Source organism: Pholcus phalangioides, unplaced genomic scaffold (genome assembly GCF_987345545.1).
Source record: "Pholcus phalangioides strain wild (caught in Gottingen) unplaced genomic scaffold, Ppha-v1.0 ptg000012l_1, whole genome shotgun sequence".
Taxonomy (NCBI): Eukaryota; Metazoa; Arthropoda; class Arachnida; order Araneae; family Pholcidae; genus Pholcus; species Pholcus phalangioides.
In genome coordinates, this window is record NW_028301605.1 from 2,398,762 (window position 1) to 2,470,850 (window position 72,089).

General features: G+C 40.3%; 3 protein-coding genes across 4 annotated transcripts; 2 read left to right on the forward strand and 1 right to left on the reverse strand.

The window, feature by feature from the left end:
* The first annotated feature begins 16,521 nt into the window (after positions 1-16,521).
* LOC149079136 (uncharacterized) lies at positions 16,522-39,048 on the forward strand. Its single transcript, XM_089240015.1, has 3 exons — positions 16,522-16,853; positions 32,759-32,850; positions 36,765-39,048. The coding sequence occupies exons 1-3, from the start codon at positions 16,628-16,630 to the stop codon at positions 37,209-37,211; spliced, it is 765 nt and encodes a 254-aa protein (XP_089096141.1). The 5' UTR covers positions 16,522-16,627; the 3' UTR covers positions 37,212-39,048.
* LOC149079137 (uncharacterized) lies at positions 21,743-29,202 on the forward strand. The gene is made up of 3 exons (XM_089239988.1): positions 21,743-21,808; positions 24,122-25,641; positions 28,821-29,202. The coding sequence occupies exons 1-2, from the start codon at positions 21,743-21,745 to the stop codon at positions 24,803-24,805; spliced, it is 750 nt and encodes a 249-aa protein (XP_089096114.1). The 3' UTR covers positions 24,806-25,641; positions 28,821-29,202.
* Positions 39,049-48,872: 9,824 nt separating the features above from the next.
* Positions 48,873-57,538, reverse strand: Ubi-p5E (Ubiquitin-5E). 2 transcript variants are annotated; one of them, XM_089240017.1, is made up of 5 exons: positions 57,392-57,538; positions 52,504-52,994; positions 51,700-52,383; positions 51,353-51,580; positions 48,873-49,216 (listed from the first exon to the last, which is right to left on the reverse strand). In XM_089240017.1, the coding sequence occupies exons 2-5, from the start codon at positions 52,985-52,987 to the stop codon at positions 49,011-49,013; spliced, it is 1,602 nt and encodes a 533-aa protein (XP_089096143.1). In that variant the 5' UTR covers positions 52,988-52,994; positions 57,392-57,538; the 3' UTR covers positions 48,873-49,010. The 2 variants fall into 2 exon arrangements, with proteins under 2 accessions (XP_089096143.1, XP_089096142.1); XM_089240016.1 differs by having other exon boundaries at positions 57,343-57,421.
* Between the last annotated feature and the right edge of the window lie 14,551 nt (positions 57,539-72,089).

The window sequence follows — 72,089 nt, forward strand, 5'->3', positions numbered from 1 at the left end:
ATATACGTAATATGGGTCAATAACTCACCCAATCACTTGGTCATTCATACGGTCAGGGAAGGCCAAATTTCCGAGAAATGAAAGGAAGAAATTATCAGAAAAAAAAATCGGGGAAAAGGTACAACAAAAAAGAGGGAAAAGTTTTGTGAAGGGGGAAAAAAACACGAAAAGGAAATTCCAAATTTAGAAAAAAGGTTAATATTAAGATTTTAAATTGAAAATTCCTTTCTTTCTCTCGAAATTTTGGTCAGGGAAAAATCTAGGGAGAGCCCCATATTGAGAATGAACCAAAAAAAAAAATGACTGCCGAAATTTTTTTGATGACTATAGCACGGATTGTATGCAAATGTAATAGTAGTCCATATGTTAATGCATATTTTAGCATTTTTTTGTAGTTAGTGTGTGCTCATATAAATGCATAAAATCACAGAAATTTCAGGAAAAAAATGCATATTTTTAACATTTTTGGCATCGTACTAATGTGTTTGCAAGATTATTTTAATCTTTTCATTCTTCAAATTTAATCAACTTTAATTTTTTCAAGAAAATGTTTTGCCATTGAGTGTGTTGTTCATTTTAAGGCATTTTTAAACACATATTTTTGGCATTTTAAATACATATTTCGGGCATTTTAAATACATATTTCTAGGCATTTAATATACATATTTTACGCACTTTTAAATACATATTTTACGCACTTTTAAATACATATTTTACGCACTTTTAAATGCATAATTTAGGTACTTTTAAATACATATTTTGGGGAATTTTTAAATACATATCTTCAGTCGTTATTGAATGCATATTCTTGTACGTTAAATTCATGTTTTCATTCTTTTGCGCATATATTTTTGTTTTACTTCATATTTTTCTTTTCTTTTAGGTTAAGCCATACTTCAGTGCTATCAATATACACTTTTTTTTTTCTTCATTTTTCATGCATATTTCTCTTTTTACGCATATCTTTTCTTTTTGTGCATGTTTATCATTTTTAGGAAAATTTCAGCATTTTCAAATGCAATATATTTTTTCAATATACGTATCAAGTCCTTCAGGGGCATATTGATGGATTTTTTAAGGAATATTTTTTTTATTTCATGCATATTCCGGTGTTTTTGAATGCATACTTTCACAATTTTTAGGAATTTTTTCTTTTTTTTCAGCACTTTCAAATGCATTTTAATTTTTATGCCATTTTTTTCGGCATTATTAGATGTATTTGCTTTCATTTTCCATGGCATATTTCGACATAATTTGAGTAAGATTAATTTTTATTTTTTATGTATATTTCAGCATTTTTAGTGCATATTTGAGCGTTTTTAGTGAGTTTTTTTGGCATTTTTTTTAGCACATCGTGATGACTTTCTTCTTTGCGCCCTCCATGTTGCTGTTAAGCCCACAGCAGCAGCAATAAGGTTTCTATTAAATTGAGTTATCGTTGGTGGGTCGGGTCAAAGCTGAAATAATTGGAGAGTTATAAACTGCACGCTAAATGGCTGTTATTTGGTGCTCCATTTTTCTTTTTTCGACTTTTATCTTGATTTTGGGTGCCGTAAGTAATTTATTAGGAATTCCGTGGAGACTGGGCGTAAGCGGTTTCTTTTTTCTGAAGAGATTTGTTCGGCGACTAAAAAATGTGGCTCAGAAAATCTTTTCATGTTATGTTATTATATAAGATTAATGTTGGATTAGTTTTGTTGTTTGTGTCAACAACTTTTCTTGTCGCACTTGTCATGTTCATGTGCCAATTATCATCTTCTGGTTTTGCTTAAACACATTTGGATGATTGGCATAAGTGAGGTACATGTATTGTGCAGTATTGAGGTACATCTTTGCGGCTCAAACATTCGAATATCTATTGTCATCCTGTTGTTTAAGGCTCAAAAATTGGCACTGATCGTCATATTTTATTTTCTTCATGTTAGAAAAATTCTAATGACAATCGTAATCCTTTTTCTGCGGATCGAAAATTCTGACACTGATCGTTATTTTGCGGCACAAACATTCAGATGCCAATTGTCATTTCCATGACGCTGATCGTTATTTTCTATTCAGATGCCACTTGTTTATGGCCGGTATTACACTATAAAAGTTTGGTGAAAGTTTTTTTGTTGAACTTGAAAAATGCAGCCAATAAGGTCATCGGTTGCATTTTCTAGAATATAACCAATTATATAATAACCAATTATATAATAACTAATTATATAATAACCAATTATATAATAACCAATTATATAATACCCAATTTATTATAATAACCAATTTTATACCAATTATATATAGCCATTATTGGTTAGATTTTTCAAGTTTTATGAAAGGGACTTTATCAAACTTTTATATTGTAATACAGGCCTATGGCATATATTTGTTATAGGCATCATTTTCTCAGCCCCCTCGTTGAGCATTTTGCCTGTTGTCGACTTGTATTTGTATTTGTCATTCCCTCTTTGACGATGAAGAATTCTGCAACTGATCATCATTTTCTTTTTGTGGCTTAAACATTGACATGAGAATTGCGATTCCTTCTTTGAGGTTCAAGAATTCTCACACTGATCGTTGTTTTCCTTTTTGTGGCATAAATATTCAGATGTCAGTTGTTATTCCCTCTTTGAGGATCAAGAATTCTTACACGGATCATCATTTTCTGTTTGTGTGGCAAAAATTCTAATGACAATCAAAACTTCTCTTCGCCGGTCGAAAATTCTGACGCGTCGTCATTTCGTGGTTACTACGTCGTCGCTTTACGGCACTAAAATTCAGATGCCAAAATTCATCCTGTCTTTGTGGAACTAAAGTTCTGGCACTGATCGTCATTTACCTTCTGGCGACTGAAACATTCAAGTGCCAATCGGGTTGAAAATTCTGATGCTTATGGTAACTTACCGTTTGTGGCATAAACATTGCACACCCTATATGTAAGACTCAAAAATTCTCAGACATGGGAATTCTAACACCGATAGGTATTTTCTTTTTCCGACTGTAAAATTCGAATTCCGACTGCCATGCTCTCTTGGTGACCTGATTTCTGAAATCAATCGTCGTTTTCCCATCGGGAAACTCAAATATTCGAATTTTCAATATCATTAAATTTTTGCGATGCGAACATCGGATGCTCATCGTCATTCTCTTCTTCGCGGAACAAAAAATACTGGCACCGATCATCATTTTACCTTGGTGGTTACGAAAACATTCGAATATCAATTTTGATCATTTCTTTTAGGCCGGGATTGCACTATAAACGTTTTGTCAAAGATCTTTTAGAAAACTTGAAGAAAAAAAAAAGAATAGGCATATATTGGATACATTTGCTCGAATGTAACCGATACGCTTATTTGCTGCATTTTTCAAGTTTTATAAAAGAAATTTTATCAAACTTCTACAGTGTAATCCCGGCCTTATGCTAAAAAGTTCTGCTGGCTTATGAAGAAACTTTGAGGGCTTGAATGCATAGAATCAGATGCGTCGCAACATCAAGGAGATTTTAAGAGCTCGAATGCAGTCGAACTCAGATACGTCGCAACATCAAGGAAACCTTGAGAGCCCGAATGCACAGATTCAGATTCGTTGCAACATCAATGAAGCCTTGAGAGTTTGAATGCGCAGAACAAGATGCATCGCAACCAACATGAAGTAAGTCTTGAGAGCTCGAATGCGCAGACTCAGATGCGTCACAACTCCTAGGAGACATTGAATATTTAAATTCAGTCAAACTAGATTCTGTTGCGCTGTCACTTTTAAGCAAAGTTTGGATGCAGCTTTTGCCGCTGCACAAATATTCGAATCATTATTGCCATATCTCTCTTTTTTTCTCTCTCTCTTCAGCGTGAACATTGGAATACAAATCGGAATCCTGTCTGTGCCACACAACAATTCTGAGATGCTATCGTATAATTTTTAATTTTGTCTTTACGATACAAACGCACGCGCACATGCCGATCCTACCATTGTAGAACAAACATTTTGACATCAAGCATCATTTCCCTTTTGTGATTCGAACATTCAAATACCAATAATTGTCATCCTCTCTTTCACTGTCACCCCTCATGTTTACGGCGCAAACATAAAGGATAGTCTCTTATATTACGGGGCATAAAATTCTAAATTCTAACGATAATTTGCATTGGAATTTTAAGACACGAATATATTTGTATAGGATCTATCCAGGGGTCACTAAGGCACCTTTACTCTGTGGCTAAAAACAATAGCAACAGATACGTATTAACTGAAATTTATTCCAATATATCATAGTTTTGCTTTATTCAGTAGAGTTTAAGTAAGAGTTAAGAGAGAGTTATTCGTGAATAGATTGTCTTATAAAAATGAAATTGGCGATCGGAATTCCCACATCTCTATTGAATATTTCATAACATTCCACTTCAAAAACTACGTGACATATTCGCCGTTCAATGAATAAATTAATAAAACCAAATTGTGCTAACACATAGAGAGCTGTCATCATTCAGAATGGAGAGAGAGATTCGCGTCGCAATTTTCCGAGAACAGAATAATAATAAACTAATTCGAATATCGATCGCCATCGGCGTTTCCAATCCGATAACTAGAAAAATTGTAAACCTGTCAAGGATGTTGGCATTTCACATCGACAGACTGTGGACAAGACTTCTTACACACCAACATGGACATGAAAGCTTACCACTCCCACCATTTACAAAACACGTACGAGCGTTTCTTTCGACAGCAGGAAAATCGTTGGCGCCCTAGTTGGGTTCAGACCACGGTCTCGATCCGAAATGCGTATAAAAGAGAAATATATAAGCTATATCCTCCTTGTGTCATGGGTGATTGATATTTGGGTCAGGCCGATGGGATTGAGGATTATAAATCGCTTTATATATATTTACGTATTAAATAGGTACATGTTTATATGCACTTTAATTATTGGAATAGAGGCTTTAATGGACCTCGTTTATCATTGATATGAGCACAAACGAAGTGGTATCATTCACACGCGACCACCGAGAATGATTCTAGAGTGAGATGAGTAATGGACATCGTGGGGTTGGCTGTGACAAATGGTGAGAGCTGACCATTAATTTCATGGGCGTGAGAATGGACAACCCGTTTTCAATTTCTTCTCGTGTGAAGAGACTAGGAGCGTTTGGGAAAAGAAAATCTCGTTTATATAATACGGAGGTTTCGCAACGTCTGTACGCACCTTAATTAAACACAGTCGAGTCATATTAATGCAACCACTAGCAAATATATAATTTTAAAAAAAAAATCACAATAAAAATGTCTCCGCACACAGTTGCTGGTGTCCGAGCAGTTGCATTTTTCGTACGAAGTGACAAAATATCAAACTGGAGGGTTATCATGAATACCTGCAACCAACAGACTGAGACTCATTCAATAGCTTCTGGAAATGGCGTGAAATTGCTCTTAAAGCCTTCTCGATATCATAACACATCTGAGCCTAGTTCAACTTCATTTAAACCATCAAAACTCGATGTCGTGACACATCCTAGTTCGTGTATTTGAGCTCTAAAAGTCTCCTCGATGTCAACGGCACATCTCAGTCAAAATCGACTGCACTAAAGCATTCAAAGTGTCCTTGATGTTGAGACACATCTGGGCCGAGTTTGACTGCATCCTAGTTTGACACATCTGAGTCTGGTTCGACTACATTCGAGCTCTCCAAATCTCCTTGATACGAGGTATCTTAATACATCTGAGCTTAGTTCGACTACATTAAGGGCCGTATTCACCGACATGGTTTAAACCGTAGTCACAATTATTGGATAAGAGATCAACATAGATTGGTTAAAAACCTGAATTTAACCAATCCGTGTCGATCTTTTACCAAATAATTGTGACTATAGTTTAAAACAAGTCGGTGAATACCGCCCTAAGGCTCTCAAAGCCTTCTTAGTCTTGTGGCACATCTGATCCGAGTTCGACTGCATTCAAGCTTTCAAATTCCTCAATGTTCTTTCAGTTTTCTCGATGTTGCGACACAATGCCGCACGCAACTGGGGGGGAGGGGGGGAGCAGGCGGGTCTTGTGCCAGAGGGGAGGGGCGCAAATTTCATTCTGAAACCTGTCCTTGAACATTACAAGGGGGCGTCAAAATGCACGCTTGCCCCGGGTGACCAAGCATTTAGTTGCGACCTTGTTGCGACACATCTGAGCTGGAAAAGTCTCCTCGATGTCGTGGCATCTCTGAAACTAGTTTGACTGCATTGAGGCTCTCAAAGTCCCTTTGATGTTATGACACATCTGATCTTAGTTCGACTTGTATTTGAGTCTCCTTGATGATGTGAGACTCAGACAGTTAGGTACACACACACTTCCGGCACAACGAGCCTAGTTTGACTGCATTTGAGTTGTTAAATCCTCCTTGATATCAATAAAAATCTGAGCCCAATTCTACTGCATCGAAGTTCACGAGGTCTACTTGATGTTGTGACAGTTCTGAGCCCGATTCGACGGTATTTGAGATCTTGAGGTTAATTGATATTGTTAATTAGTTTTGAGATTGTCACACACCTGGGCCTAGTTCAACTGCATTCGGGCTTTCGAAACCTCCTCGATGTTGTGACACATCTGGCTAGTCCCAGTTCGACTGCATTCTAGCTGTCAGTCTCCTTGATGTTAATATACATCTGGCTAGTCCCAGTTCGACTGCATTCTAGCTGTCAGTCTCCTTGATGTTAATATACATCTGGACCTAGTTCGACTGCATTTGAGTTCTGAATGTCTCCTCATCGCCATGACACTCAGCCTAGTTCGACTGCATTTGAGTTCTGAATGTCTCCTCATCGCCATGACACTCGGCCAAGTTCGACTGCATTCGAGCTCTCAACGTATCCTCGATGTCATGACACATCTGGACCTAGTTCGACTGCATTCCAGCTCTCAAAGTTTATTCGATGCCAAGACACATGTCAGCTTAGCTCGCCTGCATTAAAGCTCTCAAAGTTCCCACGATTTCGCATCATATCTATCTCGTGTTCAACTGTATTAACGCTCTAAATGTCTCCTTGATTTGCGATGCATTTGAATTTACTTGAACTGCATTAAGACTTATAAAGTCTTCTTGACGTTGCGGCTCATCTGGGCTCAGTTCGACTGCATTCGATATCTCGAAGTCACCTCGGGTTTGCGCCATATCTTGGTCCAATTCAACTACATTAACCACTACACGTACAATGTTTTGGCAAGAAATTCGGAATATCTCTATTTCTTGAATAGGCGATAAATCGCGTAACCTTGTGCTAACCTAACCGCACGTTAGAAAAATAAAAAATATATAAAAGGAAAACGTATAATAGATAAGAGAGGTTTTTTTTTTGCCCCTCTTTTCACCCTCACCCTATGTGTTCTCTTTCGCTCTTACATGTATTGCAGAAAGATAAATTATGTGTGGGGGGGGGGAAATCATCAACTGGAATGTAGAGGGGGGAGAGAAAGAGCAATTTCCGTAAAGATAAGGCTGCTATAAAGCTTCGCGATTGTGCAGATAGAGGAAAGAAAACACCGAGAACTTGTTTGAATTTATTCCACTAGTGTTTGGACGTAATATTAACCCGTGATCGTAAAGAGGTTAAAGCAAACAAAGTCTCCGCGATGTTGCAACACATCTAAGTCTAGTTCAACTACATTAAATCTAACAAAGTCTCCTCGATGCTGCGATACATCTTGGCCTAGTCCGACTGCATTGAGGCTCTCATAGTCTCTTCAATGTTGCGACGCGACACATCTGGGCCAAATTTGACTTCTTTCGAGCTCCCAAAGTCTCCTTGTCGTTGCGACACATCTGAGTCTGGTTCAGCCATCTTAATTTCTCGCTAGATGACGCTTTCACGGTATCATCAACTATCTCGAATCGTGGCGCCGCCATCAAGATGTCGCCATAACAGCTGTCACCCGAGGAGATCCTTTGTTTCCACGACAAGAGTGGAGAATATGACAACCTTCCACATAGCATAAAGATTAGTTATAGCGGAGGTGTTTCCCCCCCCCCCCCACTCCGGGAGCCAAAAGCCCATATCTACCAGTCCGTAGACACCTCTTGTCCATGTCAGCCATGTTTATACCAACAACAACAACATGTTTGAGAAGCATTCGGTGCTCTAGAGATCATCAATCATCCCTCTTTTTTTATCTAGACAAAAATAATCAACAACGACGACGACTTTACGGCACCAAATTTTTGGCGTTTGATTTCAAGCTGCGAGTACGAGCAATACGTTACGAGTATAAAACTCTCTTTTTATCCTTTCTTTACTCTCGTCCCGGTTTTCTGTCGTAAATATACGTGCTCGGTATATAATAACGAGGCGTTTAATCGTCGACATTTTGACAGGTTTAGCAGATTTAAAAAAAAAAAAAAAAAAAAAAGCAAGATGGCAGCTCTCTCAAACACATAATAAGTATTTACTGGGCAACCAAGTTCCGCGTATGGGGGTATGTGATGAAGGTGTTATAACGGGTTCGAATCGAAATCCGAGATAAATAATTATTAAGCTCGTGTTTACGACCATTATTTCTCGTATTTTGAAGAGGGCGTGGATTGTGAAGTGCGTATCATTTGTCATGAGGAGATACGCTCGCTGCTGCAAGGAGTAAATTTCTTTGGCTGCTGGTCAGGGACGGGCTTAAGTATATTGTTGATCCGATGCTTGTAGTGACGACATAATACGTAATGAAAACTTAACGATTTAATATACGAAAGAAAATCACCAGGAGCGTGAGGAGGGTGCGCCATCTATACAGATAAGAACGCACTACAGCACTCCCCCTCCAGTCGAAGACGAAACATTTAAGAGAAGAAAATTTGAATAATAATCATACAAATAATAAAAAAAATTGCAATATATATATATACCATACATAATTACGAATCATATAGCTAATTTCGAAGGGTCAATACGAAATCGCACTCTTCGGCCAGACCTGGAAATATACTGATTTTTGAACGTGTCACATAAATTATTATTCAACATAAAACATGGCTTAAGGTGATCTATGGATACATTTTTATGATTGCCATTAATGTTCAACATAAAATACTTATCAGTTCTTGAAATAACTTCAAATGGTCCGGTGTATGGTTGTTGTAGAGGTTTGCGTACACAGTCTTGTCGGACGAATACTGATGGAGAAGTTAGCAAGTCTGTCGAGACGAAGGGCTTAGACGAATTGTGATGAGAGGTTGGTACTGGTCTCACACGGGAGAAATGGTCTCTCAGTCTCTGCAAGAAGTCATATCGAGGTAGGACGTCTCGCTCATCCGAGTGCCGGAAGAGTTCACCAGGAAGGCGTAGGGCTGTGCCGTATACCAACTCAGCGGTTGATACTTGGAGGTCTTCTTTGATGCTGGAACGTAACCCCAACAGGACTGTAGGTAGAACCTCTGTCCAGTGCTCGTTACCTTTGAGGACACACATCAGAGAGGCTTTGAGATCGCGGTGGAATCTCTCAACCTGGCCGTTACACTTTGGATTGTAGGCAGTGGTGCGGGATTTTTCGATGCCGCACAGCCGTGCAAGAGAGCGAAATAGATCACTCTCAAACTGACGACCTTGATCTGTGGTCAACTTTTCAGGAACGCCAAACCGACACACCCAGGTAGAAAAGAATGTCTCAGCTGTAGTTTCAGCGGTTTGGTTAGACATTGGTACCGCTTCGGGCCACCGTGTGTACCGATCAACGCATGTCAAGAGATACGTGTATCCTTTAGAGGGAGGCAAGGGTCCGACAATGTCCAGATGAACGTGTGCAAAACGAGAATCAGGAACCTGGAAAGAGCCTAAAGGAGACTTGGTATGTTTGATAACCTTCGACTTCTGGCAAGCGATGCAAGTACGACACCAATCTTTGCAGTCTCTCGCAATCGATTTCCAAATAAATCGTTTGCGTACCATACCTAGAGTGGCTTTTATTCCAGGATGGGACAGATTATGCACAGAGTCGAACGCTAGACGTCGCATTGAAACGGGTACATACGGGCGTATATCGTCAGTAGACACATCGCAGTAGATATTAACACCGGAGATATCGAAGCGTTTTAGCTGAAGCCCAGTTTCACTTTGAAGCAAGGTATGCAATTCATCATCATCTGCCTGCGCCCGTGTCAATTCTGCATAATCGATTGTACAAGGAGTGTGGATTTCACAAATTCTTGAGAAAGCATCAGCTATGACGTTACTATCCCCAGGCAAATATCGTAAATCTGTCGAAAACTGACTAATATATTCAAGATGTCTAAGTTGCCGGGGAGAACATTTATCGTTACGTTGTTTGAAGGCATACGTGAGAGGACGATGATCACTGAAAATTATGAAGTTGCGTCCCTCCAAAATGTGCTTGAAATGCTTAACAGCTGAATATATTGCTAAGAGCTCTCTGACATATGTACTGTACTTTTTTTCAGTCAAACTGAGCTTGCGTGAAAAAAATGACAATGGTTGGGTTTTGTTTCCTTTTTGCTGTTGAAGGACTGCACCCAATGAAGTGTCGGAAGCATCGGCAGTCAAAAACAATTTTGCATTCGGAACAGGATGGGCCAGAAGTGCGGCGTTGGCAATTGATTGCTTGCATGACAAAAAAGCAGATTTGGCCTCCTCAGACCAAACTATTTCAGTTTTATCTTTTTTTATCTTGCTTTTTGCTAATTCATGCAAAGGAGCTTGCACCCTGGCGGCATCTTTAAGGAATCTGTGATAGAAATTTACAATTGCCAAAAAACGCTTCAATTCAGTCACTGTTGATGGCAATGGATAATCGAGCAATGTTTGTACTCGATCTGGTAAAGGTGCAATCCCATCGGGAGAAACAAGAAAACCCAGAAAATTAATTTGACGTTGACCGAATACACATTTAGATGGATTGATCACGATACCATAGTCATTTAGTCTTTGAAAAACACGTTTTAAGTCAGCTTCATGAGATTTTTCGTCAATGGAAGCGATTAACAAATCATCGAGATATGCGTAACAACAATCTAAGTCACGAAATGCTTCGTCAATAAAACGCTGAAACGTTTGAGCTGCATTTTTCAGCCCGAAGCACATATAAACATATTCGTATAGCCCAATGGGCGTAATTATGGCGGTTTTGGGAATGTCTTTAGGATTGATTGGTATTTGGTGATATGCTTTTATTAAATCGATTTTTGAAAAAAATTTTTTACCACTCAAGTTGATGGAAAAATCCTGTATATTTGGAAGCGGGTATCTATCTGGGATGGTTATTGCATTGAGTCCGCGGAAGTCCCCACAAATTCTCCATTCGTTGCTTTTTTTGGGTACAAGATGGATGGGACTTGACCAAGGGCTTTTTGAGGGCCGAATTATACCTTGTTGCAACAGTTCATTGAATTGTTTTTTAACAGCTGCAAGTTTTTCAGAAGACAATCTTCTAGCTTTTGCGAAAACCGGTGGTCCCGTAGTTTCGATGAAGTGCATGACAGAGTGTTTCTTTGGAACTGCATTTAGAACTGAGCTGGTAAGCTGAGGAAATTTGGCTAATATGCGGTGGTATGGAGAATCACCAGAGATCGGCGTTAAACCAAAAGAGCCGTTTTGGGATTCTAAACCATTCACTGATAGCGATGTTTCGTTATCGATCAAACGAGAATTTTTAACATCTATAAGCAAACCAAATCTTTCCAAAAAGTCGGCTCCAATAATGGGATGTGAAACATCTGCCACAGTGAAAACGAAAGGAAAGTCCCTCCTTAGTCCAAGATTCAGAACTAGATTTTTGTTGCCAAACGTTTGGATTTCGGATCCATTTGCAGCATACAGTGAGAGTTTGTGAGGTTTTGTCAAGTTAGTCAGGCGTTTCGGAAAACAACTGATCGATGCGCCAGTGTCAATTAGAAATCGGAAACCCGTATTAACGTCGATGACAAATAGGCGACTATGGAGAAGGCTTTCGTCAGCTGTCGCCGAAACAGACGAGCCCACTAGTTTTCCTGAAACTGACATGGAGGAATACATTTATGAGCTTTTTCTCCAAACTGCTCATGGTACCAGCAAAGCCTTCCGTTTTTCAAAGCATCGCCGAATTTATTTCGGCTACGAGATTGAGATCGTTTGCGATAACCGCGAGATGGTCTAGGAGATCGCGAAAGCCTTTCAAACGATTGCCGTAGCGAAGCAATTTCGTTTTTCAAATCATCAATCTCTGAAGTGTGAGACACAGCTGAAGTATTAGATGACACATTAGAAACCTCACATATTTTGTCGGCTATTTTCGCTAACCCAATTAACGGTTCACTAGAAGCTTGTAATATTTGTTGGGAGTGCAAAGGTAATCTCTGCATCCAGAGATTTCTCAAAATGTCACTTTCCATTTTACCCTCAGCTAACGTTTGCATTTCGTGCAAAAGCTGGGACGGGCGTTTGTCGCCTAGTTGAAGCTCCTGGAGTAACATTCGCAATTTGGAAGATTCTGATTGTTGAAACTGCTCCAGCACGCGAGTTTTGAGAGTCTCGTACATGTGCTGTTGGGGAGGATTGCGAACGATATTAGAAACATAGTTCAAAACTTTGCAATCAAGAGCTCCTACAACGGCGTGAAATTTAGTTTCATCGGCGGTTATGCCTGCCGTTTTGAATTGTGACTCAATTTGAAGAAACCAAATCTCTGGATTTGCTTCCCAGAACGGAGGGGCTCGAAAGGCAACACGTGAAACTTCAGCTGATGCAATAGGTTGAGCCATGACAAATGCAAGTAACCTTGACCGGGAAATTGAGAGTAGAAAGTTTATTCCTCACCTTGAATTTCCAGGAACGTCTCTATATTGGGTAGAAACGAGTAGGCTTGGCTTGAAAAAAAAAATATATATAGTATATCCAAAAGACTAGGAGATTAGAAAAGTTTCATCTTTGAAGAGCGTACGAACGGAAAGCACAAGGCGCGAAAACGAAATTTAAACGATGGAGAAATTAACTTCAATGTCCAAAATCAGATGCGTCCTATAGGTCACCAGTGATCCAATGCTTGTAGTGACGACATAATACGTAATGAAAACTTAACGATTTAATATACGAAAGAAACATAACGAGAAGGATGACACGTGTATACAAATCGGTGGTATAATTCCAACTGACATTTTTTCTTTTTTTTACAATCACCAGGAGCGTGAGGAGGGTGCGCCATCTATACAGATAAGAACGCACTACATTGTGACCCGGTGCAAAAATGAAAATTGCTGCCCTTGTGAACAGGGGTTTTCCAATATCCCAGGGTGTCCATGGGTATACTCTGGTGCCCGAGAACGATTGTAAAACTACTTCGTAGTCATAAAAAATTGTCATTTGGCAAATAAATATAGACAAAAGTGCTGCTTCCCAAGGAAAAAAATTTCGAGTGCGCCCCCAGGCACTTTAGGGGCTCTCAGGGCTAGAAAACCGATTATCTACCCAGACCCTCAGCCTTAGTGGTCCTCTATCTTGGACTGAATTTTAAGCTATTGCTTGCTAAGAAGTTGAAGTCAAAATGTGATCGAAACATTTTTATCCCCTTTTGCGGCCCCAAAAATTTAGCGGCCCGGTGCGGCCGCACTCTTCGCACCTGCTGAAGTCCGGCCCTGCTGCTGGTGATCCACGGATCGGGGGGGTTCCGTGGAAATTACTCTGAAGTTATAAAACAGGGTGACCCAGAACTCTTCCGGTGAAGTGATAGGAGTGATAGTCCACGCGAAGACGAATAATTTCTCCAATGGAACCCAGGGTCGAAACACGCTTATTCGGGTATATGTCGCTTCAGACGTCGCCAAAATATGGCAACCTTGCTCAGTGCCGTCTTAAGGCATGGTAGGGCCTCAAAAAGATTACTTGGCCCGGGGGTCCATGATGCTCTTAAGACGGCCCTGACCTTGCTCACATCGTGAGGAGTGAAAATGAAATTTTTTCCCCTTCCAATCACAGGCAATGAACTGTAGTAGCCCAGCTTCGTGGCAGAGTCCGGAGCACTAAAGATCCCAGGATAGGGGGTACTGCTGCAGCATGTCGGGACCATTACATAAGCCAGGGGTTCTTAAACTTTGAGAGAGAGTGTTTGGTTTGAAAACGTGACGCGGGCCACTTAAGTGGTCAAGGACAGAAGGGCAGCAAAGTTTGTGTAGCTCGCAGGCAATGAAGTCATAAATGTCCCTCTGAATGGGGTGCGAAGGACTAGGTCATACATGCTAAACCCATGGCCAGTGGGCCAAATGGGTCCCTTGGTGTCATCTGGTGTGGCCCTCAACCTCAAACCTGATTTCGTAAAAATGAACTAAACGGAGGCTTCTAAGGACGTTCGCGGATCACTTGAGGTAACCCGCGGTGTAGTTTCACATGTGGCCCGCAACACAATCCCAGATCACTCGAGTGACCTCGAGGCACAGTTAAAGAGCACTAAAGCTATCCGCGACACATTTGGGTTATTACAGTTCCAGAGCATTTAAGCGGCCTGCAATTTAGTTCCGCTACACTCAAGTGGCCCGTAAATCAGTAAATGTGCCACGGGTGGCTTCGGTGATCTTTCTTTTATTGGAAATTTTTTGCAAATTTTTTTCCAACGGCCAGAAAAAACGCGGACTGTCAAAGGAAATATAAGACGTAGGACCACTCTAGGCAGAGGAGCATTTATTGTTTTGCCCTCTGTGGGCTATACGAATTTTTCCGCCCTTCTATTCTAATCTAATTTTAGCTAGACTACTCTCTCCTGTAATTCGACACCATGATGCTTGTTACGTCAGTAAGTAGTCCATTTTCCCTCAGAATATTCAGGGGGGAAAATTCCCTGCTCGTTCCAGTATCATCGTTGTGAGGAAAAGAAATGATCGGGATCATCAAATTGGCGATTTTTGTGCCCCACATCCAATCACTATGCAGTATTTGTGAGCCGATCAGACGAAGATTCTACGCCAAAATAAGAAGAAACGAAATAGGATGCTGTGTTCCAAAATGTATCAAACTTGCTAGGTAGTTTGAATGACGTTTATGGCAAACACTGCAGAGACTTTCTATCTCTAGGAGGTGCTGCTCTAGTCACTCTTTTAGTCATTCACATGCTCGTACCGCATTTGGTCACGCTTGCACACTGTTTTGGTCACTCCCATGCACACACACACACACTCCAAGTCACTCTTTTAGTCATTCATTTGATTGCCCACCGTTTTGGTCACTCCCATGCTCACTCAGTCATTCATTTGCTTGCACACTGTTTCTGCCGTTCTCACGCCTGCACACCGTTTTGGTCACTCCCCATTTTCAAAAACCCTTTTTGAGGCATTCTTTTAGTTCTTCACTTGCTTGCACACCGTTTTGGTCCCTTCTCCCATTCTAAAAACTTTCTTAACCACTCATTCGTCAAATTCGCAGCCCTTTTGAATTTGCCGCCCTGGGCTATAGCCCGCTAAACCCTCTCATATACGCCACTGATTCTAGGCCAGACTATGCTGACCATATTTCCTAGAGAGAAATACGGGAAATTGGAATTCCAAATACGGGGAAATACGGGACATCGCCAATTTTCACCAAAAATGACGCCAAAACCGAACAAAGTTGCCAGATATTGTTGAAATTACGAAAAAATCACAATGGCAGGAAATGAAGCATTACTGCGAATTGCAGTGGATTAAAATTAATTCCACGGAAAGTAACGCTCACCAAGACAAATGTTGGAGATTAATATTATGATATATAGTTGTAATTATCATATTATAAATTATGAGTTGAAAAACAATTTTAATCTTTGACTTCAATAAAGATCGAAAATTCAAGTAGGCTTCGTGTAAAATACGGGGAAAAACTGGGACACTTTTGCCCAAAAGTCGGGGCGGCCGAAATATAAAATACCGGGACTGTTCCGGGAAATACGGGATGTATGGTCACCCTAGGCCTGACCAAATTTATAATAACGATACGTAGACTGACCATATTTCCTGGAAAGAAATACGGGACATTCGGATTCCAAATACGGGAAAATACAGGACATCGCCAATTATCACCAAGAACGACGCCAAAAGTGAACAATGTTGCCAAATATTGCTGAAATAACTGAAAATCGCAATGGCGAAAATCGAAGCACTACTGCAAATTGCTGTGGATTCCACGAAGTAAAACGTTCACCAAGCCAAATATGGGAGAATAATGTTGTTATTTGTAGTTGTAATTATCATAATATAATTTATGTGTTCAAAAATTTTTTCAATCTTTGACTTCAATAAATAATAAAACTCCAAGTAGGCGTCATGTAAAAAACAGGAAAACGGGACACTTTTGTCAAAAAGTCGGGACGGCTAGAAAAAGGAAAAAAACCGGGACTGTCCTGGGAAATACGGGACGTATGGTCACATTAACGATTCGTGTATGTCCCGGGAAAGGCGGAACGTATGGTCACGCTATCCTAGGAGCGTTTTTGATTTTTTTTTGTAGTTTAACGTTATGACACTAGATGGTGACACTAAACTGGCTCCAGTGAACTTTTGATTCTGTGAGCCGAATAATTCGTGAACGAACGTCTCAAACGGTAAATGATCCGTTCGTGACTCGTTTGTGAGCCGTTCTGAGGATATTCTGCTCAAAAGGACAAAGAAAAATCACCAGCGCTTGTACAAGGCTTGATTAGTGAACATTTCCGTGGTGTTAATTCTTGTTAATTATCAATTATGTTGCAACCGTGGCCCGAAGAAGACTCCATGCAACTCATCGGACTTTATAAGGTGAAAGCCCTGCTGTGGGATCCGAATCACATTTATCACTACAAGAAAAATCTCAAAGAAGCCGCTTGGAGGGATATCGGACGCTCGTTGGCGAGAGATACCGAAGAGTGCAAGGGAAAAATGGTTAGTCTGTTGGCTTCCTATCGCAGGGAGAAAGCTAGGGAAAGAAAAGGTAAGTTGAGTTCCTTTCAATTACAATTCACTCATTCGCCACGAATTTCTCGCCAATTTTCCCGACCCGGTGAAAACAGCTATGTTGTTGCCAACATGGGTCCGCTCCCATGATAGTATTATGGAGCCTTGTGGACAAACAAATTTCCCTTTTGAGTAGGACGACCAAGTTGACCATATTTGCTCGAGAAAAATATTGGGAATTGGGGCTTCGAAATACGGGACATTGCTAATTATCGCCAAAAATGATGCTAAAAGTTTCCAACTAGTGCTAAAATCATAGAAAAGTCGCCAATTGGGAGAAATGAAGCGTCACTTTAAATTGCCGTGAATTTAAAAAAAACAAACATGATAAATATGTGAAATAATTTGTGTCGTGTTTTTTTGCAATCCGGAGCAATTTAAAGTGATGCTTCATTTCTCCCGATTGGCGACTTTTCTGTGATTTTAGCCTAGTTGGCAACTTTTAGCATCATTTTTGGCGATAATTAGCAATGAATGCGTGAAAAACCTGGACCGCCAGAAAATAAAACCGGGACTGTCCCGGCAAGTACGGGAACCTATGGTCACTCTTAGGATTACCATATTTTCTCGAGGAGAAATACGAGAAGTTTTGATCCCAAATACGGGACATTGCTAATTATCGCCAAATGCGTGCAAATTTGCCAACTATTGCAGAAGTGACTAAGGAACGCTAAAGGCTGGACGGAAACAAAGCGTGTCTGCGAATTCCAGTAGATTAAAATGAATTCCACCCGAAATAAAACGTTTGAGGTGACGAATATGTGAGTTGAATATTCTCATTTATAAGGGGCAGTTCAAGTATTACGTCATCATCGATGGGGGGGGGGGTTTCCGATTTGCTGGCTTTTGATGACAAGGGGAGAGGGGAGATTTGGATAATGCTTACGTCATCAACCCCCCTTCATGAAAATATGAAATATTCTGGGTAGAGTGCAGAGACCGGTCCCCCTTATATCGCCAAGTACAAAACTTCGCCAAGCGTACCATAGCGGATCCACGTCAGTAGACACAGGCGGCTAAACGGTTCTTCAACCACGGTTTGCTTACAGCTGACCATATAAAAATGCGGGACATGCGTTTAAGCAAATACGGGACAAAAAAATTATTTAATAGCAAATACACGGCTAAATGATTCTGTACTCATTCATTTGGGTAGGGGGGGGGCGTTAAAGTATTTAATAGCAAATACACGGAACAAAAAAAAATAGTCCCGTATTTCTGCGCTAAATGATTCTGTACTCATTCATTTGGGTAGGGGGGGGGCGTTAAAGTATTTAATAGCAAATACACGGAACAAAAAAAATAGTCCCGTATTTCTGCGCTAAATGATTCTGTACTCATTCATTTGGGTAGGGGGGGGGGCGTTAAAGTATTTAATAGCAAATACACGGAACAAAAAAAATAGTCCCGTATTTCTGCGCTAAATGATTCTGTACTCATTCATTTGGGTAGGGGGGGGCGTTAAAGTATTTAATAGCAAATACACGGAACAAAAAAAATAGTCCCGTATTTCTGCGCTAAATGATTCTGTACTCATTCATTTGGGTAGGGGGGGGGCGTTAAAGTATTTAATAGCAAATACACGGAACAAAAAAAATAGTCCCGTATTTCTGCGCTAAATGATTCTGTACTCATTCATTTGGGTAGGGGGGGGCGTTAAAGTATTTAATAGCAAATACACGGAACAAAAAAAATAGTCCCGTATTTCTGCGCTAAATGATTCTGTACTCATTCATTTGGGTAGGGGGGGGCGTTAAAGTATTTAATAGCAAATACACGGAACAAAAAAAATAGTCCCGTATTTCTGCGCTAAATGATTCTGTACTCATTCATTTGGGTAGGGGGGGGGCGTTAAAGTATTTAATAGCAAATACACGGAACAAAAAAAATAGTCCCGTATTTCTGCGCTAAATGATTCTGTACTCATTCATTTGGGTAGGGGGGGGCGTTAAAGTATTTAATAGCAAATACACGGAACAAAAAAAATAGTCCCGTATTTCTGCGCTAAATGATTCTGTACTCATTCATTTGGGTAGGGGGGGGGCGTTAAAGTATTTAATAGCAAATACACGGAACAAAAAAAATAGTCCCGTATTTCTGCGCTAAATGATTCTGTACTCATTCATTTGGGTAGGGGGGGGGCGTTAAAGTATTTAATAGCAAATACACGGAACAAAAAAAATAGTCCCGTATTTCTGCGCTAAATGATTCTGTACTCATTCATTTGGGTAGGGGGGGGGGCGTTAAAGTATTTAATAGCAAATACACGGAACAAAAAAAATAGTCCCGTATTTCTGCGCTAAATGATTCTGTACTCATTCATTTGGGTAGGGGGGGGGCGTTAAAGTATTTAATAGCAAATACACGGAACAAAAAAAATAGTCCCGTATTTCTGCGCTAAATGATTCTGTACTCATTCATTTGGGTAGGGGGGGGCGTTAAAGTATTTAATAGCAAATACACGGAACAAAAAAAATAGTCCCGTATTTCTGCGCTAAATGATTCTGTACTCATTCATTTGGGTAGGGGGGGGCGTTAAAGTATTTAATAGCAAATACACGGAACAAAAAAAATAGTCCCGTATTTCTGCGCTAAATGATTCTGTACTCATTCATTTGGGTAGGGGGGGGCGTTAAAGTATTTAATAGCAAATACACGGAACAAAAAAAATAGTCCCGTATTTCTGCGCTAAATGATTCTGTACTCATTCATTTGGGTAGGGGGGGGCGTTAAAGTATTTAATAGCAAATACACGGAACAAAAAAAATAGTCCCGTATTTCTGCGCTAAATGATTCTGTACTCATTCATTTGGGTAGGGGGGGGGCGTTAAAGTATTTAATAGCAAATACACGGAACAAAAAAAATAGTCCCGTATTTCTGCGCTAAATGATTCTGTACTCATTCATTTGGGTAGGGGGGGGCGTTAAAGTATTTAATAGCAAATACACGGAACAAAAAAAATAGTCCCGTATTTCTGCGCTAAATGATTCTGTACTCATTCATTTGGGTAGGGGGGGGCGTTAAAGTATTTAATAGCAAATACACGGAACAAAAAAAATAGTCCCGTATTTCTGCGCTAAATGATTCTGTACTCATTCATTTGGGTAGGGGGGGGCGTTAAAGTATTTAATAGCAAATACACGGAACAAAAAAAATAGTCCCGTATTTCTGCGCTAAATGATTCTGTACTCATTCATTTGGGTAGGGGGGGGCGTTAAAGTATTTAATAGCAAATACACGGAACAAAAAAAATAGTCCCGTATTTCTGCGCTAAATGATTCTGTACTCATTCATTTGGGTAGGGGGGGGGCGTTAAAGTATTTAATAGCAAATACACGGAACAAAAAAAAATAGTCCCGTATTTCTGCGCTAAATGATTCTGTACTCATTCATTTGGGTAGGGGGGGGGGCGTTAAAGTATTTAATAGCAAATACACGGAACAAAAAAAATAGTCCCGTATTTCTGCGCTAAATGATTCTGTACTCATTCATTTGGGTAGGGGGGGGCGTACGTCAGCAAAACTGAGACAACCCCCCCCCCTCCTCACCCATGAAATATACCTCTGAATATAATCTTATATTGTCTGTTAATGTTAATTCACTTGTATTGTAAGAAGAAATTTTTACTAATTGCTGACTGGAGCCGTATGAGTGTCATGCACATGAAGTTACATACAATGGGCTAATTAAAAGTCTGATTTCATTCTTCTTAGTGGAGAGTTGTTAATTTAGAGTTGAAAAAAATATCAAAAATCGATTGACAGTTGCAGTGGTGTCAGAGACAGAGATACTGTTGGTGGGCAGGGTACTTTATGGAATGGGTATGAGCACCCAGAGAAATGATTCAGAAATCAATCAAAATTTCCTACTTCAAGATCAAGACAAGAACCCACAAGTTCCAAAACTTCCAGCATCCTTGGCCAGTCAAAGGTGCCGACATGAAGGAAACATTGATGAGGGGGGGGGCGAAAATCGCCATTCATTCCGTTTATAAGGGACCCAAACCCGTAATCAGGAAGCGAAATGGTGCATTACATTGTATACTCATGAGTTATTGGAGTGGGGGGGGGGGGCGGCTCAAATGGTATCAGCCCCTAGTTTCTGTCGCCTATGGTCGGAGTGTTTGAATATTATTTCAATGTGATAATACAAAGTGATTTGAAATGTGCATCGCATTGTAAAAATATAATTTGAAAATAAGACTTTTCGCAGCTGTTACACATAAAACTTACATTGTCTTAAAAATTTCCTTAAAGATATATTCTCTGCATGGATGCATTTAATAGTGAATTACGGAAATCGTGCTGGGACGGCCACATTGATCGCAATTTATTATCTCGATGTGCACCCCCCAACGCCCCTCGCTGCAAGAAATGGAAATCCCTACAGAAAGCGGGAAGCGCGGCCTATACAAAGGAAACTAAGTTTTCAAAATTTATTTGATCCCAATTTATTATTTGGGTGAGCTCCCCAACGCCCCTCACTGCAAGGAATGGAAATCCCGACAGAAATGCGGCTTATATGGTGAAAATTAAATTTTATAAATTTATTGGATCCCAATTTAGTATCTTGATGTACGTTCCAATGTCCAAAAAAAATTTGTTCCATTTTCTACGCCTAAAGCAACTACCCTATTTATAAGATCACAACAAACATATGAATTATAAAGCAATTCAAATTTTTCGCGGCAAATTGACGATACAGTGACGGCAAATTTGTACCACGACGAGTTTGTAGCACGACGAATTGACGCTGCGACAAATTGAATGCGACGAATTGTCCTGCGACAAGTTGAACTTGACAAATTGACCTAGACCCGGGGATTTCATACATGGCCGTCTCACGTAATAGGTCCCTGAACAAATATGAGGTTCTGGGTTAGTTCCTGCTTGGCCGGAAGTAACTTACGATCTGATGTGATGATTTCTAATGTAAGTTTATATGTACAGTTGCATAGGCGTAAACTTGTATCCGGCCCATGGGCCCGAACAACAACTAAATTATAATATTGATTAAAAAAAAGGAAACAAAAATTAAGGATACTTTTTCAAAGGTTCAGGAGCCTCTCGACTAGAACCAAGAACCTCGACTCCTCAAGAACTTCAAAAGATTATGTTGATTTTGTAGTTAATTTTTTATTGTATATTATGATCTCTTATATTATGATTTCCGAAAGACTGAAGATAAATGTACTTTTTTTGGTTAACCCTTTTTTTTTTCATGATTCCGATTGCGCTATTCAAAAAATGTTGCACTGCAAAGAATTATTGACTTTCGAAGTTGACCACAGACACAACGTGGCGCCAGAAATTCTGACACTTGTCTTAGTGCGGTGGGGCTTAATCCCTTTGGGAGTGTTCCCGTAAAGAAAGGGGAGAGGCCCTGGCCCATCCTTGTTATGCCCATCCTTGTTATGCCCATCCAACAAAGACAGTGAGGTTTAAGGAAAAACGGAGATATACGTTCAGAGCAGGCCTTTTTTTAACATGTTAACTGAGGGGGGGAGGGATTTTGCCCCGCTAGCCTTTCCATTTCCCCCACCAGTTAAGATAAAAAAAATGACCACTTGTGGGGCAAAGCCCGTTTCTTGTTTTCCTGCAGTAGCTTCAGCTTCAAACGAAGAAGGGAGTGAAAGAAAAAACTAGCACTAAAAAGATTCCGCCATTTGTGAGATCGATGTTTTCCTTTTTTTCAAAAAGGAAATAGCTACGTTCAACTGGAAAGATAAGTTTTCCAGGGACTGACTTCTCTGGAATAGGTCTTTTGCTCTCATAAAAAGACAAAGAACAGATGGGGGCTGGCGTTGGCCAAGGATATGACCATTCACTGATTGTTTTGTTGACGCGCATTAAAGTGAAACGATTTAGTTATATAACCCTGGGAGTAGAAAGGACCTAAAGTTACCGGGTTGTCATCAGATGCCGGGGTTAAAAAATTCTATTTTAGAGCAATATAGATAGATAAAGATCAGTGTTGTAGCGCAAAACCATTCAGATTCAGACATTACGTGGTCCCCAGATCAGAAGAGAGGGGAAATGAAGAGAAGAAAATAAATACAGTGGGGAGAGAACCCCGTTTATACGACTTTCGAGAGACGGAATCACACATACACGGCAGTTCTTTAACCCAGTGGTTCTCAACCGGGGGCCCTAGGATATTCCAGAGGGGGCCACTGATGAAAATCTTGCAAAAGGGGAGCCACGGCTACTGATACGGGGGCCACGAAGAAATTTGTGACATTAAATTTTTTTAGTCACTCTGACTAAAAAAATTGAATTTCAAACAAAATGTGCATAGAATATCTCTTTCGTAATTTTTCCCTATTCGAGTAACATTAACATGAGGAAGAAGGAAATAAAAAAAGTGGTTCATGTAATCTCGGTGGTTTTACGACTTGGGGGTGACAGTAGGCCCTGACACATTGTAAGGGGCGGCAGCGTAGACTTTACTTAAGACAACAAAAATGTCCGATTTTTTTTGGGGGAAATGCAGTCAAACCCAAAGCGTATTAAAGACCCTTTATTAATACACTTTGGTCAAACCCCATTAGACCGGAACTCCAAGAGACCCGAGAAATCACTTCGTAATAACGAAATTTCGTTACAAAGGAATTCCAGATTTTTATATTGTTCCTACCTATCCGAGGTATTAGAAAAGTTTTCGTTAAAACGATATTTTTCCCGTTGTAATGGTATTTGTTACAATGAGAGTTGACTGTATTTCGTCTCAAGCTAATTTTTTACGTGTATTTGCTGCATGGGTAACAGGGCGAATGGCACTTTACTGGTGAGCCATTAATCTTAGAGACATACCCAACTAGAAAAAGTATCCCTCCTTAATAATAATGCGCGGATTGGGGGTTTCCAGGCCACGGTGGAAGTCGATGAGAGTAAATTTGGCAAAAGGAAATACCACCGTGGCAGACGCGTTGAGGGGAAATGGATTTTCGGCGGCATTGACAGAGCAACTGGGGAGTGTTTTCTGCAGGTGGTCGCTGATCGCAGCAGCGCCACACTACTGCAAATAATCCAGGATAAAATTCTTCCGGGCACAACAGTAATCTCGGACTGTTGGGCCGGCTACTCCGGACTGAGACAGTCGCGCCTCTACCAGCATTTGACTGTTAATCATAGTATGCACTTCAAGGACCCGATCACTGGTGCCCACACCAACACCATAGAGGGCACGTGGAGTGCTGTTAAGAGAGGTTTGAACAGCAACAGCGTAAGTGAGGAGTTTGACAGCTACCTCGCGGAATACATTTGGAGAAAGCGAGTGAAGGCTATTGGGCTAGACAAGAAGGATTTTTTTGCCGCATTTTTAGAGGACGTCGTCAGGGTTTACCCTCCGGCATCGCGAGATACCTAATCCAAGAAGACCTCTCCAAGAAGACAGCCTCTCCAAGACCCAAGAAGACAGCCTCTCCAAGACCCAAGAAGACAGCCTCTCCAAGACCCAAGAAGACAGCCTCTCCAAGACCCACAGCCTCTCCAAGACCCACAGCCTCTCCAAGACCCACAGCCTCTCCAAGACCCAAGAAGACAGCCTCTCCAAGACCCAAGAAGACAGCCTCTCCAAGACCCACAGCCTCTCCAAGACCCAAGAAGACAGCCTCTCCAAGACCCACAGCCTCTCCAAGACCCAAGAAGACAGCCTCTCCAAGACCCACAGCCTCTCCAAGACCCACAGCCTCTCCAAGACCCACAGCCTCTCCAAGACCCACAGCCTCTCCAAGACCCACAGCCTCTCCAAGACCCAAGAAGACAGCCTCTCCAAGACCCACAGCCTCTCCAAGACCCAAGAAGACAGCCTCTCCAAGACCCACAGCCTCTCCAAGACCCAAGAAGACAGCCTCTCCAAGACCCAAGAAGACAGCCTGTCTTAGTCCAAAGAACGAAGAGGAGCTGCAGCAATTCAGAAAAAGATGAGTGAAATTTGGTTTCTTTAATTTCCTGATAAGCTATTTCTTCCTTCCTCTCTCTTTCCCATGTGAATGTCAAACCTTCATAGTGCTTATCCTTTCATTTATTTCCATGTCAATTATTCCATTCCCATGACGTGCACATTCATTTCAACGGACGACATTGCCGATATTGTGGAAGGGGACTAGAGAATCTGCCATGCACGGCTATAGAAGGGGGGTCTGCGGAGCATTGCTCTGCCCTATGGAGTCTTGTGATGCTTTCACAACAGGTGGGGGTTCACAACCATACGTGTATGCAGAATTTCCTGAAGTAGGGGGGGGGGTTACAATTGTATTCCCCCTCAAGTGGGAGGGGGGTTTAAATTTCTTCAACCACAACGACACTATACTCTTGGCTTCACAGAAGTTCCCCCCCCCCACTCCTTCCTGCGTACACCAGTGCTCAGGATATCAAAAACTGCTCCGCCTCTGGAGGTAGAGTAACCGCCAACCATAATGTTAACCCATTTTCTGTTTCCCAATTCAGAAAATGTGGGTCCATTCAGATAACCCCTCTGTTTATGAATGTTTGATACTCATGATTGTGGGTGTATGAATGTGATTACATTCTTGACTTCTTATTTCTTTCAGAAAGATCTTCATTCGAAACTTGTTGAAAAACCGAGACTACTGTGATAGTGCCTCAAAGAAACCAGGGATTAGAAGCTGGCTTAAGTTAGCTTTCTGCTGTTGTCAACTTTGAGGTGCTTGAATGGAAGCTGATGTTCCTGCTACACAGTCCAGCCGTCTATCCACAGACAGCAACAGGCCTAAATGAGGAAACTAGTTTTTGATGCACAGGCAAGGCATTTACAATTTCCTATACACTTCACTAATCAACTTATATGCTGGGCTTTGACAGATATCTCTAACCAGACAACAAATTTGTCTTCAGCCCCTAATTTTTCACCAAATCCAACCTATAAAATTCCCATAATAGGTTTTAATTGAGCAGCAAGTCCTCGATATATTGCCAAATATTACAAATGCTGCAGTATGCAACTGTTTTTACAACAATATTCACAATGCTCCGAGAACTAGAAATGGAAGTGCTTCATTTATCAAAAACGACAACACAATTGGGCATAGTGAAATGTGTAAGCAAATCCCAAAATCCTTTTAAAAAAATGATGCAATAATGTTGTAAAACCGCCTGTATTGAAAAAAAAACCAAAAATCCAGGTTTTTTTGGTTTAAACCATTTTTTTTGTTTAAATTGTATGAATGTTTAAAACAATGAAACTTCTGAAAAATCATTCGAACTTCTAACCCTTCTAACAATCAATTAAAATGAAATGTTTTAGTACATAGTGTTAATTACATTAATGAGAATTATGTTTCCATATTAATTAATCAATTAATATTTCTAACCATTTCTTACATTTTCACAAAAACCAACTTTTGCAATTTAATTATTTTTTTGCTTAACTCTCAATGGATTACTTTATGCTTGAAAAAATTCTTTTAATGTTATTATTAATCATATATATATACACATGTTTTCCTCCAGTTACTTTCAGTATGCCCTATTAGGAAGCTATTTCGCAAAAACTATAATAAAAATTAGGTAATATAATGTATTTAATGAAGCATAAATAATGCAGATAAATTAGCGATGACTTACGATATACAGAGTGATTATAATTAAGGTTCTGATTTCAAAACACTGTAAGAAAAGAACGATTGTCAGAATGACTTGAAAATTGACATGAATATTCCTGAAGAAATGGAATTTTATTAAGTGTAGGGGGAAAAGTACAATAAAATGTTAAATTAATGACATCCTACACATGGAAAACTTGCTACCAGAATGGAAACAGTAGGCAGTCATGGCAAAATAATAACTTAACGTTACGTGATTACATAATTCGCAGAAACATCACAAAAAAGTGAAGTAATCAAGCAAATAAGTATATCTTACTCAAGAAATGTTAAATATGTTGTTCACCATGGTTTGGCTATGAGGTGAAAGCACAAAAATTCTTGTTCAACAACAGATCAGAGTATGCCTTGGTCATGCTGTGGATGTGCTAGCAATTCACCTTTATTAAACCAAGTGCGCCCCAACGTAAATATTCCTGAGGAACTTCTAACATATAGGGGGATGAAGCTTTCAATTCACCAAAGTTTACAATCCGACCACTGTTCATAACATTTTGAGGAACCCTCCCACAGCCAGAAGTTGCAACCCTTGCAACTTCTGGCTGAGGGGATTAAGGTCAAGTGAACTGACGGCCATCCTGTTATTGTCGAAATGGGTCTTCAGCAGCTGCTTTGCTGGTATTGCAATATGCATCTTGATAGAAGTTCTTCTATCCACACACTGATGCTGTGGAAATGCTGAAATGATGTGGGGGGTTGGAACCATGATGTGATTGCACAAAATAGATTATACTGTTGGCCAAGTATATCATGTACTTGCACATTTTCCACTTTTTTTCTTTAACGATAGAAATTTCCATTGCTTCAGGAGTATCCATGCAAATTTGCAAGCCATTCTGACCAGTACTTATTGCATAGTTTTGGAATCGAAACTTCTTAATTGTAATCACCCTATATATAGCTGATTATTTTTCATAAATTTGTTACTAGTATAGAGTAGAACCTTGATTAACTGGGCTTAACCATGAAAGTATAAAAAAAAATGTTGAACAGTAAGCATGGGTGATATACAGTATGAGATGTGCTACTTCATATGAGAAAGAAAATTCAAATATCTGTGAGGTAATGTAACAGATGTATGATACAATCCTTATTAATGAATTCGGTAAAGATCGAGCATCAGAATTTAGACAAAGGTTAATGTGTTAAATGTGGTAAGAATGAGAAATTTCGGCTTCTGTATAACTTTAAATAACTCAGATACTTAATGGGGAAAAAAAAATATATCTATATATATTCTGGCCACTGTTATGAGACTTTTTGAAAAAAACCACTTATACCATCTTATGCCATTTAAAGATATACCATCGAAATGTTCCCAAAGAATATAAAATGTGGTAAAAATGAAAAATTTTCGCTAATAATGAACCAATATGATATTTCTCAAGAAAAATATTATATTTAGGCCACTTTTATTTCATTTTTGGAAAAAAACCACTTGGTTAAAACCAAGGTTTAAACCAGACAACCCTGGCATTGGGCATTGTAATTCACACATTTTGCACGTCGCTTTTTCAAGTGGTCTCGGAAAAGCATTACCCTTTGCAAAAACTTTGTTATGTGCCGTGTGCATTGTCGAAGAGAGTCGATACACTGGACATGTTGCAAAGGTTTTGTTATTACCATTCACAGGCACACTCACATTCACAATTACAGATATGTGTATTTTTTTTCCCTCCAGATTTTTTTATATACTAATTCTTTTCTTTTTAAGAAATATAAAAGTGTTCATTCACTGGGACATGTAAAACCAAATATTTTTTGGCGTTATCACCTCATAATGATAACTTTCAACCAACTTTCAGTTTGGGAATATTCTCAGAATAATCTGTGTTGGTCATGGTAAGAGGTTTTAGAAGTTTGGTTACGAAGAATGTAGAAGCCTTAACATTATAACCTTAAGATACTATTCCACAATCGGATAACTCCCACTTTAAATTTATTTGCAGTTTATTTCAAAGATTTGAAAAGGCTTGAAAGAGAAATGTGAATTCTTAATCAGGTACGCACAGACAGTAACAAACATACATTTGCTTCGGGAGGCATAATGTCTATCACAAATCATATTTTTAACCCACTTGCAAGTTTGTGGTGTTCGGTCAGAACATAACTCCAAAATTACATTTTTGAGATATAAGCATTTTCATTGTCATTTAAAAGTCAGGAATGAATGCACACACAAGTGCAAATGATAATATCATTCGTCAGCATGTTGTTTAGAAATTTTTTGGACATATCATGTTTTGCCCAACAGAATTATATATATCTCACTAGGTTTCATGAATGTGCTAATTAATGTTCACGATTTTTTTTTTCAGGATGATCTTCATTTGAAACTTGGTGTAAGTTCAATAGAGACTTTTGTGATAGTGCTGTCAAAAACCTACAGAATTAAAAGCCAGCTGAAGTTGGTTTTCTGCGGTTTCCCAGCTTCAAGACGCGAATGCGAGCTGGTCTTTCATTTGAAAAAGTCTCTCCGCAGAGAGCGATTACAACATATTAATATTAACAAAATCAATTATGTATAGTAATTAAATATTACAAGACATACAGAAAACTGGATGTTGTCATAAATTAAATATTAATTATTATAATCGAGTTATAACAATTCAATTAAACAACCGCTGTATCTCCTGATTGTTGTATATTATACACTTGCTATGGTTTTACTTTAAAAATAAAGTTTCGTTTAATCAAAGATATACTGGTTCAATCATCTGTGTGTTTGTTCTTTCTGTAATATTATGATTCTCATTTTTAGAGGATATTTCGTTAACAGGTTTTGAACATTTCAGGGAGAAATAATTGAATGTTTTAATAGTTAAAACTAGTAATGAATTAATTAAATCATGAAATTAAATAATAAAATAATAATGAATTAATTAAATGATGAAATTAAATAATGAAACAGTAATGAAATAATTAAATTAAATAATGAAATGTTTTTCCACCGTAAAATTTATTTATCTTCGGGGGGGGGGGGGGAATGTTATCTCAGTTTTGCTGACGTAATACTTTAACGGCCCCTTACCCAAATAAATGAGTACAGAATCAATCATTTAGCGCAAAACAAAAATATGGGATATTTTTTTTTAATACTTTAACGGCCCCTTACCCAAACAAATGAGTACAGAATCAATCATTTCACATTCACAAAAATATGGGATAACTTTTTTTAATACTTTAACGGCCCCTTACCCAAATAAATGAGTACAGAATCATTTAGCGCAAAAATACGGGATAATTGTTTTTTGTCCCGTATTTGATAAATATTTATATGTCCCGCATTTTCTTTGAGTAAATATGGTCAGATTATTTATTAGGGAACCGTGGTTGCAGAACCGTTTGACCGCGTGTGCCTAATGAAGTCACTCCGCCGCATTTGGCGACGAATTAAGGGGGACCGGACACTGCACTTCTACCGTGAAATGATTGATTCTGTACTCATTAGCATCATTTAGCATCATTTTTGGCGATAATTAGCAATGAATGCGTGAAAAACCTGGACCGCCAGAAAATAAAACCGGGACTGTCCCGGCAAGTACGGGAACCTATGGTCACTCTTAGGATTACCATATTTTCTCGAGGAGAAATACGAGAAGTTTTGATCCCAAATACGGGACATTGCTAATTATCGCCAAATGCGTGCAAATTTGCCAACTATTGCAGAAGTGACTAAGGAACGCTAAAGGCTGGACGGAAACAAAGCGTGTCTGCGAATTCCAGTAGATTAAAATGAATTCCACCCGAAATAAAACGTTTGAGGTGACGAATATGTGAGTTGAATATTCTCATTTATAAGGGGCAGTTCAAGTATTACGTCATCATCGATGGGGGGGGGGGGTTTCCGATTTGCTGGCTTTTGATGACAAGGGGAGAGGGGAGATTTGGATAATGCTTACGTCATCAACCCCCCTTCATGAAAATATGAAATATTCTTAATGGCATCTTACTCATTGCGCTAAAAACGAGAAAAACCTTTCAATAGTTTGTGGGCAGTTGAAGTAACATCGCCCATTGATAAGTGCCCTACAGAGCCACTTTAGTGATCTCAATGTTTCACGGATCCGAGTGATCTGGAAATGTGCCCGGGTGACTTAAGTGCTCTGGAAAGTGCCACGCATCACTTAAATAATCTGAGAATGTGCCGCGGGTAAGTTGAGTGATGTAGAACCCCACTGAGTGCCAGTTAAGTGCTCTAAAACTACGTTACATGTCGCTCAAGTGTTCTGGAACTGTGTCTCGGGTCATTTAAGTGATCTGAAAATATGCCACGGGCCGCTTAAATGTTCAGGAATTGTACCCGAGGACACTTAACCGGTCTGTAAATGTGCCGCTTAGTTCATTTTTACAAAATTAGATTTGAGCAGGGCAGGCCGCGTCAGATAATCCCCAGGGCCATATTTGGTCCGCGGGCCAAGGGCCTTTATGCGATTTATCATTATATGGCTTAGAGGGTGGGTTGCTATGAATTTATTAAAGATAAATTTTGAGTTCATAGCTTTCAAATAACATTGAAATTAACAGAAATATAGAACCAGGAAGTGAAAAAGGCTGGGGAGAACCGCCTCCATCGTTATCAGTTGATTGTTATCTCCTTCAGATTCAGATATCACGATGGCGGGGGAGAAGGAAAGTTGGGAAAACACGCATACAACTTTGTTTCATCGGGTTACGATAAACCTTCGCCGTGAGTAAAAAAGAGGTTGAAGAAACTGTCAGCTAGATTGAATTCATTCCACTGACGTTTGGACGCAATATTACGTCCCTGATCGTAAAGTCACAATTTTTGGATAGGAGATCGACACGGATTACGCATCCAAAGCGTGACCTACAGATTTTGTGACCAAAATAATGAGATTGTGATCGACCAAAAAGAGTGACCTGGAAAGCAAGCGTCTAGCTCATTGAGCAGTCAATAGAGTAGAGAAACTGGAGAAACCGCGAGTAGAGAGCATGGCCTCCGCATCCTGGATCAGGGCCCCTAGTCCTTTGCGAGCCCCCCCCCCCCCAGACCAGACTTTCACGGGCCCCCTTATAATTTATAGCGTGAAAAAAAAAAAAAAATGATGAGAATCGTTTTCAGACCCTGTCAACCCTACCCTGGGGGGGGGGGCAGTGCTAGAGAGTCTAAAGTGTGCGATCATGGGAGAGATCAAAAAATTTACGTTAAGGAGCGTGGAAGCATAGATGTTACCCAAAGAAAGAGTGTGTAAACATAGGAGTGACTAGGAGGAAGGAGTGTTCATCGAATGTATAGGCATAGGACAGATTCCACGAGTATGTAAGCGTAGCAGTCACCCCAAAGTGTGGTCTAGAGAGCGAGGGACCAGGTCAGTGAACAACCAAAAGATTATTGGTAAAAACAAACTCACCAATAAAGTGTGCAAACATGGAGGAGTGAAGGAGTGACTCAGACACAGAGACATATTTGCAGGAGCTGAGTCGTCTCAAAAGCATCCTGGGGGCCCCCCGGGCCAAGTGTTTTTCTAAAGCCCTGCCTGGCAAATTCTCGAAAATTTAAACCAGATCCATTTTTGTGAGATCCCCTCTTCACTGGAGGGCCCCCTCCCGGGCCGTGCCCAGGTAGGCCCATGCGTTGAGACGGCACTGACTAGAATAGGAGGAAAAAAAATCTGTACGTCCCACAGGCGGCGAAGCCATAAATCTGCCCGGTGAGGGCCACACACACAACGTGCTTTCCGTGTGCACCAATATTTTTGGTAATTCCCAAGAATATTCACGTTGGGCTTGGTAGCAAGAGCCCTTCATTTTCCGCCTTTCTTTGACGACAATTGGCGATGTGCGGTGTCCCCCACCCCTCCCGCATAATTATACAACTCTATATATATCCTGAATTTTTTCTCAGTGAAATATGGTCATTGTGCTAAAGCATTGCGTAAGCGATTTAGGATTTATTCATTTTTGCGGGTGACCACATTTCAAAAACGAAAAATCAGGATCTCAAATACGGAAAATTGCCAATTGCTGCCAAGGAAGAAGAAATCATCATCAGGGAAATCGCGCCAATTATTGTAAGACTTGCTCAAAAATCGCCAGTAAGCGGGAAATAAAAGGCTATACTGTAGATGTTAAGTGAATTGAAATGCATTTCACTGAAGGAAAAAGAGTTGAATGTAGCAAATGTACGAGATGAGTATTTGCGGTCATAATTATCAGAATATAAATTATGATGAATCATAAAAATTACCTCCATTATCATAAATTATGAAAATTATCTCTCTTTTTTTTCCAGTGACGTCGGGCGTTTTTAGGAGCAGGTGGTTTGCGTACGAAGCGTTTAGATTTCTAGATAGCAGGAAGACGCCGAGGGATGGAATAAGCACGGTGAGTACGAATTTGAGTAATAAATGCTCAAGAAAATTAGTGTAGAATGGGAGAAAGGTAGCGAACCATAAACCCACTGCCAAGAGATCGAGGGTCAGTGAGCAACCAAAAGAGTGACCTAGAGTGTGCAAACACGTGAACGACTAAGAGAGTTTCAAATAGGGGGAGATAGATAGGGTCTCACACACACACACAGTGAGCAACCAAAAGAGTGACTTGGAGAGTGTGCAAGCATGTGAACGACCAAGAGAGTGATATATATATATAGAGAGTTGAGCAACCAAAAGAGAAACCTACTGAGTGTGCGCAATCATCTTTCTCGTACAAAGAAATTAATGAGGCCACCCTTCCTACCTATAAGATTACCCCTGGGGTTTACAGATTCAAGATATTTGGTTAGTCACCCTTGATTATGTACTGTTTATTTTTGCGATCACTAGACTATCGGGAGAAGGGGGGGGGGGGGGGAGACCAATTTTTTTCGCTCAGTTCTGGAAGTTGAGTCCAGCCATTGGGACCTTTAGCTCCATCTATCGACAGACCACTACTAGTTAACCGTATGTGTGCTATTTTTTTCGGGCTATTACCAACTTGCCTTGGTAAAACCTAGGTCTTACCGGTAGATCCTAGGTTTTACCAGTCTTCGGGCTTTTACCGTAACATAGGGTGACCATACGTCCCGTATTTCCCGGGACAGTCCCGGTTTTCTTTGTTTTTCTGTCCGTCCTAACTTTTTTGCAAAAGTGTCCCGTTTTTTACATGACGCCTACTTGGATTTTTATTCTTTATTGAAGTCAACGATTGAAATTAATTTTCATCTCATAAATTATATTATGATAATTACAACTATACATAAGAACATTAATCTCCCACATTTGTCTTGTTAAAAGTTTTATTTCGTGGAATTCATTTTAATACACTGCAATTTGTAATTTGCTTCGTTTCCCCTCCATTGCGATCTTACCGTAATTTCAGCGATATTTGGCAACTTTGTTCACTTTTGGTGTTGCTCTTGGCGATAATTAGCGATGTCCCGTATTTCTCTCGAGGAAATATGGTCAGCTTACATATACACCTCGTACATGTTCGTCTATCCACAGACACTGAGCTATAAGTAAACCTTATAAACCTTAAAGTTTACTTATAGCTCAGTATCCACAGACAAAAATAAATCAATTATGGAGCAGCTGCTGCCATCCGATATTAACAAATATAAAAAAAATTGAACTCACATTTAGTTTCATCGTTTAAAACTAGATGGCATTAAACTCGTTATCAATTACTAATATTTTTTATAGAAGAAATTATGCAGGTTAGAGTGTGGGTGGAGATACGGGGGGGGGGCATTGCCACCCCTCCCCAGCGTCAAAGGTAGAGTCGACAGATCTAATGTACATGCGTCTGGGAAACCATTGGTGCCTTTTTTCTCAACAGGCACATTTTAAGCGAGCCAGGGCCGCAACTAGATGCTTGGTCACCCGGGGCAAGCGCGCATTTTGACGCCCCCTTGAATGTTAAAGGAGAAGTTCCAGAATGAAATTTGCGCCTCCTCGGGTCCAGCACCCAGGGTGCGAAACTCGCTTGCTCTCCCTAGTTGCGGCCCTGAAGCGAGCGCAAGAGAGTTTGTTACATCGATGACAGCCCTCTATCAGCAATATTTTCAGAAACCTTCCATCAAGGCCTGGCTGCAATTTCATAATGTGGACCCGCCATGATTGTTAACACGTGAAAACTTGGGCGGCTTTGACCGGTGGTAAAAAAAAAAAAATCCTATATTGTGCATTTGCTGCCATCTATGAGTTAGAAATAGTACTAGTTGATAGTTTTTCGCTTGCTTTCTAAATAATAAAAAGCAGCATATGTTCTATTTTTTTGCTTGTGATTGATTAATGAATTTCTCAAAATTCTTGATAGATGGCAGCAATGGTTTCAGTATTTCGACATGGATTTCAAATTGCATTGGTTCTTGGCAGACCATATTTCCCTTGGAAACACGGGAATTACGGATTTCAAACATCGGAAAAACATGGGCAATTTCCAATTGTCGCCAAAAATGATGCCAAAATTTGAACAAAGCCGCTAATTACGACAGAAATCTCTGAAAAATTGCCAAATGTGGGGAAATGAAGCGCTCACAGTCGGAGATGGACTTAAAGGTCTGAGGGGGTCGTGGCCCCCACATCCTAGAGCATGGCCCCTAGGTGGGGATCTTCAGCCGGCCCTCAAAGCCAGGCTTTTCACGAGCCTTTCTGTATGAAAAAAAATTATGATAATATATTCTCCCGGGCCCTGTGAACCATACGGGGCCATGGGGGTGCATGATGATGATGATGATGTGTCGATACGTTACTTACTGCATGTTCCTGTCAAAGCCCGAAATTGGTCAGTTCGGGAAGTAACGCCAGTTCTCGAATTGGCCAATTTCTTTGTAAATTGACCCAGACAATTATCTGAATTTCGAGCTTTGACCAGCCACTTCATGAAGTGCTCGGACATTTCCCCGGCCAAAAACCAATAACAACAGACATGATTCAGAATCATCACAAGTTGGCGTATTTTTTCGTGACTCTGATTCGCCAATAATCGCAAATAATACACAATACTGTATATGTATGTATAGGCCACCTGTGCACGCCATTGATATTGAGGAGTCCTCGTATCTCCACCCATGCTGCAAATCACAGTGGATTAGAATGTAATTTATGAGCAAGCTGACCATATTTCCTCGAGAAAAGTACAGAATTTGAGATTGCAAATGTGGGTAATCGCTGCTTGTCGCCAAAGATTATGCCAAGGATGATAGTGGGTGAAAGGGCGGATGAATCAGCTAATTGTGACTGAAATCACTGAAAAATTGTGAATGGTGGTAAATAAAGTGCTACTACTGATCTCAGTCGTTGAAAATGAAATTCTTGAGTAGGTTGGCCATATTTTCCTCCTGGAAAATACGGATAGTCGTCAATTCTGACCAGAAATGATGCCTAGGGTGAGTGAAACAGCCAATTGTGACTAAAATCATTGCAAAATTGCTAAGTGGTGGGAAATGAAGTGTTACTACTGATCTCAGTCGTTGAAAATGAAATTCGTGAGTAGGCTGACGATATTTGCTCTACAATAATACGGGAAATTGCGAATTGTCGCTGAAAAATGACGCCAAGAGTAAATGAAAGCTACAAAGACTGAAAAATTGCCAAATGGCGGGAAATGAAGTGCTACTGCAAATCGCAGCAGATTAAAATTCGATTCATGAGTAGGCATGTACGATATTTATTCATGAAAAATACGGGAATTTCGCACATCGCCAAAAAGGATGCTAATGGTGAGTGAAGCTGCCAATTAGTCTGCAGTCACTGCAATATCACTAAATGAAGGAAAACGAAGCACAAATTGCATTGGATTAAACCTAATACGCTCAACCCGAGATCGCGGATCCGATGTGGCCCTCGGAGTCATTTGATGTGGCCCGCGATCTCAAACCTAATTTTGTAAAAAATAAACTAATCGGCACCATTCTCACTTGAGTGACCTGCGGCACAGTTCCAGATTATGCAAGCGATTCAGAGCAATTAAATGACCCGCGGAACGTTCCCACACCAATTTGGTTAGTCAAGTTTACTCAAGCTACCCGCAGCACAGTTGCAGATCATTTGAGGAACCCTCAGCGCTGTTCCAGATCACTTAATTGAGTGGCCCACCCCACATTTTCAAACCAATGAAGTGGCCCGCTTTCTACCAAAGATTGAACTCCCTTGGGTTATATAGTCTCTGTAGTAAGACTAACTTGTGGTACAAACGGTGGAGGGGGGGGGGATAGCCTTACTCTGTTGAATGGCGCTCGTACAGCAATTTTGCAAAAAAAATTCAAAATTTTGCAACTTTTGTATTGTTTGTTATAACTTTGGTGAATTTTTCAGGAAACTTTGGACGCTATCGGAACTGAAGAAGAAGAAGAGACAGAGGTGGAATACAAGCCAAGTGAAAATAGGGAAGAACAACAACAGCATGCTAGACCGCACAACATTACCGTACAACAACAAGTACAACAACAACAGGACGCAGCACCAGCTGAAGAAATCGTTACCTACGCCGCCAAATCTCCAAAACGAGCCAAGATGGGGGGAGGAGGAGAAGAGGAACCACAACGTGACCCTACTTCGTCCATGATCTCAAGCGCGTTCGAGATAGTACTGAAGACTGCGGCAGCCAACATCGACAAACCCACTTCCGACAACGACGAGATCACATCATTTTTCAAATACGTCGCCGCCAAAGTCAAAAACTATTCCCCTCAAACGAGGAAAGGGGTACAGCATGCCATGTTCGACATCCTCGTGAAGGCTGATCGGGGTTTCTATGAATGATCCATGCCCCCCCCCCCTCCGGCTGCCATCTTACATATTCCGTAGACGGAAAAACCGTCCTGAACGTATGCAGACTAATGACGGGCCATTCGTGGGCAAGGTAACATCAGTAGAAGCTTCTGGGTCTAAATTTCTGAGCCTAATTTCTTCCAAACGCGTTTCGCCTGCATCATACATACTTAACCCATGTAACCATGGGCGGAGAAACAGGATTGCCTCCCTAGCGTCAAAGGTGAAGTTGACTGATCTAATGTACGTATATATGCATGTATGAATTGACATCATCATCATCGTGTCCCCCCCAGACTTCCAAGTCTATCTCCGCCTATGCATGCAACCCGACCGCAAACCTAATCGTGTAAAAATGAACTTAAGCGGCACATTTCTAGAGCACTTACGTGGCCCGCGTAACATTTACATATTACTTAAATAACCCCTGTGTCACTACATATTACTTAAACACTTGCCTGTGGCACTGCTTCAGATCACTCCAGTGTGTCACTGCCAGTGCCGTCTTAACGCGAGTCCACCCGGGCACCTCATGGGAGGGGGCGGAGGCTCACAATACTAAGAACTGCTTGAAATTTGCGGTTGCATTTGTTCGAATGTAACCGATAACTTTATTGGTAGACATTTTCAAGTTTTATAAATGAGCATTTATGAAACTTTCATAGTGTTATCTCCTGGCCTATGGTGAATTCCTAATACTGTATTCAGACATTGAACCCTCTGACTGGACTAGGGGGTTTAACAGACACCCCCCCCCCCCCCGCGAAGCCAAGAGTAGGGGAGAGGCATTTATATCTGGTGTCCAGGGTGCTAAATTGCTTTTTTTTTATTTTAGCCAATCCTTTTATACAAATCCTTTCTCTGGCTGGAAGAGCATGTGATTGCTGCCCGGGGTAGGTAATTGGATCTTTAGCGGCCCCGACAGCCCTTTCACCAAATATCCCCGTACACAGATATTGCAGAGAAGTGGTCCTGAGGGGCCGGCCACTTGCAATTTTTTTTTCCCCAATAAGCAGCACGCAACATAGTCCAAATTCATTGCCGAATGGTTCTAACGGTGAAACAGTGTACTTTGGTAGGCCATTGTTGGGTACCAATAAACCTGGCGTAAGCCAGGGTGCCCACGGACATCACAGCAACTAGGGGAGGGAAGTGGGAATCTGCTACTCCGGGAGCTGGACCAGGAAGGGTGCTGAATTTACTCTTTTCCCCGTTTAAAACAACAGGGAAGGGGGCGCACACCACAAAATATATCTGGCCGCGGGCAACAGAGTGAATTTTCGTTTCCAATTGCGGCTTTCCCCACGGGCACTAGGGAGAATGGGAAAAGCCGTTTTTGCACTTGGCCGCAAAATAATTAGGCCCGTCCGTCTCTACAATTTGAGAAGATCACTCCTTGATAACTGAAGATGTATATATACCGTACACGAAACGTGTAGAAAAAAATTAAGCTTTCTAAAATTAGGCTTCTACTGTCATTCTACAACCATTCAGGGCCGTATTAAGAGCATCATGGGCCCCTGGGCCGTGTACGGGTGGGCCCATGCGTTAAGACGACACTGCTACCTACCATTATGTCACGATCGTCGCAATTTCTGGTTTCTTGTAACACGATAGCATTTCCAGCTTGCATTCTTGCCGACATCACCTGCAAGAAAAAGGTTGGTAAAAGTTTTGGTGCCAATGCTTCCGCTTTTCCCGGAAGCCTTTCGATTTTTCAAAGCCTTATTAAAATTTCAGATTCTTCCGCATTTTGGAAAGATTCCCCCCAAAAAATTCTCAAATTGTTTCGTTCGAAGGGAAAATCCCTAAATAAAATATTCCCTGCAATATTCCTTGCAATTTCATTCTGACCACGTTTTCTCGAGGCGGGGGGGAAATATGGGGAAATTAGGATTTTTCAAGTACGAAAAATCGGTCATTGTCGCCAAATATGATGTGCCAAAAGCAAGCGAAGTTGCCAATTATTGCTAAGAAAAATTAGAACCGCGAAAATGGGATTTATGTATGGTCACCCGTTGCAATACCAAAAAAAAAAATCCCTGTGCTTTTCCCTTTTATTTGTGTGACATGTTTTCTTTTATTCCAAATATGTGCGTAGGTCGATTGATTAAGCCAGTTTCTCAGTACCTTTCTTAAATGCGGGTAAAATGGTTTCACCCGCATTTAACGTTGTTTTTTCCCAAATTCCCCCCGTTTTTCGAATATTTCTGTGAATATTGCATCATCATTACATCAGTGCATGGTGAATGTCGACGTTCTCCAATTTCAGTCTTTCACAATGACATACAGGGTAGGCAAAAGTACATACAAAAGTCCGTAAAACCGACTTTTGCAAATTACCCAAACCTGCGGACCACCTAAGCTATCGTCACGGTCCGCGGACCACAGGTGGAGAAACGCTGCCATAGGGGATATAAGCTGGTCACCCAGAGGGTTTGGGCCATGGTGGAAGAGCGATGCAAAGTCCGGAGCACTAAACACCACACCGCGGGAACCCGGGTTCGAGCCCCACCGGCGCCATAGTGGTGGTCGGCTGAAGTTGGTTTCCAACTTTGAGGAGCAAATGCGAGCCGATCTCCCCGTTAAGTCTCGCCACATAGAGCAACAGGCCTACAAACAGTACAAGTATTCAGTTCACTCCTGAAATATAGATGGCAACACTGAAAAATCGTACACTAGGTAACTCAGACTGTTAGGTACGCACACTCACACTTCCGGCACAACTCACTAGGTAGTAAATTGCCCATGGCAATAATAGACCTGAGTTGTAGTTCGGTTCGGAAAAAAAAAATTTCATACACTCCCAAGTAGTCACCTGACGTCAAATATGACGTGAAAATTTGGTCACTTTCTTTTGAATGACGTCAGTCAAATAAAAAATCATTTCGAAGTCATTTAATGACCACGAACATCATTTCATATTCCTGAAATATCAGGTCATTTCATGACCTTCATTAGCCATGAAAGTCATGAAATGACGTGATATTAACATACAAATCACGAATTTCTTTCGAACTGAAAAATTCTGTTTCCGGATGAAAATATCAAAATTATCCAAAATGTTTGTTAAGGACAGGGCCGCCTTGAAAGCGTCATGGGCCCCCGGGCCAATTGGATTTTCTGAGTCCCTTCCAGCAAAATTCTCGAAAATTTCAATTAGTTCGCATTTTTGTGAGGTCACTTTTCTCTCGAGGCCCCCGGGCCGTGCCCATGCGTTAAGGCGGCACTGGTTAAGGAAACTTCAGAGGGCGTTTCAAAATTACCCTAGGCATATTCGTTACTTGGTTGTAACAAGATAAATCAAGTACACTGAAGAGCCAAAAAAAACTGGTAACCTGCCTAATATCGTGTAGGGCCCCCGCGAGCACGCAGAAGTGCCACAACACGACGTGGCATGGACTCGACTAATGTCTGAAGTAGTGCTGGAGGTAATTGACACCATGAATCCTGCAGGGCTGTCCATAAATCCGTAGGAGTAAAAGGGGATGGAGATATCTTCTGAACAGCAAGTTGCAAGGCATCCCAGATATGTTCAATAATGCTCATGTCTGGGGATTTAGGTGGCCAGCGGAAGTGTCTAAAGTCAGAAGAGTGTTCCTGGAGCCACTTTGTAGCAATTCTGGACGTGTGGGGTGTCGCATTGTCCTGCTGAAATTGTCCAAGTCCGTCGGAATGGACGCAGGATGCTTACGTACCTGTCAGAGTCGTATCTAGACGTATCAGGGGTCCCATATCACGCCAACTGCACACGCCCCATACCATCACAGAGCCTCCACCAGCTTGAACAGTCCCCTGTTGACATGTAGGGTCCATGGATTCATGAGGTTGTCTCCATACCCGTACACGTCCATCAGCTCGAAGCAATTGGAACCGAGACTCGTCAGAACACGCAACGTGTTTCCAGTCCTCAACAGTCCAATGTCCGTGTTGTCGGGCCCAGGCGAGGCGTAAAGCTTTGTGTCGTGCAGTCATCAAAGGTACACGAGTGGGCCTTCGGCTCCGAAAGCCCATATCGATGATGCTTCGTTGAATGGTTCGCACGCTGTTGATGGCCCAACATTGAAATCTGCAGCAATTTGCAGAAGGGTTGCACGTCTGTCACGTTTAATGATTCTTGTCAGTAGTCGTTGGTCCCGTTCTTGTATGATCTTTTTCCGGCCGCAGCGATGTCATCGATTTAATTTTTTACCGGATTCCTGATATTCACGGTACGCTCAAGAAATGGTTGTACGTGAAAATCCAAATTTCATCGCTACCTCGGAGATGCTATGTCCCATCTCTCGTGCGCCGACTATAACACCACGTTCAAACTCACTTAAATCTCGATAACCTGCCATTGTAGCAGCAGCAACCGATCTAACAACTATGCCAGACACTTGTTGTGTTATATAGGCGTTGCCGACCGCAGCGCCGTACTCTGATTGGTTCCATATCTCTATTTGCATACGCATGCCTGTACCAGTTTTTTTTACTCTTCAGTTTACTTTCAATTGCGTGATTTTGTAATTGTTCAACACGTTATATAAATTACTAGCTATAATACCCGGCGCTGCCCGGGTTTTCTTCAATGAGGCTTTTTTGGATCACGTGATATCTCCCTCTCTTTTTCTTGAGGGACATACAAACCGTGTCCAAGTGAACCTATATGGCGACCTGCGCGATTCATGAAATAAACAAATCTAGATTTACACAGAAACGTACAAATGAATATATATTTTTTTCTTTTTTCAAGGGGCGCTAGGTATTTCGATCCCCCCCTCCCACACCGAACTTCAAGTTATCCATCTGTCTGTTCCAGCTTCCAAAAAATGCTTAATTAAAGCTGTGGAATTTTTTCGATACACTTTTTACGGGCTCATAATTAATTTTAAAATATCCTAACCCACATGAATTTATGCAAATAAATTTCAAAAGAGACAATATGGAGACATTAATTTTCATACTTGAGAAGATATAAATGAAATCAATGATATTGCTCGAATATCCAACTCAAAAGTATAGGTTTGGCTAATTACTTCATATTTAATCTCCTGGGCTTCGTATATCTCTAAGCGAACTGAATATTTCAAAAATCCAGAATTCAATACACTTTTTAAAATTATTGATGGGGCGGAAAATCCCACTAATTCCCGCATTTCTAAAGTAAAATCGATAATTTTATCACTGATTTCTATGAGGATCACCCTTGTCCTGACCCTCAAAGCGATGATGGTGATGATCATGACGTCTATTCAAAAAGCCTCATTACTGAGAGTATATTAAAAATGTGGCAAACCATTATAAAGGCATAAACTATTATACGTAACTGACAGCATTAAAGAAGTGACAAACCATCGTAAAGACATAAACACGTCTGAAACTCATCGCTAGGGAACCACGGTAACCAAAGTAAACGTTCGGAAAGTGATTGTTGAGGACCAAAAACCATTGTTGTCCGACAGTTTTTTTTGCCCATTTGGGGCATTTGCCCAACTCTAACGACATTTTAAAGTAGCCTATCGTTCAAGTCGGGTCCCATTTGGTATATATGCAAAATTTGGCGACGATCTATCTAAAATTGTAGATTTGTATAGAGAACATACACACACACACACGCACAGAAAATCAATTTTATATATATACATAATTGCATCCATATCATGTTTTTTACGGAAGATCAGAGGATCTGTGAAATCTGTCAACAATTAAACAAAGATACAAATGAACTCTTTGACGTGTACATGACTAAAAAAATTAATTTTTTTTAATTTTTCTTTTCGATAATTATAAATAACGCAAAAAAATTATATTTATAATTATTATATTTTTCAAAACGAAACGAAAAAATAACTGCCATCAGCTAAACCAGGGCCGTCTCTATTCTACCTAGAATTCTATGGTAGACGGCCCTGGCTAAACTCAGCAAGAGATTACTTAACGGAAATTGTGTAATAGAGTCGAATCCCGTTATAGCGAAAATCTCGTTTTAACGAACACTTTTCTTATCCCCCAGATAAGTTTGCGTAGGAACAATGCAAAAAAAGTGGAATTCCTTTGTAACGAAGTGATTTCTCCGGTATCTTGGAGTTCGTTATTACTGGATTCGACTGTATAACTAATCAATGCTTGTGAAGTCGTCATAAAATAACACCCATTGGGTAAGGCTACGATAACGCGATAAAGAGGCATGGCATGAGGTACATGGGGGCAATCCTCGATCGCGTTGGGTCACGACCACCTAGATAACTAGGTTATATAGGAGGTCGTGGTTGGGTTCGAATCCTAACTGCTCAACCCCGTCGTAAATTTTTTTCCCTTCCATCTCTTCGAATGGTGCCATCTAGCTTCTGAAAGTCGAACTATTTGCAAATAGTCATTTTTTGACGTCTCCAAAAAATGTGGTCACCCGGGGTAAATACCGATTTCGGCTCCCTTCTCCCTGCAATTTTTAACGGAAGGTAGTGGACTCGGCAACTGCAGCATAAAACCACGTAGTGGCCTTGCTCAGCACCTCCTAGAGATAGGCCTCTGCAGTGTTTGCCATAAACGTCATTCAGACTACCTAGCAAGTTAGCCACATTTTGAAACACGGCATCCTATTTAGTTTCTTCTTATTTTGGCGTAGAATATTCCTGATTGGCTCACAAATACCGCATAGTGATTGGATATGGGACATAGAAATCGCCAATTCCGATCATTTCTTTTCCTCACAACGATGATACTGGCATGAGCAGGGAATTTTTTCCCTGAATATTCTGAGGGAAAATAGACTACTTACTGACGTCACAAGCAGAGTGCGGAGACCTATCTCTAGGAAGTGCTGCCTTGCTTCGGAGAATGTTTACGAGATGCATGTACAGTGTAGTGCAGACATAGTATGCTCAATCAATGGCACGCGGGTCAAAAACCAAGCGGCACAACTCAAAATCAGTTGAGTGATTCCGTGCAATTGCACATAACTTTAGTGGTCAACGACACGTTTTTAACCAATAATGTGGCTCGTACTCTCCAAAAGGTTGGATACCCTGGGTATAGTACAGGGCGTCCATAATTAAGACTCTATTTTAAAAATAGCCTATGGGCGAAACCAGTCAGCAGAAAAGTGTGACATTTTGTGCAGGACTTCATGAAGTGATGGGAATTGGTTTCTGGGGGGAAAAAGTTACTTGCACATGTCGCCACCAGAGGGCGTTTCACTTCAATTTATGTGATGTTACGCAGCAGCTGGTATAAAACTTAGAAACATTCGCGGAGTTCTTGTTTCTCAATGATAAGTTTACGAGATCGCGATTTCTTAATAAAATTGTTTTACCAAAAAACAGCAATTCCGCAGTAACTGCTCCACGGAAACATCGCACTTGGAAGAGGATTCGAAACGGTCCAATGAATGTTACAAACCTTCTGAGTACCATAACGAAATTTGAAACCACAGGATCGTCACTGCCTTGCAGACACAATCTTTATGCAAGACGGAGCACCTCCACACATAGCAGTGTTTTTTCAAAAAATAATTTACACAAGAACGTCTCATAAGCCGGCGCTTAATCTGTGGCCTCCCGATCACCGGACCTTAATCCATGCGATTTTTGGAGGCATTTGAAACGTCTGGCAAGTGGTGGTAATCCAAGAACATTTCCCCGCGGACACTTGGGTCAGTTGTGGAACATGCCATCTTGCGATTTCACATATATCAGAAAATGGTCACGTGGAATATGTTTTGTTGCGGTAACAATTGTAAAAGTGTTTAATTGTAAACGTTTGCCTAAATGTAGGGTGACCATACGTCCCAGTTTTTACACGCCGCCTATTTCGATTTTTATTCTTTATTGAAGTCAAAGATTGAAATTATTTTCAAACTCGTATTATATATATATATAACTAGCTATGATACCCGGCGTTGCCCGGGTTTTCTTCAATGAGGCTTTTTTGGATCACGTGATACCTCAGTCTTTCTTTGAGGGACATGCAAACCGTGTCCAAGTTCACCAATATGGCGACTTTCAGCGCGACTCATGAAAGAAACAAATCTAGATTTAAAGAAACGTAGAAATGAATATATATATTTTTTTTCTTTTTTTAAAGGGTGCTAGGTATTTCGATCCTCCCCCCCCCCCCCCTTTGAACTTCTGCTTCAAAAAATGCTTAATTAAAGCTGTGGAATTTTTTCGATGTACTTTTTAGGCCCATAATTAATTTTAAAATGTCTTGCCCCACATGAATATCAAAAGACAATACGGAGACATTAATTTTCATGCTTGAAAAGATATAAATAAAAAGTTGAAATCAATGTTATTGCATGAATATCCAACACAAAAGTAGGTCCGGCTAATTACTTCATTTTTAATCTCCTGGGCTTCGTATATCTCTAAGCGAACTCAATATTTCAAAAATTGAGTATTTAATACAATTTTTTTAAATTATTGATGTGACAAACACCCCAGCTAATTTGCGCATTTCTACATTAAAATCGGCAATTTCAACACTGATTTCTATGAGGATCGCCCTTTTCCTGACCCTCGAAACGATGCTGATGACGTCATTCAAAAAAACCTCATTACTGGGAGTATTGAAAATGTGGCAAACCATTATAAAGGCATAAACTATTATACATATACTAACAGGATTAAAGAAGTGACAAACCGTTGTAAAGGCATATATACGTCTGAAACGCATTGCTGGGGAACCAACCAAAGTAAACGTTCGGAAAGTGATTGTTGCCCGACACCTTTTTGCCCTGGTCTGACGAAATTTTAAAGTAGCCTATCGTTCAAGTCGGGTCCCATTTGGTATATATGCAAAATTTGGCGATCGATCGATCTAAAATTGTAGATTTGTAAAGAGAACATACACACAGTATATAGATTACAACTATAGTAAGAACATTAATCTCTCCCACATTTGTCTTTATTTCGTACAATTCATTTTAATCCACAGCAACGCTTCGTTTCCCGCAATTTCAGCAACTATGTGCACTTTTGGCGTTGTCCTGTACTTGGAATACCAATTTCCATTTCTGTAGAGGAAATATGGTCAGCCTACCTAAATGTGTCATTTCTTAATAAAATGCCCTCTGGCGCAATATTTGCAATTAACCGCCCAGAAACATTCCCATTAATTCACACACGAAAAGTCCTTCCAATTTTCTAATGACCGGTTTCGCCTGTAGGCTACTTTAAAATAGGACCTTTCAATTATATGTGGACGCCCTGTACGTTTTTTTTTATCCATATTGACTACTTCATTGGTTCATGGAGTCACAAGAGAAACGAAAAACTTCAATTTAATCCAGCATACACAAGGCTCTTCTACAATTAACCACATTTGATGTTTCAACCAGGACCACCACACACCTTCATACAATCAATTCCGGCCCGAGGAAACTATGCGTGCTGAATTCGAATAATATTTGTTGGTTTGACAGAGTCAAAAAAAAGTTACAACTTTCACCAGCAAAGGCCACTCCTCAATGCAAAAAGTTGAGCCTTTATATTCTGAATTCAATCACCGTATTATGTATAAGTGTCGTGACTAGCCATTCCTGTGCAAGAATTTGCATTTAGGCACAGTTCCTTCTTGGGTACTGTGCAGGTGCACCCGTCTAGTTATGGCATTTGATGTACAATTAACAATAAAAAAATACCCAATAAAGAAAAGCGTATGCCACAACATAGTTTAACATTCAAAAATTCACGATAAATTGTGGATCCTGGCTCACCAACGGGCATAATTTCTTGTTAAAATGTCAAATTGCTAGTGTTTTCTTTTTTTTGGAAATGTTACAATAGTCCTTTTTCTCAAAATAAGGATCGACTCCCATCACTAACTCCAACCCGTCCATACACAGTAAAATTTCTTCTGCAGTCACTGACAGGACAAAAACCAGACGTGCCAACTTTTGAAATCCGGAGATTCTCCCGAAGGGGTCCCCATTTTCTCTGCTCGGTGGAAATGACTATGGCTGTTTTCTCTAACGACGATGGTAATCATTGACGCCACAACGTGAAAGCTCATGTAAAATTTTTCTGCCAAAATCCGGAGAAATTTTAACAAATCCGGAGAGCGGGAGGAAGGATGAAAAATGGGGAGAGTTGGCAGGTCTGAAAAGAATGTCCGTAAAAGAGGACTGCATTCACCGACGTCACAACGTAAAATCCAATTTTCTGCTAAAATCCGGAGTCTCCAACTTAAACCCGGTGAGTTGCAGGTCTGCAAATGTTACATTAGATTCACAATACAATCATGCACATTGCAACATGTACCATTCATTAGAAGCTCCACTTTTAAGATGCAATCAAAATATCCAAGCCCAGTCAGGGTTCGTACTCATTTTCGTAAAAAAATTTCCGACTTTTCCAGTCAAATTTTCAAAAAAAAATTCCAGGTTTTTTTCTTAAATCAAATTGATATTAATAAAAATTTAGAAAAAATAAAATTATATTAATTATAAAATTAATTTTAATTACAATATCATAATGACATCATAACCGTTTTTTTTTTTTTTTACACACATTTATGCTTTTCAAATACACCTGATGGAAAAGAAAAATGGAACACAATTAAGAAATGAAGATTATGAAGATGATGATTAAGAAGAAGATTTCCCTTTTTGGCAATTTCAATGCCCACAAGATTTAAGCCTTTACAGTTGTTTCCTTTGTGGCATAATTAGTCAAAGATGTAGTTGGTTTCACTGCATCAAAAATTCTTTACAGTTGGCTTGCACTCCCGTAAACGCTAGAACCGAGAAGTTACACAATCTGGGGTTGTTCACTGAACTCTGATTTCACGTGCTTGGCATAGTTCTGGATAACTTATCTGCCCATGTTGCGAGTTTTACTGCAAAGCTGCCACCATGCTTTATACGGGTCATTTTTGACTGCTTCGATCCAATCAGCCTACCGACGATCCGCTCAGACAAGTTTTCTTACAACGTATTGTTTTCAAATATAAATACCCACGTGGAAAATCAAAACATACCCGCGCGTCATCCGTCGTTCCTAACTGAAGTCAACTTACGAAATTACCGTAACAGCTTTGTACCCATGGCTTTCTACGATGCGTAGTTATGTTTCTGGAAACACTCGAAAAAATTACGATAAAGTCATAGCAATACGCTTTTCTAAGCGGACTTACGAAATCCTCGTTCCTCCTTGGCAGTATCTAACGCTTTTTGCGATATATTGCAATATTTTACGGATTATCAATATTTACGAAGTTATCGGAATTCCCTTTTTCATCCCGACGGATTTTTTTTCATTATTTTTGATCAATCTTTTTTTCCCTATCAGACGACAATCGTGACGATTTTGCCAGGTCGTTGTCTGAAATTTCCAGGTTTTAAAGCAAAAATGGGCCATTTTCCCCGACTTTTTTTAGTAAAAAATTTTTTCCCGACTTTCCAGGTTTTCCCTGACCCGTACCAACCCTGTCTCAATATCTTTACATGACTTTCAAATTAGGGGCCATTCAAGTATTAGATAAGATTTTTAGCCATTTTGACCCCCCCCCCCGTTAGCAAAAATTTTGTCAGCAGCTTAGAATATTTCATATCTTCAAAAAGGGTGATGATGTAAGCAACCTTCAAACACACCCCCCCCCCTCAATGCTGACATACTTGAATGACCCCTTACCCATACTCACACAGAAGTCAAAACAAAATTGACGACAATCTAATCTTAATGCTCCTGCATTTATTCTATCAGTTGCACAGAAAACTCATCTCTAAAAAATTATAAAAAGAAAAAAAACTTCCTGCAAAAGAATCAATAATCTGGTAAGAAAAGTCCAAAAATCTGAATTTTTTTTTTTTCAAAAGCCACCCCTGAGCCTGAGGACCAAATGAAGAGTGGATTCCTTCTGAATGTTGTAATCGGAGAGAGTGCGGCCATCTTCCAACTGCTTGCCTGCAAAGATGAGACGCTGTTGGTCTGGTGGAATACCTTCTTTATCCTGGATTTTTGCCTTCACATTCTCGATAGTATCGCTCGGCTCGACTTCCAATGTGATGGTCTTGCCTGTATTAAAAAAAAACCACTATAGCATCCATTTATAGATATGAATATAAAAATAACGATTTTAAAACAGGGATGGGCAAATCTCAAGTCGCCATAGGCAACTAAAAAAAAAAAAATAGTATCGGCACATAAAATTTTCTTTATGTATTTAATTACAAGCCGAGTGCAACCCAAAATAAAATTCACAACAGTGTGTATACCAACATGAAAGGTCATGTCCTGAAGAAGTTGAAAGCACTTCGTGACCTTCACAACATAAATTCTTAGATTTAAAGATTCGTCCAGCCCTATTTTAAAAACTCCTTCAATTCTATTGTTAATACACGAACTATATATACAGGTTATTACAGATCAACATGTACACCTTGTTTATATATTTTCAAGTAAGAGACCAGCTGGCATTTAGAATTATACAAGCCAGAAACCAAAGCTAATAATGGCCAATGCCTTCTGATATTGGCCAATTACTCAGGTTTGTTCAAATCAACACAATTTATGCTTTGTTGAAAAGCAATAAATATTTAGTAATTTTTAATAATATTTTAGTAATATTAGTAATATTTAATATTTAATAAAAATTCAATAAATCTCAAGATTACATGGTTAAAAGTTACATCTCTCCAAGAAAACCCAGGCTACTCCAAAGTTCATTCCCAATATCAAGATGCATGTTCTTGCACATTTAAGTATTCTATATAAATATTAAACCAGTGGATACTCAAATCATGACCATACTAGAAAAACAATATATACATTGTCTTGTAAATATACTGATTTTTTACTGTGATTGCTAAATCGATCAAGTGTTATAAATCATGTTACCTGAACTTATCTAGATCCCTATAAATGACACTACCTACAATTCAAGGTTACCTTACTGGTATTCTTCTGTTATAATCATACTTCCAGATATGCCAACATACACTTTTGAAATCCAAAAATTCTTCCCCCCATAGACCAGATCAAAAAAAAAAAAAAATCTAAAAAATTAATACTTTTTATCAATTAAGGAAAAAACTCCAACCACAAACCCCCCCCCCCCAGCAGGTATAATGGCAGGTTCTGGGCAGAATATAATTCAATGTCACTTTCCATGAAGAATAGAAGATTCACATCGACATACTGTTCATAAATCATGAGCGTTACCTTTTGTATTAGCTATCAGTGATTAATGATCTTGGGTATACAAACTCTTAAAAGCAGTTTTTTCTTTCTGACAAGATTTAATGGAGGAAACAATTAAAAACTTCAAAATACAAAGCTGCTGACGAAAAAATGTTTAGTCCATGGTTAATGGAATACAATAATGATTATACAGGAGTTTCAGCAACCAAAGTCATTCCCTCTCATAAATGAAATAGAGTTTATCCATGAAGTCACATCTCTGCCACTTGTTTAAATGTTGGCCACCAAAACTTTATGGTTGCCTTCTCTATAGGTGTTTTCCCTCATTACAACAGTAATCATTGACATCACATGAAAGCTAACGGAAAATTAATTTTCTGCCAAAATCTGGAGAAATTGTAACAATCCAGAGTCTCCCGCTTAAATCCAGAGAGTTCGCAGGTCTGCACTTAGTGTTTTATCTCAAATTTGTAAAAAATTTCACCTCATATTTTATATATGAACTATTTTCTTTAAATTTATTCTCAGAAACAAGAACATGCATTAATAGAAGAGGAATACCAAAATGTTACAAACTGAACATGAACCTTATACTTATAACAAGGACAGCCTATAAATCAGCAGAATATTAAAAAAAATCCATTAAACCCCCCCCCCCATAAAATTTAAAATGTGATATTATACAGGAGAAACTATCTGGCCATAAAAAAAAGACCATAATATAGTTTTACTGTATACAATCTCCCAGCTTTCTGAACACTAAATTGAAACATAATTCAACCAGGTTTTTAACAATGCTCTTCCAAATAAGACATTTTCAAAATCAAAAAGAAAATCTTTGTTAAAAATTATCAAATTAATGCTCAACTTTATTACTATTAGCAAACATTACCCACAAAAAAAATATATTGATAAGGTTTATGCACAATGAATTCCAATCAATAGTTTTTTACAACGCCCTTGAATCAAGAATGATTATCTTTTATAAGATCATTAACTGCAACTATTTACCTGTAAGTGTCTTTACAAAGATCTGCATGCCTCCACGCAACCTCAGAACAAGATGAAGTGTGGACTCTTTCTGAATATTGTAATCCGATAGGGTACGACCATCTTCCAGTTGCTTGCCCGCAAAGATAAGACGCTGTTGGTCAGGTGGAATGCCTTCCTTGTCCTGGATTTTTGCTTTCACGTTCTCAATAGTATCACTCGGTTCCACCTCTAATGTGATGGTTTTACCTAACATAAAATTGCACTGAATCATTCAACAAATTATATAGTAAACATCAGGGAACATGTTGAAACAACTAATTTTTTTCACATAGAGATAAAATATTAGCCAGAACAACAGTAATTACCAGTCAAAGTTTTCACAAAGATTTGCATTCCTCCTCTGAGCCTCAGCACCAAGTGCAATGTAGATTCTTTTTGGATGTTGTAATCTGAGAGAGTTCTGCCATCTTCCAACTGTTTCCCAGCAAAAATCAGACGCTGTTGATCAGGCGGAATTCCTTCTTTGTCTTGAATCTTCGCCTTTACATTCTCGATTGTGTCACTTGGTTCAACTTCCAGAGTGATGGTTTTGCCAGTGAGAGTCTTAACGAAGATCTGCATGCCACCTCGTAAACGCAACACCAAATGAAGAGTAGATTCCTTCTGAATGTTATAGTCCGACAGAGTGCGCCCATCTTCAAGCTGTTTCCCAGCAAAAATTAAACGTTGCTGATCTGGAGGAATTCCTTCTTTGTCCTGGATTTTGGCCTTCACATTTTCAATTGTGTCACTTGGTTCAACTTCTAGTGTAATTGTCTTACCGGTGAGAGTTTTCACAAAGATTTGCATGCCTCCTCGCAGCCTGAGCACAAGATGAAGGGTTGATTCTTTCTGGATGTTATAATCAGAGAGTGTACGACCATCTTCCAACTGCTTTCCAGCAAAAATGAGACGTTGCTGATCTGGAGGAATTCCTTCTTTGTCCTGGATTTTAGCCTTCACATTTTCAATTGTATCACTGGGTTCCACTTCCAAAGTAATGGTTTTACCTAACAAATGAAATTGCAACATATCAATCAGCATGAAAAATCGCATTATAAAAATGACCTAGCACAAGAGATAACAAACATTAAAATTCAAAACAAGTGAACGAACGTTAATGAAATTACCTGTGAGAGTCTTAACAAATATCTGCATGCCACCTCTGAGTCGCAACACCAAATGAAGTGTGGATTCCTTCTGAATGTTGTAGTCAGACAAAGTACGACCATCCTCCAACTGCTTTCCTGCAAAAATAAGACGCTGCTGGTCTGGAGGGATACCTTCCTTGTCTTGAATCTTTGCCTTCACATTTTCAATTGTGTCGCTCGGCTCTACTTCCAGAGTTATGGTCTTGCCAGTGAGAGTCTTGACAAATATTTGCATGCCTCCTCGCAGCCTGAGCACAAGATGAAGGGTTGATTCTTTCTGGATGTTGTAATCCGAGAGAGTACGACCATCTTCCAATTGCTTTCCAGCAAAGATGAGACGTTGCTGATCAGGAGGGATGCCTTCTTTGTCCTGGATCTTGGCCTTCACATTTTCAATCGTATCACTGGGTTCCACCTCCAAAGTGATGGTTTTTCCAGTCAGGGTTTTGACAAAGATTTGCATGTTGTATCTATAAAGATAACGCATCAATTATTTACGATGTACAAAAAATTTCGTAAAAAAATATGATAAAAAAGATCAGTTAACCAACCAACCCCTACAAACTACAGCCAAAACTTTCACAAAAATACATAACTAAGGTGTATGAATAGAACCATTAACTTGAGAACCTAGGTTCTTCAAATTTGTCCTATTAAGGCCTAACATAACAGCTAAGGCAAATACATAATCTTTTCTTTCTTTAGACATCTTTTAGGAATTTTCTAGCTGTCATTTTGAGGAATTAGAAAAAGGTTTTTTGCAAATCCAAATTCTATATAAAAATACAAATGATTTTTTGGAAACAATCTAGGGATTTCCCATTAATTAAAAAAATACATTTTCCCCTCTTGCAAAAACATGACATCATGCAAAGACATCCCACCAAGTTGCAAATCGCCAACGAAGTTGAATAAGTCATTTCATATTGTCTAAGCATGTCATTGTCTTACTAGGATTATGTTTTCGTCAAGTTGTATTCCTTCCCCCCCCCATATATTCCTTATTTTTTGCAACCCTGCCCTTCTGTTTTCATAGCTGCCAACTTTTGAAAATGAAAATTCGGGAGATTTTCGCGCGCACCCGTATTTTATGCTAAAACCACTCCCTAATAAATACAATAGGGATTTTTCCAAATATAAAAGTTAGAGCGTAGGGAATAAAATACCTACTCAAAAACTGAAGTCAAATTAAAATAGGGATTTTACACACATGGAAGTTAAACCCTTGGGAATAAAATTCCTACGCAAAAAACAAGTGAAATTGGAGGCCAAAACTTCAATGATGTAAAAATAAATATTCTGTTCAATCAGAAACGCTGTGAACAAACATTCTGAGCGAATGACCCCAAAATCATCGGAAGATGAAGGAAAACACCGTCAATTTTTGAAGAACACTGACTTTTTGTGACACTTGCTTGATGTGTTTTTTTTTTTCATTTCACGAGTGATGATGGCAGTCTTTCCATGACCGATGTTTATGTCCGTAACACAACTTGTACAAAAAGGAATAGTCTGCCCTCTTCTGGAACGTTTGATGAAAGGAAATTCATCGGAATAAGTATCTTTAAAATTGATTAAATATGTTTTTGCTTATCAGTATTCGTGTTTTGTTATATCGCACGTTATAACAAAAGAAATTTTGACCACATGCGCGTGACTATAATCTTCAATTATTATCCAGGACTATTGGCTGCTAAGTCATTTCCCTGCACGATAAGACAAACAACTTTCTTGTTACCATCAGAGGGTTTGTAAAACTTCCTTAAAAAAGGAAATTTCCCCATTTACGACGTGTGACGTCATTTCGAAAGGGAAAAAAAAGACGCCCACAAGAAATTCCTTAGGGATTGATTTCATAAGCGGGGATTTTTTTTAATGAAGTAGGGAATTTTAAGGGACAATTAGGGATTTTTATGATTTTCGTAAAAATTCGGGAGATTTAAGAACTTTTCGGGATGTCGAGCGATGAAGGTAAAATTCGGGAGACTTGGCAGCTATGTGTTTTCAGTGACCATAAAGAAATATTTTTTTAGTTTACTATTATTTTAAAGAATCCGGATATCCAGTGACTTGTGTGGATATAGGATTATTTTTATAGTCAAGGTTTTGTTCTTTTTTAATATAGGATATTCATTTTTACAACTAGAAGGACGGAAGTTCATTAAAGAGGGAATTTCTAAAAGTAATTAGATTTATTATTTCAGAGTCCGGGTATTTTTTCATACTGAGAATATTTATTTGTACTATTATTATATTGTCGGTTTCCACTTTTATTTTTTCTACCCTGGTTTTTTTCTCCCGGCATCCAGTCACAGCTTTGGAGACTTTTCCTCAGGCTACCCAACATTTTTTAACACCGGTCTCCAATGGACTTGGATTATACTGCACCTGTTCCCAAAAACAATCTTGTTAATTTTGTACAATAAAAACGAAGTGGCGTATTTATAGTTTAATTATATTTGACAAAAGATGTTGTACAATTTAGAGAAAGCTCTGGCCAAACCCCTAGTACATGTTAACTTACAGTACACAGCAGAACTTGAAAAATTCCATACCACTATTGGAACTAAAAAAAGAACCTGGGTGGGATAACTATAAATTTGAGTCAAGGTTTAAAATTAATATAGAACCAGAGTTCTACAAAAAAAAGTCAGCAACATTCAAACTAGTTTCCCCAAACGAAAACAACTGAGATGCCGTTGTATTATAATTTACCTGATTCGAAAAAAAAAAACTGGGTCCTTTGAGTGAAAGTAGGTCCCTCTTAAAAAAAAAAATCTTGGAAAAAATTATCCCCCCCCCCCAATTCACTAGTATCTGAATTTTTTCCAGCATGCCCCAAGTCTGATCACCAGCTTATCTGCACAATCATGGTTATTATCGGAGTTTCCCGATGGAAAGCCCAATGAGGGGACCACAGTTATCCAACCCAATTTTCGGGATCAAAGTTGAGCAAAGGAACTTGACGGGAAACTTCGGATATAGATTTAAAAAAAATCTGCTATCTCATAATTTTGCAAACTTCCTGGACTTCTGGCAACTCTTTCAATAAGAGACCAGATGGATTATCGGTTGAACATGCTTGTAGCACTTTAAAAAAAACTATCTTGGGTAAAGTTGCGAAAAGTAAAAATTGAAATATATTTTGATTGAAAATTTTCATTCAAATGCAAAAATATCTAGTGCTTGCAAAGCGTGAAAAGCACGTGTGATTAGCCCACAAGTTTAATCCTAACACTGTACAGTTGCCAAATTACTTTGCAACAGAGACCACTATTTTTTCAAGGTCACAAGATAGCACAACTACAGCAGCTAGACGGTTGTGCTGAAAAGTACAGGAATAAAGCGATTCTTTCTCAGAAAGAATTGTTTCATGGCACGCAGGAACAAAAACTTTCTGCTGTCCTTTCCAAAATTCCTGGATATACCGAGACGAGGCAAAATTAGCTATTTGGGTTATTTGGCACAAAAAAAAAAAATTAGAAAAAGACATCATTGGAGCAGGATGGCCCTAGATCATAGTTTCCCAAACTCTGTTCCATCGCCACCTTCATCAGCAATTTCTTTCTTCTCACCTGCCCCCCTCCCTAACTCAAGTTAACCCATAGGATTATATGTTAAGTTCATAGCTTCTATCTCCACCCCCCGGATATTCCATCACCCACAAGGGGGCGATATTGCCCACTTTGGGAAACCTGCCCAAGATGTTAATTTTCGCAGTGTGCTGCAGTTCTTCCCCCCCCCCCCCAGAAACTGATTTAGACCAATAGTTATTGAAAATATGCTTAGCACCTAAATATTACTATAGACCAAGCCCTGGAAACCACCACCACCACCCCCCAAATTTTATAGTGTTTGGTGAAGAAAACAATCCACATTGGGGGTCTTCAATCTTTGTCAGAGGGCACAACAAAACCGCACAGCATGACAAAGGTTAATCATAGATTCTTCAAACTTCGACGAGTTAAGGGGTGCCGCAAGTAGAAGTTTTGAAAACCCTGGCCATAAACTAATTAAGATGATTTTCTGCACTCCCGTTCAAAGATAAATAATGCTTGTTACACTGCTTTCTTAGCGTTTTTCTTTGCACCAACACATTGGTGAGATCACATTTCCATTTGCGAACTCAAAATTCCAAAAATAAAACAGCCCTGTAAATTTCAAAAAAATGAAGCGCCAACAAAATTAATGTCTCACTGAATTTTTTTTGAGCAGCTTCTTTGGAACTATCTACACAATTAGAATTCAAAACAAAATCACGATTTGGGTCCCGTTGGGATACATCGTACTCACAGGGAATGACAACATGAATACTTTCCTCACGAGGGCACAACAAAATCAACACGCGCCACGTCGACTAAAAACATCGAGATTGGCGCAAAAAAAAAATTTCTATATCCCATTACTAAAATTACAAAATTTTTGAAATTCATGTCAACGTATCTAATATAGAAAGATTATCCTGGAAATCTGAATACGTTGCATACAAGTCGAAATATACGATGACCTCAGTGTATTAGTTTATTTTACGAGACAAAATCAACAAATACCAATATTTCAACTAGAAGTATACAAGCATTACCAAATGTCATTAAATAGATTCGAAAGGTTAATTGACAAATCAACATTATAAGTACATTGCAGTGGCGAAGAGGAATCCTACTTCCGCTATCCTAAACCTAACCCGATCAGCCACGTAATCGGATGATCGCATTTATTGACATTTAGCAATAACAACAACATATTTAGATTCTAAAATGGTTTCAAAACGCTAATCGACTGTTAATTAATTAATTAATCAATCAGTGATCGGCTCACCCAAATTGATATCTTCCAAAATCACAGTAGAGAAAAATCTAACACGAACCTCCTCGAATCGACGCTGAACACAAACTATAAAAAGAAACACTAGTGCGTGGGCTATTTATAACAAATACTTCCTACCCCTCGAAAATGGAACGCTCCCGCCTAGGATTGGTCGTCTGCTACAACTCGCAGAATGTTCTCGACTGGTGACGTCAGTGGGGCTCGCGATGTGGAATTACGATCATCATGATCCACACTGTTGCCATTATCTTTTTCACGATAGGATAAATTCCGAAAAATTACGTTTTTCTTTTCCCGCCCCCCCACCCGTAATGTTTGTCGGACACTTTTTTTTTCCTCCATAATTTAGGGATAAAAAACTAATTTCGAAAAAATAAAAAGGAGGAAAAATTTTAAATTTTTGGTTTTTTTTGGGGGAAGGGGGGGGGGAACTTCTGCTTCGGGGTGCCAACAAAGTGCAAGTTGGTTTCCAATTCTGAAAGTCGGCATCGTTGATGATTGGTTAACAACCTGTATTTCTGATTTTTTTTTTTAACCAATCCGTAACAGCGTCGACTTGCAGAATCGGAAACCAGCGTGCAATTTTAGGGATAAAAATATCGCCGAATTATCGAGGAAATTGCATCATCCTACTGAATTTCCTCTGCGTCATCTCTATTCGTGCCATTGTGAGGGAATACAATCTTATCACTGTTTTAATTCTAGTTTGGGTTTATTGGTAACTGTGCTTTTCATTGCATATGGGAATTCCAACCTCCCCAAGGACATTGGTTCCCAATCTCTCCTGCTTCTAGTGCCCAGGGCCGCAGCTAAGAACAAAAATTTATCATGTTGCCCTGGGCCGTATTCATTTTGGCACCACCCACTCCCGCAATTTAGAACAGAAAAAGAGTAAAGTTGGCGCCCCTCCTGATCCAAGCGTAGGCGGAGATAGACATGAAAGGCTGGAGGGGAGGAGGCATTATGATGATGACGATGTCAATTCATATACATGCATATACATTAGACCAGTTGGCTCCATCATTGACGCTGACGCCCCCCCCCCCCGTATCTTCGCCCATGAGATACGTGGTTATATAGAATATATATGGAACAAGATAGAGCCATGTTTAAACTTAAATGATAATGATTATTCTAAAGGATACAACAAATAAACGAGAATCATTCGCAACTCGAGAGAGCCCCACAGATCATCATAGGCGAAAATAGACTTGGAAGCCTGGAGGGGGGCACGGTCATTATTGCTGGGGGCACGATGATGATGATGTCAATTCATATATACATTAGATCAGTCGACTCCACCTTTGATGCTGGAGGGGGGAGGGATTCCCCCCAACGCCACCCCCCCCCCGTATCTCCGCCCATGGATCCAAGGCAACAAACCTCCTGCCCTCCCCCACTTGTGGCTGTGCGAGAAGCTTCCATATTTTTAAAAAGACGTAGAAGGCTTGTTCACCCACTATAGAAACGCGTAAGAGCACTACTAAACTACTAAACCAGGCATGCATCTCGTCCATATTCCTTTGCGGAACTTCTAATGAATTGGTACATGTTGGAATGTGTGTGTACGTATAGAGAACCTTTCGTGAAGTTTGTTTCTGTGTAATGCTTGTTGTGTGTAGTGCTGCCATCTGCAATCAATTCTTTTAAACTATGAGTTTTTCTCAACTCATAGTGAGTGAAGCGTAATGAATGAATAATTATACCGTTGTAGGTCTGTTGTTCTCTGCGGCGAGACTTTTTAACGGCGAGATCGGCTCGCATTGGTGCCTCGAATGCATAAGAATACTCTTATCCTTAGAAATATGTAAAAAATTTTACCCTTCAGAAATGCGTGGGAGACTTGCGTATCCAAAAAAATTTATTGCTTAAAGGCTTTCTTAATCATGGAAATGTGCTTACCCTCTATATAAAAGCTTAGAAGGCGTGCATACCCCCCTTCCCTATCCTCCTGAAATGTGTATTCCAAGAAATATATGTGGGGGGTTGCGTGCTTATAGTTGGAAATCCGCTTGCATTCTAGAAATGCCGAAAAGGCATGCCTACGTCTTACGTATTCCAAGAACAAGAAATGCGTAGGGGCGGGGATGTATCCCAAGAAATGCTTAGAAGGCGTGCATACTCCTTGGAATGTGTCGGACGGAGGCTTGCGCAGTCAAAAAAAAATTTTTGGGGGGCTGGCTTTTTCCATGGAAATGCGCTCACCCCTCTAGAAATGCGTTAGAAGCTTTCGTATTCCCAGAACAAAAAATGCGGGACTGGTGCATGACTTGAAAACGTGCATACCCCCCTCCCCCCTTGTAATGCGTCGGAAGCTTGTGTATCCCAAGAAATGTGAAACTATCTTACCACCTTGGACTATAGCCCTCTAACCCCCGCCCTCCCCGTAAAGACCCCTTCATAAATGAAATTATAGAAATGCACAAAACAAGGCACGGAAGGAAGTCAGCGATTTAAAATAAGGACAAAAATTAGAAATCCAAAAGGAGGGAGGAGAAATCAGTAATTCAAAAAAGGAGAGAAATTAGAAATTATAAGAGAACAAAAATTAAAGAAATTCAGAAAATGCAAAAATTAGAAATTTAAAAAAAAGGGGTAAGAGGACGAGGTCAGAAATTCCAGAAACACACGGGCAAGAATTCAAAAATGGCTTGGGGTAGAAATTGTAAAAAAATGTGGGGGGGGGGGGGGAGAACGCTCAGGAATTCATATGAGGGCAGGAAAAGTGGGGGGCATAGAAATGCAGAAAAAAAGAAGGGGTTAGCAATATTAGAAATTTATAAAAGGGCGGGAGAGTCACAAATCAGGAATTCATTAAAGGGCAAATAAGTGATGAGAAATTAGAAACTCATGAAAGGACGAGGAAGGAGGTCAGAAATTAAGAATTCATAAAAAATCAAGGAAGGGGTCAGAAATCAGAAACTCATAAAAGGGCAAGGAAGGGGGGGGGGGTCAGAAATTAAGAATTCATAAAAGGGCAGGAAAGAGGGGTCAGAAATCAGGAATTCATTAAAGGGCAAGGAAAGGGCTCAGAAATTTAAAATAAGGACAGAAATTAGAAATTCAAAAAATGCGTGGAAGGGGAAATTCAGAAATTACGAAAAAAAAAATCAAGACGTCGATAGTTTAATAAATTCAGGGGAGTGTAGAAATTTAGAAAACAAACGAGTTCGGGGTTGAAATAAGTGCAGAGGTTAGAAATGCAAAACTAGGGGAGTGGAAAAATGAGGTAGAAGCAAAGGCTCCTATAGAGACTTTAGTATCTAGGAGGCTTTCAGAACTTCAGAAACGGAACATGAGTACGATTGTCTCCTTTGCACCCCCCCCCCCCCTCGGTCACTAACTGAAACCTACTCTTTGTCTATCACATCACGGTGATGATTGTTATTATTATTACGGAAATATAAGGCTTCCACTTCCTAGGAAACGAAAACAAAATCCGGATGTCAAGGGCAACGTCTGTGAGTTAAATTCTGTCGTAGCTAAAGGACCTTTTACGCCATCGATCCGCGACAAACAAAGATCGATACCTGCTCTCAACAGCTACACAACGAAAATTCGTACACGTGTGGGGGAAGGAAAACGATGTAGGTGAACACTTGCATCGCACAACTACATACATCATGTGGCCGGACCCCATTTTACTTGAAGGCCGAATTTTTTCGAACGGGTTCGAGCCCCGGTGCGTCATTCTACGGAGGGATGGGGGGGGGGGTAACAGTATAGAGCCTCGAGCCGAGTTCATTGCACAGGTATTATGACATGACGCCCTCGGCATGAGAGTGATTACTCTTTTGTTCAGTTTCTAGGTTTCTAGTCAGTGATGACGTAACGGTATACGTCTCCCATCACTTTTAGGCTCGAATGGGCCACATCATATCAAAAAAAAAATTGTCAAGGGCCTTAAAAATATCAAACTCTTATGTATGGCCGCCCCATCCTGTAACAGCCCCCTCCCTGTCTGGGATCCTCAGTAATTTCATTACCTTCCATGAAATAAATGCGTTAACCGCTCCACATACGAGGCAAATGTTGGCGAATTCACAAAGTCAAATTCTGAAATTGTATCAAGCTTTCTCTACGCATTACCAAGATAAACTGAGTTGTAATTCTTTTTGTCTGCGAACTAAAATTTAAGACTTCAAATTATCATAAGTATCTTTCTGGGACACCCCAAGGGAAACGGTCAAAATACCAATTTTTTTCTCTCTTTTAATTTCATACCAAAAATCATGTATTTTGTAATGAATTTTCGTTTAAAAAGTCAGGGGGGGGGCCACAGCAGGCCAGGGTGTGTGGAGAAAAAAAAAACGGGGCCCCAAAACATGGCCCTGTTTTTTAAATATTTTTTGTATGTGCAGTGAATCTGACGTGAAGTTTGTGTGTGTGTGTGTGTAGTGCGCCGCCATCTGCCATCAGTTTTTCTAACTATGAGTGAAGTGTAATGCTTGAATTGTATTGTTGTAGGCCTGTTGCTCTCTGTGGCGAGGTTTTTTTTAACGGGGAGGCTTTGTAAAGTTGGGAAAAAGATTCAACCACGTGGGCAGGATTACCTTTCTCACAGTCTTAGGTTCTATTAGTCTATTTGACATTTGATAAACTATCGGCGACATCCCGATAGTTTAGTTTCTCAACCTATGAACCACGGACCAGAGGTGGATCGTAAGTAGACTTGATAATTTAATTCTAACTGAATGAAAAATTATTAAACAATTGTGGTTGATAGTAAAATAACGGGTTCAAATAAAAACGGAACATTCAAACTTGGGTTCACCACCAGAGCCGTCTTAAGAGTATCATGGACCCCCGGGCCAAGTGGTTTTTCGGGGGCCCTACCTGGTAAATCCTAGAAAATTTCAACCGGATCTCATTTTTGTGAGGCCCCTCTTCTCTTGAGGCCCCCCGGGCCGTACCCGGGTGGGCCCATGCGTTAAGACGGCACTGTTCACCACACATCATCGAGGAAAATGCGATCCTAAATACGGGATATCAGTGAATTTTTCGAATAAATGCAATTCAGTAATTACTATTTCTAAAATTGCTGAAGGGCGGGAGATAATAAAGGACAGCTACAAATCGCAATTTTAAAAAAAAATGCATTTCACGAAAAATATATTCAAATGATCAGATGACCATATTTCATTGAGAAAAATACGGTAAACTGGGATCTTTTTAAATGTGAAAAAAATACGGGACATCGCCAGTTGTGTCCAAATACGTTGCCAGAAGTAGGAACAATCACCCCAATTGTTATTAAAATTGTCAAAAAAATTTGGAAGAAACGTTGAACCTGACAAATATCTGAGATGAATATTTACTTTTTTTTTTTGCCATAAATTATTATAATGTAATTTATATGTTATCAAAACACTTTGTATTCACGATAAAAGTAAATCAAAAATCCAAATAAACTTGGAAAAAATCTACAAATCTATAGAAAAATCGGGGGAAAAATTACAGGAATATCTCCCGTAAAATACAGGACACAAGTGATCCGCCAATTTGTTTCAGACATTTTACTGGTCTTTGGGATCAGAGAGGTTGAGAAACGCTGGTTTATATTCAAAGCAAACGGCTAGGTATAGGGAGGGGGGCCTCTAAAGGGACCCGAGATTTATTCTCCCTTCAAAGTAAGGCGCCATTTTTGGTCCCCGTTTTCTTCTTTTTTTTGGAGGACAAGATTATTTGGGAAACAAGAACGTCTTGTGTCTGGGCAAACCATCTATTTCCACGTAGAGCGTCATGACCTCTACAAAAACTGACAAGGCCACGGCTCTCCCGCTGAATTTCATTATTTATAACCTATATATAGACCTATTCCCCCGTACGAATAACAAGGCCAATTTCCTTTGAACGAACGACGAAACGTTGTTGACTGTGAAGACATTCACACGTTGGCCATTTTCCAAGCTCCGTGTTTATTTACGAAAGTTTGTCTTGTTTTCTTTTTCTCGGGGAGGGGGGGCCTTGTATTTTAAGCAGTGACGTTGTTTGGATATAAATTTGCATTCGAGGACGTTTACCTCCGTGCCCTAGGCCGGGGGGGGGGGGTTCTTGACCTATGGGTTGCGACCCGAATTTGTGGGTCGCCGGGGCTCCCGAGATGGGTCGTCATCCAAGTCCCCCTAACAACCAGGGACAGGGGAGTCGGAAATGTTTGGAACTTGTGGGCAGTGCCGCAACTAAATACTTTGTCACCCGAGGCAAGCCGGAATTTTGGCGCCCCTTGCATGTAGAGGAAACAGTTGAAGGGTGAACTCGGCGCCCCTTCTGGTTCAGAGCCCGGGACACCGGTACCGCCTGCTCCCCCCCCCCAGTTGCGGCCCTTCTTGTGGGTGCTCGTTTTGATCTTTATATAGGAATTTTTGACTTCCGAATCAATTCAGAATGCTGAGACCCATGCCATAAGTTACCATGGGCGCTCCAGCAACCCCGCCCTCGACGCCACTGTCCCCAGGTTACTTCTTTTCGTCATTCAAATGCAAGAGTATCGGAATATATCCGTGGGTGCTCGAGTCTTTAAATACAAAATTTTTATTTCTGTACCTTCTTTAGGGGTGCTCAGAAATTACAGTGTCGAAAATTACCGTGGGTGCTAGAGCACCTCCGGCTCCTACACCACTGGTCAGGGATTCTGAGCTATGGGGGACAGAACTCAAACGTGATTCGCTGGGGCTTCAAGATGTGTCGAACGAATCCATTTACAGCCAGGGGCCTCTTAAGATCATTGTTCACGACCCAAACTTGCAAGGGCGTCGGAAGTGTTTCGAATCTGTGGGTGCCCGTCTTGAGATTCATGTAGGAAATTTCGATTTTTGAATCGATTCTGTGGGTGCTCGGACCCGTTCTAAAAACTTCCGTGGGTGCTCGAGCACCCACAGCACCCCCGGCTCCGACGCCACTGCAAACTTGATTCGCAGGGGCTTCCGAGAAGAGTCGTAAAAAATACACTTAAAGTTATGTTATTTATAAATGCACGCATTGCGTCAGTGTTTTCACTAATTTCGAAAAATAAAGTCGCAGGGGTCGCGAAGCTGATCGTGTTGTTGATTTTGGGTCACGGCTGAAAAAAGGTTAAGACCCCCCTTGCCCTAGGTCATGTAAATAGGAGAAACTTTTGTAAAATTCATCAATTTCAGAAAAGGAAGAATCCCCTACGGACGTGAAATTCTCGTAAAAGATGTGAAAATGAAATCAAAAACAAATTAATTTTTATTTCAGGATCCAGTAGTTCTGAAACGTTTTGCATCCACGGCTACCTTACCATAGCTATCCATTTCCCTGAAGCTCCCTCGGCCTCATTTACCTACGGCTCCATTGGGCAAGTGATCCTTTGTCTAAAGTTCCCCTGACCCAATGATCATTTACCTACGACTTCCCTGGCTTAGAGACTATTTGCTAAGGTTCTCTTGGCTAAGATATCATTTACCCGTGGCTTCCTTAACGTATTCACAATTTGCTTACGGCTCCCTTGGAGTGAGATGAATTTATTGTGGCTTCCTTAGTCCAACGATAATTTGCTTATGGATCCCTTGTCCAAGAGATGATTTTCCTGTGGCTTTCTTGGTTCAGCAATAATTTGCTTTAGGCTCTCTTGGCCTGGAGATAATTTTTCCGTGGCTTCCTTACTCTAGTGGAAATTTGTCTCTAGCCTTGATATAATTTTCTTGTGGCTTCCTTAGTCAAACGATAATTTTTTTTTTATGGCTCCCTAGGCCTAAAGACAATTTTCCTGTGGCTTCCTTGCCCAGGGGTAATTTTCTTTTTGGCTGCCTTGGCTTAGAAATCATTTCTTTGTCCAACGATAATTTGTTTACTGCTCCCTTGGCTAAGAGATACTTTTCCTTGAGCTTCCATAATTCAGTGATGGATGGTTTGACAACGGCTTCCTTGCCTAGAACATTTTTCCCGAGGTTTTCTTGTCGAGAGATCTCTTACCCGTGGCTTTGCTTTGAAGCGAATAGCACCGAATTCACTGAATAGCTATCTCTCGAATTTGATTTGAATCCTTATTGAGTAAGAAATATCTGTGGAGAATTTTGGTTGAAGAGGTTTTGTTCCATCAGGGTCTAATTTCTGCATAGGCAAGTAGGGAATTCGCCAAGGGCTCCATGATTATGGGAGCTCCAAAAATTCGATATACAGTATATATGTGCATATATATTCACTGACGAAATCTTTAGCCCGTAGTCACAGCCCACCACCCAATTTCTGTTTTACCCAGGGACCCTTCATGCTAAAAATGCACCGTGAACATTGGGATGTTTTCCAGCTCGCATCTGTTCCCCAACTCCTAGGGTATATTTAGAAAACGCACTGGTATGCATAATTAGGCATATTGTGAATGTAGAGTGTCCCACAAAATCCTAAATACAGTAAAAGGACATTTAATTTTTGAATTACAAAGCCCACGAGATTTATGGGCCATTCAAGTATTACGTCAGCAGATTTTTAGCCATTTTTGACTCCCTCCCCCTTCAGTAAAATTTCGTCAGCCCTGCATCCCATGGGTGGAGATACCGAGGGGGGGGGGCCATGCCCCCCAGCATCAAAGGTGAAGTCGATATATCTAATGCATACATGTATAGATGAATCGACATCATCATCTTGCCCCCTCCCCAGACTTCCAAGTCTATTTCCACCTATACTGCATCCTAACGCATATTGGGATCATAGACGTGCGCGGGAGGGGGGGGGTATGGGGGCTCGTACCCCTTCCCCCATCCCTAGATGATCAAAAAAGTTTGATCAAATTATTTAAAAAAATTAAATATCGGAAGAGAAAACCTTTATATATGTTTACATGATCGATTTCTGTTAATTTGAAGGCTAAGAACTCAAATGTCTCTAAGAAATACATTGTGACCCAAGGCTTTTTTGTGGCCCCTTCATAGGTCGATCCCGTGTACGTCTCAACGTCTCTGGATTGTACATATGGACTCTGATCGCCATTGTCTGGCATTACTGTAGTGAATTTTTCTATTGTACGCACGGGGATTTGTTTTCCACATGATTATATAATCTGAACGCACTATATTTTTAGTTCGTCTTTTGAGTTTATTAATTACTGGTTTAAGTTGAGCAATATTTGAAAGAGTGGTATAGATTGCTGTTGCTAGTTGGTGCGAAGTACCGAGCTCTTGTCTTCATCATGATTTCTCGAAACTCCAGAGATGTTCATCACACAATGGCACAAGATGGTTGCTTGTTATATATAAAAAACAATCATTTAAGTAATTTATAAAGTAATTCCTTTCTAATAGCTATCGACGCGATTAATGGAGCTATTGCGGATGTGTTTGGTCTTGGCTAGACAATGATTACCAATTTTTTTCAGAGTGCAAGGTGGGTGATCAAGTATTTCAGGGAATAGTATAATTGAATAAATACTCCAACCGTTCGCTTCGTTTTTAATATCCCACCTACGCACAGACCGGTTGCGCCAAATCATACAAGAAAATTGTTTTCACGAAGTGCTGCAGTCAGTAATTTCTTTGCTTGTCCCGTAAATCATCGCAGCTTGTGAGCTGAGCTGAATGGAGTTTCATTTGCCGATTCCGCGATACAATTTTTTAATGGTCGTTCTACCGGTCTTAATCGTGGGTCCCTTACGTACCGCAGCTTTTCTCGTCTACGTTTTAAGTTAATTAATTACTGGTTTCAGGAGCATAGACGGTGCGGGGAGGATGGCGATTCACCGTTCGCGACAAAGTGCATCATTAGCATAGGTGGCGGGTGAAAGTAGCCATATATCCCCACCTTCGATCACCATGCACACCCTCGTTAAACCCCCCCCCCCCACACATACACACACACGTTCGAAGAGCATGTATCGGCTTATGTACGGGAAGTCCATTAAATCACTCTAGAACAACGTACGTGACGCACTGAGTGGACACAAAAAAGTTTTGCCGACACCCCTTCCTCCTATAAGTGGGAAAGAAAACGTGAGGGGGGGGGGGTTAGAGGTCTGAAAGGTTTACTAGAGAAGGTCTTTTTTTCAAACCGAGCACAAGTCAGGTCTATCACCATCTATGGCGATTTTCTACCTAGTGAGTTGTGCCGGACGCGTAACTGTGTGCGTACCTAACAGTCTGAGGGCGTATGTAATGTTGTGTTTTGATTTTCCAGTGCTGCCAGTGCCGTCTTGAGGCATGGGCCCACCCGGGCACGGCCCGGGGGCCTCACAAAAATGAGATCAGGTTGAAATTTTCGAGAATTTGTTTGGTAGGGCCTCTGAAAAATAAATTGGCCCGGGGCCCATGATTCTCTTAAGACGGCCCTGAGTGCTGCCATCTATATTTCAGAGAAGGGGGGGGGGGTATAGAGAGGGCTTATCAACCCGGGGGGTATTAGTGCTCAGGTGATCACAGACTAGGGAAAGGTTTTTCTCGTTTTTGCATCCCCGGTGAGAAGATGACGTTAAGAATATTCCATATATTTATAAAGGGTGGTTAATGACGTAAGCATCATTCAACCCCCACCCCCATCGATGATGATGTAATACTTTGAATATGACACCTTAAAACCTTAAAACAAACAACGGCCCAATACTGTTAAATGTTATTTCGGTTCCCGTGGAGTTTCGTATTATCAAGTTACAAGATATTTTCGTATTTAGAAAAAATAAAAGGGGACAATATTGGTCTTATATCAATTTACTTTATTTTTTTATATTACACATGATTAGCTTATTTGCGAATCCTCTCACCAAATAGAAATTCTTAATCATACGTGAAGGATACATGCTATTTCAGTCCATAGGGGGCGATAGACTTGGAAGTCTGGGTGGGGGGGGCAAGATGATGATGATGTCAATTCATATATACATATATACATTAGATCAGTCGACTCCACCTTTGATTCTGGGGGTGGCAATGCCCGCCCCACGCCCCTGTATCTCTGCCCATGTTTCAGTCTAAACTAAAAATCGAAAATTTTGTTTTGCTTGACTAAAGTTTAGATCAGGGGTTCTCAAACAATGCTCCTCCAATCTTTGTTAGGGGCGCTGAAAAGCCGTCACCCTGACAAAGGTTTTTCGAAAATATTCTTTGTTAAACGGCTCTGGGGAGACAGTGGAGCTCGCGGATGAGCATTGAATAGGAAACAGGGGCGCCGCGGGTGGAAAAAGTTTGAGAATCCCTGGTTTATAGATGTTAAAGCGTCGCCAACCTTTGTCAGGACAGTCACGGCGAGCTGGAGATATTGATTCGTGTACTTAATTATGCTTTTATGAGTGAAAATATCTACTAAACTATTCTGGGGAGTTGCAGTAAAACCATGAATTGGGCAAGGGAGCCGCAGGTGATAAAAGTTTGAGAACCACTGTGTTAAAGTATTAAATGAATTCGTCATGAAGCCGACCACGACCAAGGGAACCGCGATCAGAGTGGGCGAGATTCGTGATAAAGGGTATTTCTAGGAAAGCCATTATGTGTTCCAGGCAGTATCGTTGGAGGCTGGTTGCTGTGGGTCCCCGAGCAACTACTGTAATTTATCGTATGGTCCGAGCACCCACTGAACTGATTAAGAAATCAGAATTTCCTACGTAAAGATCACCGGGCGCGGTAGCCCAGGTCGATAAGATACTAGCCTAAAGTACCAAAGGATGTTTATAGGTGTCGCGCGAGTTCGATACCCGGTTCGTCCTTGTCAGAAAACGTTCCTGACACAGGAACGGCGACATGACCACAGAAAAAATTGCTACCGCAGGGAGTTCCCTATCGAGGGTTTTTTTTTTTTTTCAAACCGAGCACAACTCAGGTCTATCGCCATAGGCAATTTACTACGTAGTGAGTTGTGCCGGAAGTGTAAGTGTATGTACCTAACAGTTTGAGTACGTATCTAGTGCTGTGTATGATTTTTCAGTACTGCCATCTATATGAAGTGAAGTGAGTGATGTGTAGTGACTGAATATTTGTACTGTTTGTAGGACTATTGCTCTCTGTGGCGAGACTTTTTAACGGGGAGATCGGCTCGCATTTGCGCCTCGAAGTTCGGAACCACAGAAAACCAACTTCAGCCGACCACCACTGTGGTGACGGTGGGGCTCAAACCCGGGCCGTCACTATGACCACTCGACCACCATAGCGGCCTATCGAGGGGGGTTAGCGCACCAACCTCTCGATGAGTATAAAAAACAAGCCTGCCGTTCGGAATTGGCAATAAATTGTAGGTCCCGGGTCTAATTAGCCCTCGTGTGCAGAAAATGACCGTGGTACGACAAAAATGATCAAGATCAGCACCCACAAGTTCCAAATGCTTCCTACGCCCCTGGTCCCATAAGTTCACATAGGAAAACAATGTCAAAATTTGGAATTCCTTTGCAACGAAATTTCATTATAACAAAGTGAGTTTCTCCGTGGAGTTCGTTATAACGGCATTCGACTGTATATCACAACTTTAAACGTATTTCCAGTTTACGAACTATTTTTCACATCCGCACGGGTTCGTAAAAACGAGCGTTATTTTGAGAATAACGATTGCAAAAACGAATCGGTCCCCCCCCCCCTCCTCCATCTAGAAAGGAAACGACCCGTTTAAATGTTTACACAGCTATCTAAATGCCATTACGCCACTGCGCATGAGTGTGCACTAACAATATACGTCTACTTGGAATGACGAGACAGCACTGAAATATGGTGCAATAACATTATCGTGTTTTATTTTTGTTATTGCGCTATTCAGCCGACTCTGACAAGGTAGAAAGAAGCAAATAGCTGCAGCCGCAGCAACAACAACAACAGGCTTTGTGTCGTTGCCGTGAGTCATTATCCACTGATAAAGAAGACGTGTTACGCTATTGCCTCGAGAGAAGAATCAGTCATGCTTCTGGTTGATAAAGGTCAAACACACGCGTCACTGTTTTATTTTCCTCTCTTTGTTCACGGATTCCTTTTCTAGAAAATTCCAGTTTCCTTCTCAACATTTACATAATTAACCGCCATTTTTTTTTTTTTTTTAGTAGGGTTTAGAGGTTTTTCAATTGTTTCCGCAACATTTATCTCTCCTGGAAGAAGAACAATGATAATCATGGAAATAATGGACACGAGATTTGAGAACAAAGAACTATACAGTCGAACTTAGTTAATTCGAAGCTCAAGGGTACAGCGGAAAAGTTCGTATTATCCGAAATTCGAGAATTGGCAAATTCGTCAATAGCGCCCGGATTACATGCGCTAAAAAAAGTGGCAAAATATGCACTAAAACACTCAAATATGCGCTAAAAATTAAAGATAAATCTTCATTTAAGAAATGCCGAGATGTGACATGAAATCAAAAATATGTGGAAAAAATAGAAAAAAATTCATCTAATACTGCTAAGGGGCCGTTCAAGTATTACGTAAGCAAATTTTTAGCCATTTTTGACCCCCCCCCCGTCAGCAAAATTTCGTCATCAGCTCTGCCCCTCTGAATCCTAACTCATATTTTCATAAAGGGCGGTTGATGACGTAAGCATTATCCAAACCCCCCTCCCCCTTGTCATCAAAACTCAGCAAATCGGAAACCCCCTCCCCACTCCTCCATCGATGATGACGTAATACTTGAACGGCCCCTAATAGGACTGGAAATGAAAAATATAGGCAAAAAATTAAAAAAATATAAATGCGTTTAAAAGGGCCAAAAAATGAAAAAGTTCATAAAAATTGTTGCTGGGGGGAGGGGGGGGGGTGGTGGCAGGCTAACTTTTCTTCAGAAACAAATTTTTAAAATTTTGCAACAATGAAAAGTCACGTCACGACACCACACGCTGTAACTCTTATTTGAGCCACCCCCTGGTAACGAAAATGTTGGGAAAGCTTGAGGGAACGGACAGGGCCTGGGGGTCGTAATACGAGAAACAAAAATGGACTGTCTCACCGGGAAAATTTGCATTATACCCCCCCCCCCCCCACAGATGTTTTTACGGTTTTGCCGCCTGTAGGCTGCACGAATTTGACCGCCCATCTAGTGTGTAATAAGAATTTTTTTGTCCTCTCATTCCTCCAATTAGCTGCCTTGTGCTATAATTGGATTGCATCCCCCCCCCCGTGAATACGCCTGTGTCTATACGCCCCGTAAATACACCAGCGGGCAGGGAGACCGTTAAAAATTCAGATTTTTTTTAACTTGTGACACACTGTATTTTCATTCTCAAAACTGATACAGGGTAATTTTTGAACGTCTTTTGAGCATTTTTTTTAAACTGGAACCATACCTCTATATATGCGACGGACGGTTGATGAGATAGACCGCATTAGAATTTGCAGGAGACCCTGTAAATACGCTCCAAGGGAGAAATATTCTGTTAGCATATTTTATAGCTTAGTGGTAGAGCACTCGCCCGGGAAACGAAAGACCTGTGTTCGAGGTAGCGATGAATTTTCTTCCTAAGATCATAATCTCTAAAATATAATTAGTCTTTCAATGAATCTGGCATTTCGCTCGCTAATAGCTCACAAAAGACATCAAGGGCACCAGATGGCGACGTATATATATTAGAGCAGCGTTTCCCAACCTATGCTCCGCGGACCAGAGGAAGTCCACAGCAGGGCGGCTTGATCTTACCCACCGTGTGCTGCCCCTAAAGGCGACTCTGACATAGCTATAGAATACGAGACCCTGGGATGCACCTATTTTGTCTGTAGAAGAAAGCCGCACGTTCTTCGCCGAGAAAATGTACGTGACCATACGTCCCGCTTTTAGAGTAAATGTTTAGTTTTTATAGTGCAGTCGTTTTAATAATTTTTTTTCTTCAC

What these genes read in the sequence shown, in the direction of transcription:
- Ubi-p5E (XM_089240017.1), bottom strand. Translation starts at nt 52,987, where the DNA reads ATGCAAATCTTTGTCAAAACCCTGACTGGAAAAACCATCACTTTGGAG. An exon ending in ATTTGTTAAGACTCTCACAG is followed by an intron (nt 52,384 to 52,503) that starts GTAATTTCATTA and finishes TTCATTTGTTAG; the next exon opens with GTAAAACCATTACTTTGGAA. An exon ending in CTTTGTGAAAACTTTGACTG is followed by an intron (nt 51,581 to 51,699) that starts GTAATTACTGTT and finishes ATTTTATGTTAG; the next exon opens with GTAAAACCATCACATTAGAG.
- LOC149079136 (XM_089240015.1), top strand. Translation starts at nt 16,628, where the DNA reads ATGTTGCAACCGTGGCCCGAAGAAGACTCCATGCAACTCATCGGACTT. An exon ending in GAAAGCTAGGGAAAGAAAAG is followed by an intron (nt 16,854 to 32,758) that starts GTAAGTTGAGTT and finishes TTTTTTTTCCAG; the next exon opens with TGACGTCGGGCGTTTTTAGG. An exon ending in CGAGGGATGGAATAAGCACG is followed by an intron (nt 32,851 to 36,764) that starts GTGAGTACGAAT and finishes TGAATTTTTCAG; the next exon opens with GAAACTTTGGACGCTATCGG.
- LOC149079137 (XM_089239988.1), top strand. Translation starts at nt 21,743, where the DNA reads ATGAGGTTCTGGGTTAGTTCCTGCTTGGCCGGAAGTAACTTACGATCT. An exon ending in CTGATGTGATGATTTCTAAT is followed by an intron (nt 21,809 to 24,121) that starts GTAAGTTTATAT and finishes GGAGTTTGACAG; the next exon opens with CTACCTCGCGGAATACATTT.